This window comes from Mytilus trossulus, chromosome 3, assembly GCF_036588685.1.
Source record: "Mytilus trossulus isolate FHL-02 chromosome 3, PNRI_Mtr1.1.1.hap1, whole genome shotgun sequence".
Classification (NCBI taxonomy): domain Eukaryota; kingdom Metazoa; phylum Mollusca; class Bivalvia; order Mytilida; family Mytilidae; genus Mytilus; species Mytilus trossulus.
This window is the reverse complement of record NC_086375.1, coordinates 49122501-49194589: the sequence shown is the minus strand read 5'-3', so window position 1 is coordinate 49194589 and position 72089 is coordinate 49122501. Positions and strand designations below refer to the sequence as shown.

Genomic DNA, 72089 nt, shown 5'->3' with positions numbered 1-72089 from the left:
ACTGTTTTATAAAAAGGAATGCATGTGTTAGAGTATAAGTAACTTTTTAAAAGAGACACACTGGCCATCGTTGGAACGTAGCTTATCCAACACTTAACCTTTTACCAATACCTTAACTGTTGTTTAGCACTAAAATTGAGAATTGAAATGGGGAATGTGTCAAAGAGACAACAACCCGACCATATAAAAAAAAACCAGCAGGGAAAATTGTGTTCAGTTCAATGCGTCAAATTTCATTTTAATACCTGTTTTAGGTTTTAATACAATACCTAACTCACTTTTGGTAGATACATGAGTGATGACAACGGAACATATCCACTACTGGCAATTTGTTCATCGAGACAAAAACTCGCAGGATAGAAAAAAACAACCTAAATATTTGCATATAATTTCCAGAAAACTTCATTAATATCTTTTGAACTTTCGACATATTGTACAACGTTTTTTTTAAACTTTGATGGTCTTTTCTGTTCCAAATATATTTATACATATCTGTAGAACCAAAGTGACTCTCTTAGTTTTGAAACAACCTTAATTAATATGGGTAATGGATAACTTCATATACATCTAGAACTTTACCAATTATCAGACAATGTCAATAAGGGAAAATATTCCCTTTTCCATGATAATTATTTCCTATTAAACGAACAAAAGAAAATAGATAATAAATACTGTCAAATCAGATGCAGGAAGTAAAACTAACTTCTTTCTTAATGTCATAGTGATTCACAATATTGCATATTTTTACTAAAAATTAAAATGTATTCCACAATTTGGTAAAATTTTCAGTTTTAGTGTATACTAATTGTTTTATATTACAATTAGGTTGAATCATAAGTCAATAACCTCAATCAATCTGTCAATATATGTTCTTTTTCAAAAATACTTTTTATAATGATATACTTTTAGTTATAACTTTGTTTGATATTCTTAAAGTCAGAATCTGAGATATGTTTTGCAATTTTGTTTTTATATGATAGTTGATACTTCTTTTGAAAGTTCCATTTATAATTTCATTAAGGGGAAAACGATCGCAATCAAACAAGCTACTATATTTGTTTCAAATGCTTACTTGATCAATGTATATAACTTAATCATGCATAATAGTAATGAGACGAGTGGCAAATGTGAAGCAAGATCTTCCAACCTTTCTAGAGCACCGGAAAACACCCTAGTATTTGATTGGGTTCGTGTTGTACAGTCTTTAGTTTTATAGGTTGTGATTTGCAGATTGTTGTTCGCCTTTTGGTCCTTTTTTCGTATCTTGCTATCATGTTGCCTGTTCGTTGTTTTTCTGTTACATATCACATGTTTTCTATGTTAGTACAAATGAAAAGTACTTTTTGAAAAATGCGAAAAAAAATAGACACCCCTTAAAGACTCCGCCGAATAATAAAAACCAAACAAAAGAACATTAATTTAACCATATAAAGAAAGAATAACAATAAAAAATAGAACAATAAGGTCTTTCCCATGTAGAGAAAAAACCTAACAAACAGATGACTTAAATAGTATTAAACGCAAATGAGTTCAAAATCAAATGACCTAGTATGACGTATCAATTGCTGGTTCAGATCACGTAATTCCTCATTTTTTGTGCAAACGCATGATTTATTTTTTACAATGAACATTCAAAAGCATTGGCTTACAAAATGTTTCGCAACGCTTAATAATTTACGTGGTTGTAATAACATGAGAAAAACAACGGGTGCAACATGTGGAGCAGGATCTGCATACCCTTCCGGAGTACCCGAGGTCACTCCTAGTTTTTGGTGGGGTTATTGTTGCTTAATTTTCAGTTTTCTATGTTGTGTCTTGTGTACTATTATTTGTCTGTTTGTCTTTTTTTCTTTTAAATTCATGGCGTTGTCAGATGTTTGAGTTTGACTTTTCCTCTGATGTCTTAATTTGGCCCCAATAAATAAAGACTCGTGAACAATAATACCGCAGTTGTGTGCTTGCATAAAATAATTGTTTTTGATAGCCGATACCTCACGTTTTTTATAAACTTATTCTAATCGGTACTATAAGCAAATACGGGTAATTACTGTATCTATTTTTAAGATTGAGAAATGGAAATATAAAATGTGTCAAAGAGACAACAACCACACAAAAGCGCAAAAAAGCCGAAGGCCACCAATGGGTCTGCAGACAACACAGCGAGAAATCCCGTGCGATAAGGCGTACTTAAGATGGCCCCTCTAAACAAAAATGTGTACTTGTTCTGTGAAAATAGAAGTCATTCTAAGCTTCAAAACATATAAATGAACTAAAAACAACCATTCAATATATATCTATGTACCTAAATAACTCAGAAACACAAGTAACTTCGTATAATGTAAACATAAACACGTGTTGAAGGCCGTACTTAAACCTATAATGGTTTACTTTTTAAATGGTTTTTGGATGGAGAGTTGTCTCATTGGCACTCACACCACATCTTCCTATATCTATAAACATACAACAGTGCAATAATACGCATTAATTTTTATAGTGTGACAATACATGGGATTCTTTCATTGGTTAAGGCTGTCCGGTGATCTACAGCTGTTAATTTATGTGTCATATTGATTTATTATGAATAGTTGTCTCTTTGGCGATCATTCCAATTCTTCTTTTTATACTTTCAAATGTTTCTTTTTAAAATGCAATGTATTAGTATGTAGCCAGATATTAATCATTAAAAGCGCAGATAGACTTATTCATCCTTAAAATATTTGAATGTTTATGAATATTCGAAATTAGGTTTAGAACATCATGTACAGTTTGTAGGTCGCTACATACAACTCGCCCGTGCTGAAACAATAATTTTTGTAACTGTAAAACGACTCCCGAGAACCTTAGATAAAGGAATTAACGAATTTCCCATATCCAAACATTTCATGAAAATGCCTGTAAAAAGTCAGGAATATGACAGTTGTTGTCCATTTGTTTGATGTGTTTGAGCTTGATTGTTGCCATTTGATTACGGACTGTCTGTTTTGAATTTTCCTCGGAGTTCAGTATTTTTTGTGATTTCACTTTTTACGCGAACAGTTCTTGCCAGACTTTTATGAAATATATACCAGAGGTTTATATTATCAATATCCTGGATGAATTTGAACAATAGTGGCAATTAACATGTTATAAAAGGTGTATAATACTTTGAAAATATATACGAGTGTCCGTTTGGTCCCCATAGTGCTTTCGCCATGTAATAAACAAATATATACCAAAGGTTAATATAAGCAATCGTTTGGATGTCACAATCAGCGCCGACATATTTAAAAATAAAAAGTGGTGGTATAATGGCCAAATTTACAACTCTTCATCACAGACAAAATGACATTAAAGTTAACAACTATGAATCTTCGTTATGCCATCAAATAAAAAAAGGCCCAAAAAAGACACATATCTAAAAGATACCCATACAAAATATTTTATCTTAATTGATTATCCTCACAATTGATCTAAATAAAGTGTAAGGTGTTGTCAAAATCAGTCGTTAGGATATTAATCAACAAATACCCCCCCCCCCTCCCCTAAAAAAGAAGAATATAAAAGTTGTTGTCCTTCGACATATACAATATGTTCGTCATCTGGAAGGATGGCGCGATGTTGTTTTTATCTTCACTATTTTGCCTAACTAAGAATTTGATAATCCAGTTAAGCCCAAATGAGCTTTGACAGAAATCAATTGTTGTTAAAGTCTTTCCATTCTTCAATGAACACAATATTAGTTTTTATAAAGCTTTGACAGAAAGAAACCGTGTTTTTTGCTTGTTCACCTTTTTGTCCTTATTTTCTTTGCTTGTAAGGAATAATAACTTCTTTTGACCACAAACTTATGTAACTTCAGAAACATGCAATAATTAATAAAACATCATGATCGATTTGTTTTTTGTGGTGTTGAATGTTTATGATATTGTAATAAGAACAAATTATGGTATATAAAGAAAAGCAGCTTTCTAGTTAATACAGAGTTCCAGCATTGTGATATATTCATTGTAGTCCTACTGTCAGTCTAAGGTAAAATATATATTTTCAAATTCTCTGATATAAACTTTTAATAGTTTAAGCGATTGTGGTAATGTTTTCCGTTTTCAACATTTTGAAATAAATCATATAATTCAAATTAATCAATGATGAAGAAGAGACCTTAATGTACAAATAGAAAACATAACTAATGTTCTCGATATAATTATAAATTGTACTCAATGACTTTTTTTGGTTTGAATACAAGCTTTTAAAAACTTCACACTAAGAATGCAATTTTTCAATTTTTAAAAGAACCTTATTTTGGTGAACAGCATTTCTAATACCATACAATGTAAAGGATAATACACCAGATTTGTTCACGTTTGTTTTTTAACTTTTCATAAATATAAGAGAAAGGCAAGTGTTTTGAAACATATTTGTTTTTAAAGCTGAATTTTAATAGAAAACTATCCCTTTTGCTATTTTGTTGTTTTCTTATCTGAAACATTAATGAAATTGCTTATAAAACATATTCAAAATTAAAACGAAGCTATAGACACAAAATTCTGTACACACACACATGGTTTTTAATTAGATTTTCCAAGGGTATCCAAAATTTTACAGAAAAATGCATACACAACATTAGAGACACAAACAAAACTAAAACTATCAAATGTTCTTAGAAAAACAGCAACATCAATGGTACTACTACATATGGAAGTCTTTCAAGTTTGAAATACTCAAGTTATGATAAAAGTTACCAAGTTATTGTTAACGTAAATATCTGTTAATATCGCACAAGTACTATAGAAAACATTTACTTTTATATATAGTTATCTACTGTAAAAAATTGAGAAAATAAAAGTGAATAATTGAATCCTTTTTAGAAGAGAATATGTTGTCTACTGGTATTGTTCTTTTGTGTTCCTGCGCATTAGTAATAGTAAATGCAGCTTGGAAACCAAACTACCAGAGGAAAAATGGATACAATGGTTATGTAGGTTACAACGGCTACAACGGTGGTGCAGGATACGTTGGCGGTGCAGGATATACTGGTGGTGCCGGATACAATGGTGGTGGATACAATGGTGCTGGATACAATGGCGGTGGATACAATGGCGTTGGGTACAATGGCGGTGGATACAATGGTGTAGGATATAATGGCGGTGCAGGATACACTGGTGGAAATGGATACACTGGTGGTGCAGGATATAATGGTCTTGGATATAATGGCGGTGCTGGATACACTGGTGGTGCAGGATACACTGGTGGCGCAGGATACACTGGTGGTGCAGGATACAACGGTCTTGGATATAATGGCGGTGCAGGATACACTGGTGGTGCAGGAGGATACACTGGTGGTGCAGGGGGATACACAGGCGGTGCAGGATACACTGGTGGTGTAGGATATACAGGTGGAAATGGTTATAATGGGGTTGAGGTTGATTCTACCCTTAATGAAGTCGGATTCGAAACTGTAGGTACTGGTTATAATGGAAACGGAAGAAATGGATATAACGGAAACAGAGGAAGTGGATACAACAAAAAAGTAAAGTCATATGGGAAAAAAGTAAGACTTTTATCATTATTAGACCTTAACTGAAAGTCACTCGAGTTATTCATTAATATCAAAACAGCATTCTTTATTTCTATACTTCAAGTTATTATTGTATCCATACTTAAGTCATTTTAGTATATTCAAATTATTACTTAGTATTAAAATGAGACATTGATTTTTGAGTGTACCGAATGATTAAAAATTAGTTATACTTATTTCTTTTTCTTTTTAAATTCAATAAACTCAATATTTTAAAAGATATTTTTCGTTATATTTAATATCACATTTCATCTAACTCTTACACGATTTATCCTGGTCCTAAGCCATTGATTATTTTTATTCCATCAACTTGTGGTTCGTGTGATCTTGTTATTCATTGGTTGAAATTCTATTATGACGTCAAATTTTCTTACTTTCTTTTGAATTTCCTATTATGACGTAATGACAAAAGGTGATCAAGCCTGATGACGTGATATATTTTGCAGATCATTCGAAAGAAAATAGTTATCAAAAGTACCAGGATTATAATTTTATACGCCAGACGCGCGTTTCGTCTACATAAGACTCATCAGTGACGCTCAGATCAAAATAGTTAAAAAGCCAAACAAATACAAAGTTGAAGAGCATTGAGGATCCAAAATTCCAAAAAATTGTGCCAAATACGGCTAAGGTAATCTACTCCTGGGGTAAGAAAATCCTTAGTTTTTAACTCTTTTAAAACAGTTGCTTTTAGACATTTGATACGTTCGGCGGGCCCCGCGTTTTTAATACTACTTAAGGTGGTATGGGTGTCTTTCGCCATCTTGGATTGTAAAAAACAGAGAATCTAAGGTCCATATTTTCTATCAAATTAGCAAAATTTGATGCAAGAATGCAGATATTTCATGTGTTTTTACATTTAAAAGATCCAATTTATAAGAATATAACTTATAAATATAAATATATGTACAAGTGTAGATAATTTTTGATTGTTTTTAAATATTTTGAAATTGTCATTCTAAGGGGAGGGAACTCTAAAACAGTGCATTTTCTGTTGGATTGTTCATGGAATTTTCCTACTTTGTATTTTAGCTGGAAAAAACGTACGGTGACCCTATCTTTTCTTTTGATATTATCAAAGCATTGTTTGAAAGCTATATTTTCCTAATTTATTTTACAATTCCATCATTTCGTTTAGTTTCTATTCACAAAATGGTGTTTTTTCCTGTATAATTCATACAAAATGTGTCATTTTGTCACGACCCGTAGCTTGAAAAAATGCACGGTGACCTATCATTTTTATAATATTTTTTAACATGTATCAATAGATACTACATTTTGGCAAAGTATGAACAAATTCTATCATTTTTATTTTAGACTCCCATACCACCTTAACGTTAACTACTGTATTGCTGTATAACAGACAACATTATCACCCATATATTTGTTTACTACATTTTTGACATTGTAACTCGTGAAATCAACCCTTATTAATCTCTATTGTTTATTTTAAACTTTGTTAATCTGATGACAAGCTGTATTTATATCTTTTTTTTTTTATTTCAATTTGTTTAAACGTTTCTTAAGTAGTGATGCCATTTTATAATATCATTGACAAACAACACGGAATCAAAAAAAATGTTCTTTCTTTTTCCGTTTTAGCAATACGCCGAACCAAAAGTAAGTATGATATGATTAATTTATAATTCGTGTTAATTTGAGCTTATTTATTACATTTTATAGACTTAAAAATTTGTTTTGAAATTAATGAAAGAGGGGAAGGGGGGGGGGTATTTTTGTATTTTGCAAGTAGAGTTTATCATGAGATCATTAAATATAAAAAAAAATATAGTGTGCATCAATGGTTTTTTTTATTAATTGTGAAGTATATATATTGCTTTTCAGAAATAAAAAATCTAAAAATCAAATTAATAATACAGTGTCACTGGCTGCACTACTTTCAAAAATGAAATAAAAACCTAAATCATTAAAAATTGATCCCTCAAATGCCATAGATTAAAAATATCCGTATATCAAAAACAGAAACTAGTAATTTCGTTCAGAAAAATTCAACATCCATACTATAACTTATTGTACAAGTTACGGAAAAAATCAACCAAGGCAGAACTGCCTCAACGGCCAAAACGTCTTTTTTACACAAATTACAATTTTCTAGGTCCATAACACAAGTTATATACTAAGATCTACGATTCATCTACTTGATTGGTCCTCAACAGATTTATTTTCATATTTTATTTACTGTTATCTGTTATTGTCCATTTTCAATTCCTTGTTATCTGTTTTTCACCAAATCAATTCACTGTTTTGCTGTTATGAGGACCCCCATGCCCCCCTCATGATATATAAAGAATAATAACGAAAACAAATATTTCGCCAAAAATAAAAATAGTAAAAAAAAAACTTATGTAAGTTTTATGTTATATGACATAGGAGATACATCACTGAACAGGAACAAACGTGGCTTATTATTCGTGATATTACACTTTTTGTTTGCTTCAATTTTTTGTCTGTTATTCTATGGCGTTAATTATGAGGGTGATTCAAGACATAACTAAACAATGTTAATTCTTTCTTTCTTCCAATGATAAATATGTTTTTCTTCTTTCTTATTTTAGGGTGGTTACTAAGCAACCTGTCAACAAGATTCAACCAGATTGTCAAAGGCTAATTCTGTTTTTTGTCCTTAAATTTCTGTAAATAGTTATATTAAATTTTGCATTGACAATTACTTTGTTATATGTTATTATTGTGTTTTTTCCTCTAACAATTAAATGACAGTAAAACAATAATTGATTCTCTAAAATATTAAACTACACCTTAAACTATTGCACCCACGATTTTCATCCACACGAAGACAGCAGAGATCTTTATTCTTAAGGGTGTATAACCTTCAGATATTTTGCTTGGATGTAGAAGTACCCGGCCACGTCCACTTGCATTTGTAATATTTGCATTCATCTGATGAGTTTTAAAAATCTTTTTCAACTGATTTTGATAGTTCGTTCTTATGTTGTACTGTTATACGGATTTTTTGTGTTATTAAAATTTGCTGTTACAAAATATTAGAAATTATTATAAATTAAGGAATGTATCTCCCTAATGCAAAGCTCTAATTCCTTTCACGTATTTGGCTATACTTTTTGGACCTTATGGATTATAGCTCTTCATCTTTTATATAAGCTTTGGATTTCAAATTTTTTGGCCACGAGCATCACTGAAGAGACATGTGTTGTCGAACTGCGCATCTGGTGCAAGAAAATTGGTACCGTTAACTACCAGTGTCCCAGGTTATGGGAGGGTTTGGATCCCGCTAACATGTTTTATCACGCCACATTCTGTATGTTTGTGACTTTCTAAAGCCAGGAGCCAGTAATTCAGGGGATTGTCGTTTGTTGATGGTTTACATATTTGTTTTTCTTTCAAAAAAATCCATTGTCATTTCAGGGCCTTTTAGAGCTGAATTTGCGCTATGGACTTTGTTCATTGTTGAAGGCCGTACGATGACTCATAGTTGTTAATTTCTGTGTTATTTAGTCTGTTGTGGAGAGTTATATCTTTGGCAATCATAACAAATCTTATTTTCATATTCCGATATTTAGCATTCATTGTTTAAATTCAAATAGTCCCGCTAGTTAAATTATTACTGGAGACCTTGATAAAGTATACAAAGATTTAAGAGAGTTGTTGGTTAAAAACCCGAAAAATCTAATTCCCCAGACTTTCAACTGGAAGAAGATTATTGATGGATTAAGTTTAGAACTATATTATCAAAAATGAGTTAAGCAAAAACAATTTGAACACAACCTAGACTCTTTATGTGTATTGATTGAAGGTTTGCGGTGATGTATTAAACAGCGTTTCAATCTGAGATGTACAATAAACACATATGTATGTAACTCTTTCAAAAAGTCAGATGTTGTGACTACTTTTACGATACATATGTAGTTGTTCAAACATACAATGTATCTAATTCTAATTGATAAACATCCGAACTAAATTACTTAGAATTCACAGCATTACTGCGAATCCAACAAAACACTACATCATTCACGAGAGAGGAGATTTTAGAAAATCACAAATCCGTTCTTTTCTATCAAGCAGTGTCCGTAAATGTAACATATATAAAAATGAATATACAAAAATATTTTCTTGGGAAAATTAAAAACAGAAAGTTTCTAAATGGATGAAAAACAACTGTTCTATACCTGACTTGGTACGGGCACTTCAATATTTAGAAATAAAGTGGATAAAACCTTGTTTTAATAGCTAGCTAAACCTCTCACTTGTTAGGCAGATATTGATTTGAGCGCCACTGCTGAGTCTTTTGTAGACGAAAGGCGCGTCTGGCGTAAATACAAAATTTAATCCTGTTATCTATGATGATTTCATTTATCAAAGGTACAAAATGTCAAAAAAAAATTTGGGAAACAACAAACAACATTGTGTTATTGTCTTTTTTCACTTTAAAAATAAAAATAAAGTTCTGGAGTACCGAATGAGTATATCGAGCATGCAGGGTAATTTGATTTATTGCTGCTTATGAGGTAGTGGTGAAGGTGGTGTTGGTGGTGACAATTGATTCAAAATTGAAATTTTCTCGTTAGCCATAAAGTCTGGTACTGATGACCGCTTATGTCAAATTCGAGTATATGTCTAAAAATGAGGCATGGACACCTTTATCTGGTGTTTCATGATTTGTTTCATAGAGGATTGCTGTTGATAAGGAATTGAATGCGCCTGTCAAACGAGTGAATGGTTTAACCTCTACAAAACCAGGTTTAACCCACCGTTTTCTACATTAGAAAATGCCTTTACAATGTCAGCAATATGACATTTGTTATCCATTCGTTTGATGTGTTTAAGCTTTTGATTTTGTCGTTTGATTATAAGTTTTCTGTTTTGAATTTTCTTCGGAGTTCAGTATTTCAGTGATTTTACTATTAAACAAAAAGTACTATACTGTAACGTTGTGGTCATCGGTTCCGACAATATTCATGATGCTATCAACATTTGATTGACCTTTGTCTATTTATTTCACGTGTCTGCGGTAGAAATAAAGTGTTATTCATTAATGACAAAAATCACATTTCTCAAAGTGCACTGCTATACTTTTTATCCTTTTAAAATTGTTATACGATGTTGACTGCTGTACTCATATTTTGACTATTTTATTTATTGTGTCTGTTTAGTGAACGCATCAATGTAAATATAACGGAATTTGAAGAGACTGTCATCAAAGTGAGAGGGTTAGCGCTATAAAACCAGGTTTAATCCATCATGTTCTACATTTGAAAATGCCTGTACCAAGTCAGGATTATGACAGTTCTTGTTCATTCGTTTTTGATGCGTTTTGTTATTTGATTTTGCCATGTGATTATGGACTTCCTTGATTTTCCTTTAATTTCAGTATTTTTGGGATTTAACTTTTTACTATAATTATATTTAACATCTGTTTCACAGGGGACGTCAAATATGTTCCAATTGTCAAAACCTAAAATCCTCGAATCAAACTTGTCACCGAGTTTGTACTTACTCGGAAAATATGAAGGATAATTCATCTGGAGCTCAATCCTCTTACTCTTTAGGAGAACATGACATATCAACGGTTTCGGAAGGGGTTTGTGTTGCTTATTCTTGAGTTTATCATGTTGTGTGCTTACCCTTCCGGAGCACCTGAGATCACCCCTAGTTTTTGGTGGGGTTCGTGTTGTTTATTCTTTAGTTTTCTGTGTTGTATCATGTGTACTATTGTTTTTCTGTTTGTCTTTTTTTCCTTTTTTGCCATGGCGTTGTCAGTTTGTTTTAGATTTATGAGTTTGACTGCCCCTTTGGTATCTTTCGTCCCTCTTTTGTAAAATAATTCTATTCAGATCGAGATTTCATCTTAGTTACATAAGCGCGTCAATCTTTTTGATATCCTGTGGTCGTTGATGTAAAATTTTCGTTGCTGTGCGGTTTGTATTTTATGTCGACTATTATCTTAATTGTTTGCGCATTTCTCTTTTATGAATGTTCTTATGTGTGTTTGTGTTGTATTTCTGTCACGTATAGTGTTTAAGCGATATATTTTTTTTACATTATCATAAAGCGGAAGGTTTTGCATATCAATTAACCAGGTTCAACCGACTATTTTTCTTAAAATGTCCTGTACAAAGTAAAGGAATATGACAGTTGTTTTCCTCTAATAGTTGATGTGTGTCCTCGGTTTTAGTTTGTAACCCGGAATTGTTTTTAATCGATTGAAGATTCTGAACACTGGAATATTACTGTTGAATTTATAAATCAAATAAAATTGAGAATGAAAATATATATTTCAGATGAAAATTTTATAAGTATGTCATAAGTGAATATTTTTCTAGCGTTATAAAATTCTGAAATGAAAAATAGAATATGATTTGTTCCTTACAGAATGCAAACGAAATATGTTCTCCAAAAATAAACAAACAGGATAAACAGTTATTGCAAATGGTTCTATATTTTTCATATCATTGAGAAGAAAAAGAAATCGAAAATTTACAAGATTTATCTTAAATGTTTATTTAATCATGTATATAACTTAACAATACATTGAATAAAAGTAGTAAGACGTGTATCACACATGCAGCAAGATCTGTTTACCTTGAACACCCACCTGAGATAACCCCAGGTTTTGTAGGGGTTAGTGTTGCCCAGTCTCTAGTTTTAATGTCGTAATTTGAAGACTGTTGTTTGTCTTATCATCCTTTTTCGTTCTTTGCTTTGGTATTGTCACATCGTTTTCTTCTTTTCAAATGATTTTGATTATCTCATGATATATAAGCCTCTCTCTTACGATCGCATGTTTCTGCTGTTAATACAAATTAAAAGTTCTTTTAAAAAACACCCCAAAAAAATGGAAATCCCTTAACCCGTCGAATAATAATAAAAACAATAATAATAGAAAGAAAAACAGTAGAAAAAACAACAGTTGACATAAATATTTTCAAAAACAAAACTGTTTGGATATCAAATGACCTAGTATATTCTGGCTCAGATCACGTAAAAGTTCATCTGTTGAACAAACTTGAATGCCGTTTTGTTCAACAATGGCCATTCAAAGGAATGCATGATGTTGCAAATAAACTCAACAATGATTGACATTTTGGATTTGCTCAGACCAGCGTTTCGTCTACAAATGACTCCCCAGAGACGCTCCAGTAAAAAAAAGGCTAAATAAAATTGAAGAGCATTGAGGACCAAAAAATCCTTAAAGATTTACCAAGTTTTACAAATATATATTTTTTCAACATCTTTGAAATATTTTGTTTGTTTAGGTGTCTACTTGGTGACAAATACAGCACCTATAAAATTTTAAAAAGAGCAAATAACAAAAGAGGTAAAGGAAATATTATCAGAAAAATAAACTGAAAAGGAAAACTTTTCCCCGAGGTCATATATTATTTTTGAACCCCTGACCTTTTCCTTCAAAAGTCATTCCATTATCTGGCCAGAAAGTTGTTTGCACACAAAAAATAAACTTACATTTCAGAGTTGCTAGTGAATTCAAATAGACTGCAGAAAAATTATAAATCCAGGAAATATCATTCTAAAATCATACGAATCCGGTCGTCTAGGTGCAAAATGTACGTCAATGTTTTGTGTGATAACAAATCGTGACTAGTAACATTAATGAGTTTCGGTGTAGACATATACACAATACAAACACCGTGGCCTTCGTCAGGTACATGATGACGGTGTTGTCCTAAAAGTTATCTTATTATTTGGGGTTCAGTATCATTCCTATAGTAAAAAATAAAAACTTTGTTTGAAACGTAAATAGTCGTTGTCCTCAGTTCCCCTAATTTCAACTAATTGATTGTCCCCTTAATACATTGACATGTACTTATTTTCTTTTTTCTCTGTTATCGTGTCTATGTTTCAATACATAGATATAGGAAGATGTGGTGTGAGTGCCAATGAGACAACTCTCCATCCAAGACTTAGTAAAGGTAAAAGTATGGCCTTCAATAAAAAGCCTTGGCTCTCATCGAACAACAAGCTATTAATGTTCATTATAAAGAAATACAAGATATTTTGTAGGTTGCTATGGTAACAAATTCTTTAACAATGCCATTATACGCATTTTCATTGATAGTGTGACAACACATGTTTTAAAAATGTTTAAATGCAACGTTTATTACTAGACTTTAAGCATTAAATCGCAATAAACATTTTTTGCCTAGAATATTCAAATGTTTCAGAATTATCTAAATTAAGTGAAGAACATCATATAGATTAAAGAAGATCAGTTATGAGTGGCAATGAGAAAACTCTCCATCCAAGACTTAGTAAAGGTAAAAGTATGGCCTTCAATAAAAAGCCTTGGCTCTCATCGAACAACAAGCTATTAAGGTAAAAAAAAAAAAGACTAATGAAAAACAATTCAAACAGGAAAACCAGCGGACACAAGTATGAAAAATCTTAACAAACAACAACCAATGACAAACAGGTTACTGAATTAAGACAGGTGCAACCGAATTGAGCGGGTGTAACAATTTTAACAGGCGCAAAAACATACTCTTTGAATGTCCCTAAATATAACTAAAGCCAGTTGGAACTATACACTAATTGGTGGCCATAACAATACTTGCGAAAACCCGAGATACAAGAACAAACGATTTAACAATATCCAAACATTTTCGACATTCATTCTATGTACAAGTAATATTTCAAGGAATCTATATCTAGTATATCTGTATGTCATTTGTTGCGATGATATACGACCGATAAAGAAGTAACAGGTGCACAATTATATGGTAGTATAAGCGCTTTCAAGCGTACAATTCTTGCCAGACTTTTATCAGATGTATACCAGAGGTTTATATTATTAATCAAATGAATTTAAACGATGATATACGGCGGATACAGAAATACCAGGCTCACATCTATCTGGTAGTATAAGCGCTTTCAAGCGTACAGTTCTTGCCAGACTTTTATCAAATTTATACCAGAGGTTTATATTATTAATCTAATGAATTTTAACATTAGTGCCAACCACTATGTTATAATGGTTTTATGCCTCTTTTAATGGCTGTAAGTCTGTTCGTTTAGTCTTGAAAGCGTTCTCTATCGGTTATGTCTCGAAAGTTTTTTTTATACCCCCGCTTTAAAAAAGGGGGGATAATGTTTTACCTCTGTCTGTCCGTCCGTCAGTCCGTCTGTCCGTCAGTCAGTCCGTCCCATGAATATTTTTCGTCGCATTTTTCTTAGGAACCACAATACAAGGATTTCTGAAATTTGGTTTCAGGGTTTATCTAAGTCAGCTATACCGTGTGATGCGTTTTTAGATTGATCACTTGAAAACTTCCTGTTTACCGAACACTTGTATGATTTTACACATGCTAGCCAAGTTGAAAATTTTCGTCACAATTTTCTCAGGAACTACAATACAAGGATTTCTGAAATTTGGTTTCAGGATTTATATAAGTCAGCTATACCGTGTGATGCGTTTTCAGATTCATCACTCGACAACTTCCTGTGGACCGAACACTTACATATTTTTACACTATTTTTTTTTTCGTCGCATTTTTCTCAGGAACTACAATACAAAGATTTCTGAAATTTGGTTTCAGGATTTATATAAGTCAGCTATACCGTGTGATGCGTTTTCAGATTCATCACTCCACAACTTCCTGTTTGCCGAACACTTGCATATTTTTACACTATTTTTTTTTAGTCGCATTTTTCTCAGGAACTACAATACAAGGATTTCTGAAATTTGGTTTCAGGGTTTATCAAGTCACCTATACCGTGTGATGCGTTTTCAGATTGATTACTTGACAACTTCCTGTTTACCGAACACTTGTATGATTTTACACATGATAGCCAAGTTGAAAATTTTCGTCACAATTTTCTCAGGAACTACAATACAAGGATTTCTGAAATTTGGTTTCAGGATTTATATAAGTCAGCTATACCGTGTGATGCGTTTTCAGATTCATCACTCGACAACTTCCTGTTTACCGAACACTTGCATATTTTTACACTATTTATATTATCCACTTGCGGCGGGGGTATCATCAGTGAGCAGTAGCTCGCAGTTTCACTTGTTTTGTCTATATCAAAGGTTTGTGTAAGTAATGATTCGAATATAATAATTAGCGCAGACATATTTAAAGATAAAATAACGTGTTATGATTGCCGGTGAATCAACTCTCCACCATAGACAATGGCAAAACAAATCAAACGAGAAAAGTAATGTCTTTTTATTCAATAACCAATAAACGAAAAACAATTATGATACTTTTTTATATTGTTATTTGGATGGAGAGTTATTTCATTGGCACTCACACCACATCTTCCTATATCTATGATACACAGAAACAAAATACAACCATGGAATAACAGGTTCCTGACTTAGGACAGACACAATAAAAATGTGACGGGGTTAAAAGTCTCTTTGTCTTGCATTTGCTATTATTTGCCGGTCAAATATTCTAGTAGAAAATATATGAAAATTGCTCTTCATGCATTTGTATGCAACAATTCCTTGTCGGAATTTATGAAATGTGTATGTAAGATTTAAATCAACAAGGGTATTACCATAAGTTTTTCATGTAGGATAATTATAAGAAAAATTTTAAGATACCCGCCAAAAAATACATTTTTTTTCAATAATCCTCTGACCATCCCAAAAAAAGTTTAAGATATTGACAATATTGTTAAGCATAACAGAAATAAGGGGAAATGTGATTTTTGCTTGTTCAACGTTTTCTTCTAACGAAATTTTGCATGTAAGGAATAATAACTGCTTTTGACCACAAACTTATGTAACTTCAGAAACATGCAATAATTAATTAAATATGTTGATCGATTTGCTTTTCGTGGTGTTGAATGTTTATGATATTGTAATAAGAACAAATTATGGTATATAAAGGATAGCAGCTTTGTAGTTAGTACAGAGTTCCAGCATTGTGATATAGCCATTGTAGTCCTACTGTCATTCTAAGGTAAAATATATAATTTCAAAATTTCTAGTGTAGAATTATAATAGTTTAGGCCTCATATAAAATAAAATTTTAAATTTAGATCAAGAACAATTAAATGAAAAGAAGTTAAAGAATAAACAAAAGACATTATCAATGTTCTCAATTTAATCATAAATTCTGCTCTAAAGAGTAACTAACGTTACATGGTTTAATTATGGGCTTGTAAAAACCTTTGAATACACTATAAAATGGAAAAACGAATACATCAGAATTTTTAACGTTCATTTTTATCTTTTGACAAACATAAGAAAAAAACTAGCGTTTTAAAACATATTCGTTTTCTCAAAGATGATGTTCCACCTCTAATAGCAAAGTGTCCCTGTTAATTATTTTGTAAAGTGCTTATCTTAAACATTGATGAAATTGGTTATGAAAGAACGGCGAAAGATACCAGATGTTCATTGAAACTCATAAATCGAATATAAACTGACAACGCGATGGATAAAAAAAGACAACCAGACAAAAATAATACACAAAAAACTAGAGACTAAGCAACACGAACCCACCAAAAACTAGGGGTTTATCTCAGATACCCCAGAAGGGTCAGATCCTACTTTACATGTGACACCCGTCGTGTTGCTCTTGTTAGTACAAACCCGGTAATAAGTATAATTCGGTGTTAGATCACATTAATGAAATAGGAATGTGATTGTGGTTACGACATAAGTAACATATTCGATATCATCTGTGAATTGAATATTTCATAACGGACAACCAACTCGTGGTTGCATATTCAAAATAAAAAAGTAACGAAATTTTGTAAAAACATTTTTTTTAAATAACTTTTCAAAGGATTGCTGAAATTTAAAAGAAAAAAAGCATGGAAATCATGGGAAACACGAACACAACTAAACTTAAGATTGCAACAACAGCAATTGTATTACTACACATTGTCAACGTCCAGAATAATGATAAAATGATATATGTCGTTGTTTTGTAGAAAACATTTAATTTTATATAATTCTTTTGTGTAAAAAAATTGAGAAAATAATTGACAATCTTTCAATCCTTTTCAGTATAGAAAATGTGGTCTACTGGTATTGTTCTTTTGTGTTCCTGTGCATTAGTATTAGTAAATGCGGCTTGGAAACCAAACTACCAGAGGAAACATGGATATAATGGTAATGTAGGTTACAACGGATACAATGGTGGTAATGGCTACAACGGTGGTGCAGGATACGTTGGCGGTGCAGGATACAACGGCGGCGGATACAATGGTGGTGCAGGGTATAATGGCGGCGGATACAATGGCGGTGCTGGATACAATGGTGCTGGATACACTGGCGGAGCCGGGTACACAGGTGGTGTAGGATACAATGGTGCTGGATACACTGGCGGTGCCGGAGGTGCAGGATATACAGGTGCAGCAGGATACAATGGCGGTGCTGGATACACTGGCGGAGCAGGATACACTGGTGGTGCAGGATACACTGGTGCAGGAGGATACACAGGTGGTGCAGGATACACAGGTGGTGCAGGATACACTGGTGGTGCAGGATACACAGGTGGAGCTGGTGGATACACAGGGGGTGCAGGATATACTGGCGGTGCCGGATACAATGGCGCTGCAGGATATACTGGCGGTGCAGGATATACTGGTGGTGCAGGATATACTGGCGGTGCAGGATATACCGGTGGCAATGGTGACAATGTGGAAGAAACAGACCCTACCCTTGCTGAAATCGAAGACGAAGTTGTAGAAACAGGGTATAATGGAAACGGAGAAACTGGATATAACGGAAATGAAGGAACTGGATATAACGGAAACGAAGGAACTGGATATAACGGAAACAGACGAACTGGATATTACAAAAAAGTAAATACATATGGAAAAAAAGTAAGTCTCAAATATAAAGTTTCAGTCATTCTTTAATCTAAACTATCTATCAAAACGCGAAGTTATGCAAAGATGTAAAAAAATCAAGCTATTCTTTATAACTTTACTTCAAGTCATTCTTCCATCCTTATTGTATGTCATTTTAGGATCTAAAGTTCAAATTATTACTTTCTATATAAAAGAGACCAAAATTGATCTAAGAGTGACCAGCATGATTAAAAAAAAATAACAGATATATTGCTACTTTTTTTTTTTAATTTCAATAAATTCAAATTTAAAGAAAAAAAATCTCGTTGTGCTAAATATACTAGTATATAACATTTTGTTAAATTCCTACACGATTTATCCTGTTCCTGGCCTGTTATTTATTCTTATTTAATGAACGTTTAATCCTAGTTCTTCTTTGGTCAATTTCGAATATGACGTCAATTTTTCTTGCTTTCCTCTGAATTTCCTATTGTGACGTCATGAAAAAATGTGACAATGCCTTCTGGCGTTATATAAAAAAAATCACATCTTTTTGCAGAACAATCGAAAGGAAAGTTTGAATTTGTCTTCATATATCGTTGAAAATCATCAGATATATAGATTCCACCATCAAATCTTGTGCAATGCCATATCTTTCCACTCTCGAGCCTCGCATTTTAAATTTGATAATTTAACTGGTTCGAACGAATCAATATTGTATCACGCTCGATACAGTTGAAGAATCTATATTTTCCGTAAAATCGTGCATTGCTGTGAAATATTATCTCACATATATTTTGCTTTCTCGTGATGTAATTTGTTTATTTTAAATTGTGGTTAATCTGATGACAAGTTTTAATGATTCCTTATTCTTTTAATTTCAATCTGATTAAACATTTCTCCAGTAGTGATGGTATTCTATAATATCATAGTAAAACAAATAGAAATTAAAAATATGTTCTTTCTTTTTCCGTTTTAGCAATACGCCAAACCCAAAAAAGTAAGTATGATTAATTCATAATTCGTGTTCAGCTTTTCTTTTTAATGTTATTTTGTATGTTTCATTCTATAGTTTTAAAAATTTGTTGGGAAATTAAAGTTGAATGAAGAAACAACAATGAAAAAAAAACCTACGCAAGTTCCATGTTATATACATCATTAGAGATACATCACTGAAACAGGAACACAATGATCCTAAAAACCGTGGGTTATTATCCGTGATACTTTACAGTTTGTCCCAATTTCATGTCTGTAATTTTGTGGCGTCAATTATCAAATTTATTTAATAAATAACCATGCAATGCCTATACTTCGATTTTTAATATAATAGAAACACAGCTCGTAATCAAAACTTTTTTTCTATTTTTTTCCTTTTTAGGTATACGCTCCATCTAGAAAAGTAAGTATGATTAATGTATAATTTGTGTTGAGTTTTTTTTTCATATTCTTTCACATCTTTTATTTCTTTAACGGATGTAGAAATTTGTTTGGAAATTCATGATAAATTAAGAAAAAACAAGAAACGAAATGAAGTTAGTATCCATTTTACTATAATATTGTTTGTTTTAATCATTTCATTTAATTTATCATGGCTTTAATTGTAAGAGAAATCAAACACATTAACAAACAATATAAATATTTCTATGCTATGATTTAATTTATTTTTTTTGTATCATTTTAGGGTGGTTACTAAGGAACCTGTCAACAAAATTCAATCTGATTGTAAACGGCTAATTTCTTTATTGTAATGAAACTATCTGTTTATGCTTATTAAAATTTGCATAGATATATACTGTGTTAATATCTTTTTTCCTTAAACAATAAAAATGACAGTAAAAAACACTGATATCCTAAAATACACATGACATTTCAAATACCTTCACTTAACCTATTACACACAAGATTTTCCACCACGACGGACAGCAGAGATTTATACTCTCAAGGATGCAAAAAACAAACCTCCTAATATCTGGTATTCATTGTTCCCATATAAATATTGTCCTGCTGGTAATGTTATTACTGGTAACATTGGCACTGCAAACAATGAACAACTAAGAGAGTTGTAAGCCACATATCAGAAGTATCGAGTTCCTCAGGCTAATGGATGTAGTTAAGGACTTTGCAATACAAAAAAGCTCAAGCCATACAAAAACCAACTAGAATCTCTAACTGAATTAATCAAAGCTGTTCGGCGATGTATTTAAGAGCGCATTTTAAATCTGCGACGCTCAATGAGCACATATGTTTCTAGCCCTTTTTCGGGATACTTTCTTTTCTGCACGACAATTCTGTTTTGTCCCAGCATTAAGCAAACAAATTCTCTTATTGTATTGTTTCTTTACTAAAAACGTCATTTGAATGTCAATCTTAAGCACACGAAACTCGCATCAAAAACCATACGTCATTTATGGGAGAGGATATTTTTATAAGATTATTAGCATTTTCCCCCCTTTGCAGCATTATTCTAGCAGCGTCCATCACGAAGTATATATAAAAAGTAAAACTAAAAAGATTAAAGAAATTCTAACTTCAAAGAGAATTCTAAACTGAAAGTCTCTTTTAAATCGGAAAATCAAAAGCTTGGACACATTGAAGGAATGGAAAACAGACAATGCTTTATTACAGACAAAATTGTAATCAAAAGTGTTAACTTGAAAGTATAGACGGGAATATATATATATATATATATTAACTTTCTTCATTTTGTTACTTCTAAAGTCAACTCTTATCCTCGTTTTTTTGTGATAAATAAAGGCAATAGTAGTATACCGCTGTTCAAAAGTAACTAAACTATTGAGAGAAAACAAATCCGGGTTAGAAAATAAAATAAAGCCGAGGAAAACAAAAAACTTTAAGAGAAAAACGACGGAACAATAGAAACACTGAAGTGCAGAAAACACCAAAACAATACATGATTATCACAAATACCAAATAAACTCATAACCATTGCGATTTAAAGTGTGAACGTCAGATGCACGGTTCGTTTACAAAACACTTACGACTAACACTTGAAACAAAAATAGGAAATAGCCAAAATAGTTGAAAGGCATTGAGAAACAAACATTTCGACAGTTTGTCCCAAATACATTGACACTGTTAAACTACACATCACATTTTATTTACACACATCAAAGATTTGTAACCCCAATGGAGTAAATAACTCATTATAGATACTAGGATTGCAATTTATACTAGCACCAGGCACGCGTTTCGTCTACAAAAGAATCATGAATGACGCTCAAATAAAGAGATATCAAAAAGGCCAAAATAAGGTATGAAGTTGAAGAGCACTGAAGACCAAAATTTCATGAAAGTTTTGCCAAATACAGCCAAGGTTATTTGATAATGAGGTAGAAAAGCATAGACACCTTTATGTATAAGGATGAAACATCCAAACCTCCAAATTCCTATTATAAATTGTACTCGCACAAATGTAAACTACCAGCGTTATGGACAAAAACAAAAACGAAAAAAAAGATGAAAATACAAAGAACTGTAAACAAAACACAACATAGAAAAGCAAAAGATTTGAATAAAACGACCCCTACTCAATACAGGGGATGTTCTCATATTTACAGAAGATAACGCATATACTGCACTTAATATGGCACTCATTATTTTGAATGTGTCAGTACAAACTCGATGATAAGTTTAATTCGGTCGGTAGGAGACGAGATTTTGGTTACAGCAAATGTAATATATCCGTCGTGATCTCAAATATTCCATAACGCTCAACCGACTCGTTTGCGGAGGTTTCACTTCAAATTCACCACTTGGAACTCTTGGTTTAAGGGCTTCCTGAGAGGAATAAGTTATCATAAAAATAGAATTATGATAGAAAACAGGGCCTGGTTCGCGTTGCTCATTCTTTAATTTTTTATGTTGTGCTTTGTGTTGTGAACTGCTCTTTGTATTTTTTGTCATTTATTTTATTTGGGACGGCGTTGTCATTAACGATTGACTTCTGTATTCTTAACATCCCTTTGGTATCATTCTTTTTTCAGTAAAAAGCAGGTCTTCAAAATTTTTGCGATGATTTTTATTTACATGGTACAATCAGTCAGAGGCTTATTCTTTAAAATCCTTAATTTATATTACAAAATCTTCAATTAAATTCTTAAATTTTCCAAAGATATCTTGAATCTGATTTTGTTACGCAAAAACTACTCCCCTCAATACCCAGGAGAAAAGTAAATTCACTAAAAATACTGAACTTTGAGGGGAAAAAAAAGTCCATGATAAAAAAAAACCAGAAGCTCAAACACTTCAGACGAATGGATAGCAGCTATCATATTATTGACTCTGTACAGGTATTTTCTTATGTAGAAAGATATAATTAATCGATTGCATAAAGCAGAACTTTTACTAAAATAAATGAAAAAAGATTGTAGATACAACTTCTTGCTTGAAGTCACAAAAAAAGGCTAGGTGATTCCGAAAAAAATACGCCGACAATTATCGTCAGATGCTGGACTTCTTGTAGTGTTTGGTTGATCATTTTGTAACAGATTTTAGTAGTCTGTATCTAAATTGGCACTAATTGTGCGTCCCTACTGGCCAACTATGTTCTTTACTCCTTCATAGAAATCAAACTTTACACAAACGCTTTCAATGGAAAAAAACCCTCATTTTATATTGTTGCTCTGGAACTCAATCATCCACATTTCAATCAGTGCTAATATCTCATAAATTACGGTAATACTATAAAAACAAGACGGTCTGCTTCATATTTTTACCTCGATGTTTATACAGATTGACGACGGCAAACTAGAATCTATGTCACGCGTGATCTCCACCCAAACATTTTTTTTTAGTTTTTAAAACTCATATTCTTAAAGGCAAGTCACAAGGGGAATTTTTGTTACATATTACAGTTTCATTACCTTGATACACTAGCTATTGATAGAAACATGTATATTTACACGGTGTTATTAGGTACAGCGAGATAAAAATCAAAATATCAGAAGGTTTATGCAATTTCATGAACATTTCATTTTATTCTACACTCTATAATTTCTACATATTGTACTTCATTTCCCCAATTTTTATTTTTATTCATATATATAAATTTTCTGTTTTTTTCTTTATTTTGGAAAATGTTAATTTTTATTTTTTTTTCTAGGCAAATTTCATTTTTTTTAAATTTTGGCAAACTTTTATTTATCCCCGGGTGAACAAGGGTGGGGTGTTATTTACACCGGGGTAGTCAACCAATCAGATTGCAGTATTTTTGTTGCATAAGAAATAAGAAGATAATTTTTTTTTTTATTGTAAATCATTTCCTATACAGCTAACAAATGAAAAATACATTAAAATCTATGAAATCAAACGCAAAAAATGAAACTTTTTATCTCTTGATGTCAGAGTGATTTATATGCTATTGTATTTTGATTAAAATTATATATTGATTTATTGATTTTTGGTTACTAAACGTCTAGTCCAAATGTTAACTACATGTTCAGGACGAGAATATTTTTTTAATTTTTATTTGCTTTATTCGAAATCAGTTCATTTTTAATACCTTAAGACTAAATTTGTGGCTACTTTAGATTGTGATTATGGAATTTCAAATAGCGAATAATGCAGATCATAATTACATACATGTTTCCCCTAATTCTTTTCTAATAGATTGTGACTTTTGAATCACCCACCGAAATCGGAAATAACATTTTGTCAATACAATATGCATATGTTTATAAAAAAAAATATGTATTGACAGATTGATTTGTTTAAATAGTTGTGGTTATTGACAAGTGATTCAACCTAAATTTAAATATCAAAAATCACTATGCACTAAAACTGAGAATATTAACAATTTTTCAGAATACATTAATAAACTCAAAATGTTGACAAAGGAATCAGGAAAAAACAAGCGTCTGTTTTGCTCTACGGTATTTTAGAAACATTACACATACTTAAAATGTCAATACAACCTTTGTATGGGGCGTCACATTTATAGAAAAAATGTTAAATATGAAATTAAAAAAAACAAGGCTTAGCAAAACAAGTAAAAAGATAATATCAGGAACAAAACAGAAACAAATACCCTCTCTCCGAAGGTAATATGTAATATATATTACACTAGGAAGTGATAAGTCCAAACTAGTTTAGTCCTCCTGCCATACACCATTATTTCTGCAGTAAAAAGATGGCCGATAGAAATTTAGCGATTCTTAAAAATCCTTAAGATCTGCTGCAAAATCTTCAATCACATCCTTGAAAATTTTGTAGATACCATGATTTTGAATTTCCTACCATATTCCTTCTACTCCTACTTCCATCAATTAAAATATAGAATTCGTCGTCGCATTGAGTCAAAGGAACCAAAAAATTGCCTATCTCACAAAATTAAGTTAGTAATAATGCATTTATCTTTTTTATTTTCTGAAATATCAATTCTTTCAATAGAGTGAAACATTTGTAAAGAAAAAAGTAAATCACAAACAAACTGAACTCCGAGGAAAATTCTAAACGAAGAGTCCTTATTTAAATGGCAAAATCAAATGATTAAATACATCAAACATAAAAAAAAAATGTAGATTAAACCTAGTTTTATAGAATATGATATACAATTGGCGGAAAACAATCTCAAATTTGTCTTAAAAACATCAAATCTCTAAATTGAAATTCAAAGTTATATTGCTTCTTACTAAATTATTTCACATCTTTTTTTTATTTATCAATTAAAGCCGGGCTTTAAAGTTATTGTAAAACTGCCTATTCAAGAGGTTGCGAGAATCATATATGGAAAGCAGATATGTTCTTAATATCCAATGTAATATTCCACACCTTTTTCCCAAATATGACCTAGCAAATTATACTTATTACCAGTTTTGTACTTACATAATTAACACGACGGGTATCACATGTAATGCAAATTAAGCAGTTTTTTGGTTTGGTACGTGTTGCTAAGTCTTTAAGTTTCTTTATTTTATTTACTATTGTTCGTCTGTTGGTCGTTTTCTTTTTTAGCCATTGCGTTTGGTATCTCTCTCCTTCCTTATTCTTGAAAACTTTATATGATTGATACATACATTTTCGTTTTAATGATATAAAAGTATGATGTAGTGACCGACTTTGTTGTTCTTGTATTAGTCACTTTGTTGCCTAATTTGTGTTGAAAACGTTTGGTGATTCTTTTATCATTTTAAACCATAAAAACGGAAATATTAAAATTTAACAAAATCAGTCGCATGGCTTATTTAATGTTACCTGACCTTGAAAAGAACTTTTTTTTCAAACATAAACAAAAGTTCGTTAACTCAAATTTGTTTGGTTAAGGTCACCAACAGATCTTACTTTGCATAGAAGCGTACGGATTCCAAAAACTAATACCAAAGATAATATCAACAGACGCTGCATGTTTTGCTAGACAACATATTTGCTGAATTTGGTGGATCGATTATATATAAAAGACAGTCGGTATTTCAATGGGTACTTATTTTCTACTTCGTTTTTTCTGAAGCAGAAACAAAAAAGATCTGTCTTACAGAAGGAAAAAAACAAAAAGAAAAAAAAATTGGCGATTTCGAGCTTGACATATTCTCCAGACAAATGTCTAATGTTGACGATATTGCGCTCACGCGTATTATTTTTAGGCTGTTTTAGGGAGAAAAATTGATAGCAAAAACAGCAAATATGAAAAAAAAACAAAAAACAATATTACCAACGGTATAAAAAGAAGAATTTGTTCCCGAGGAAATACATAATACCAGGACTCTAATCAGATCAATTAACTTAAGTCCCCATGACCAAATATATTTTGGCACAAAAAACCTGAAGTCACACTGAAGTATCAAACGATCGAATTCGTTTGTTAGTTCAATGGTCAATTTTATAAATTACTTTAAAATTCCATTCAAGTATACGAATCGGGTCGCCTTTTTTGCAGAATGTACTTTCAAGTTTTGTGTGATCAAATATCGCAACTCGTTATTTTTTATGAGTTTTGTTGAAGATTGAGGTGAACTACTAATAAAGGAGATGGAGGGTATATCAATTAGACATCACACAATCCACACAGATAACCGAAAGACAATTAATCATACGTTCATGAAAAGATTGTTCAAAATTGAAAATGGACAATATTCAAATCGTGAATGTTCTCTTAACTTGACTCTTAAATCTTGATGTCAAGTTTGAATTGGAAGGATCACACCGATAGAGTTTGATATTAGATGTATCAAGATGTCAAATGCACCGTTTACCTATTCAGGTACCTGTAAACTGGGTTTTCTTAAAAGTTTTCTTATTTTTTTGTGTTCTGTTGCATTTTCTCCTGTGAACAAAATATCCCCTAAGATACATAGAGTAACAGTAATACTGAATAATTATTCAATTACATTCTTTTTTAAGTACGGAAAACTAGGGGTAAATAAAATTTATAACAATTGTTTTTATGAATAAGATGCAGTTATAAACACTTACTGTGTTTTAGTCTTTCACGAGCTAGTAAGGTCAAAAACAATCTATTTTTTATCAGAATATATGTCTCTTTGAAAATGAAAAAAAAAAAATATTTTGAAAATTGCATTGCATTTATTCTCAATACGATTTTACCTGTCAATTTAAAAAAAATATATATCGAAAGCTTATACAAGCAAGGATTTCGACAAGTTAAGTAATCAGCTTTTCTTCTAGGATATATATGAGTAAAATTTATAGACACCTCACCCCTCCCAAAAAATTAGTACAATGAATAAATAGACATACATATTTTTGAGATTTTGGCAGATAAAATAATGCATTCAGCGTGACATTGAAACACTATTCTTTTATTAAAATTTATTTCGTCATAAACAATCTGGAAATTTCAATTGATCTATGTTTTCCAAAAAATGTACATATGCAAGTTCTTCTAAATACATTTTTTTTAATCTAAAACAAACAGAAAACAAGAAATTGTGTTATTTGCTTATTCACCTTTTTACTTTAAACGGAAATTTGCACGTGAAGATTAATAACTGCTTTTGACCTCAAACTTAATAAACTTTAAAAAAACATGCAATAATTAAATTTCATGATCGATATGTAATTCGTGGTGTTGAATGTTTATGAACAAACTATGGTATATAAAGGAAAGCAGCTTGGTAGTAAGTACAGAGTTCCAGTATTGTGATATATTCAGTGTAGTCCTCCTGTCATACTTAGGTAAGTAACGTGTTTTTTTTTAAATTTCTGGTATGAAATTATCAAAGTTAAGGAGAATAGATTTTCGTTTTAACCATTTGAAATAAGAACTAAACATTGACATACAAAAGAAAATGCGCCTACAAGTACATAAAAGAAAAGATGTACTTATGTGTTCAATATACTTTTGGATTGTACTCTAAAGAGTTGATGAGTTGTTACGTGTAAATAATAACATTAACGGTAGCAAATTTCCTGCACAAGAGTTAAGTCTAAGAAATACAGCCAATTAAGAATTTATTTTGTCAATAATTCCTTTTTTATGATAAAGATTGGAAGCACATGTCTCTATGCGTACCTTATAATAAAACTGAAAAATTATACCTTAGATTTTTTACGCTTAGATTTTTTACTTTTGACTAAGATGAGGGTAAAGCAAGTGTTGTGGAACATATTCGTCTTCTAAAGACACGTTTGCCACACCTAACTGGAATAAATCCATGTTTGTATACTTTATCTGTTGCATTTATAAAATGCTAATCCAATATCTTAAAGCCCAAAATATATACGTCACCAACTCTGTACACACACTAACCAGGGACGCTCGAATTAAAAAAGGCTACAAAAAAGTACAAAAAAGTCAACATTAAAAAGCCGAATCTAAGGATAAATAAAAAAGGAAAGTGCCTAATTAAATGAAAAAATCAAAAGCATTGAGGACACACAATTCCGACAACATCTAAGGGGTCATCCATAATTGTCAACCATTTTCCAAAGTTTACAAAACGTACACTAGGGGGAGGGAGTTAAAAGATCAACATTTTTACCGTACACTTTTTTTTTAACATCAAATAAAACAGTCAGATATATTTCAGTTTCTTTTCAATGCACATTTCTATATAAAACTATACTCTAATAGACGTGATGTTCTTTTTATTAAGAAAGGTTGATTCTTGTCTTGAAGTCTGAAAATAGTTGATGTACACTTTTTGAGGGAGGGTGGGGGTCTGAAAAAGTGTATGTTTTGTACACTTTGGAAAATGGTTGACAATTATGAAAGACCACTAAGGTAATTCCTGGTGTTGTATGTCTCTATACATACAATGATTAAAAGTCTTGAAGAAATAAGGAAAAACAAGAGTGAAACTACACATACTAGTATAATGTTCTATTTTTTATATGTATTTTCTAATTCTAATATTTTTGAAATAACCAAATCTAGTAAAAGAATATCGAGAAATCAAATTATAACGAAACTTCTGTAAAATAATCTGCTTATTTTTTTCTCTTAATAATTATAGAAACCTAAGGATTTTTATATGATGTTTTGTATCAAATAGAGAAAATAATCATCCATCATTAAATTCTCTTTTCAGTATAGAAAATGTGGTCTACTGGTTTTATTCTTTTGTGCTGTGCATTAGTATTAGTACAGGCGGCTGGAAATTACAAGAGGAAAAATGGATATAATGGTTATGTAGGAGGTTACAATGGATATCAAGGGGGAAACGGTAACAATGGTGGTGCTGGATACACTGGCGGTAATGGCTATAATGGCGGTGCAGGATACAGAGGCGGAGCTGGATACACAGGTGGGGCTGGTGGATATACAGGTGGAGCCGGTGGATACACAGGTGGTGCCGGTGGATATACAAGTGGGACCGGTGGATATACAGGTGGAGCCGGTGGATACACAGGTGGTGCCGGTGGATACACAGGTGGAGCTGGTGGATACACTGGAGGTCCTAGAGGATACACTGGTGGTGCTGGTGGATACACCGGAGGAGCTGGTGGATACACAGGTGGAGCTGGTGGATACACTGGTGGTGCTGGTGGATACACCGGAGGAGCTGGTGGATACACAGGTGGTGCTGGTGGATACACTGGAGGAGCTGGTGGATACACAGGTGGAGCTGGTGGATACACTGGTGGTGCTGGTGGATACACAGGTGGAGCTGGTGGATACACAGGTGGAGCTGGTGGATACACAGGTGGAGCTGGTGGATACACCGGTGGTGCTGGTGGATACACTGGTGGCGCAGGATACCAAGGTGCTGGTGGATATACTGGTGGTAATAGAGGATATACTGGCGGTAATGGTGGATATACCGGTGGTTATGCTGGAGATGCTGATAACGAAAATGAAGGTACTGGATACAATGGTAGCGGATACAACGGGAAAGGAGGAAACACATATGGGAAAAAAGTATGTCTAATTTCTTAACTTCTCGTTATTCCTATACCCAAACTGCAAGTCGTTTCACCTCCGGGTGCGGGAATTTCTCGCTACATTGAAGACCTGTTGGTGACCTTCTGTTGTTGTTTATTTATTTGGTCGGGTTGTTGTCTCTTTGACACATTCCCCATTTCCATTCTCAATTTTATTATATTCAAATAGAAAGTCATTGTTATATTCAAACTGCAAGTCATTTCTTATTCAAACTTCAAGTCATCATTATATTTTTTTTTTTAAATTGAGTAATTTTTATCCGATTTTTTATAGTTATATTCATAATTTAAGTAAGATTTATATTTATACTTCAAATCGTCTATTTCCTTATTGAAACAGACAACAACATAGAGAGAAAAGGCATGATTTAACTCAATGGTTGATTTGTTACTTCTTTTCTTCAATTTAATATATTTAAAGATAATTCGAACGTATTTGTGATGTTAGATATTTAGTATTTTACCGTATTAACATGAAATGCTGTATAAGATATAAGGTTGTACCAACAGTACTTGGTGTGAGTATATAAATAAATATATACATATTATATATTCACTGATTACATGTTGGACTATGTTACCGGCAAATCAACCCTTTCAATAAATTCAATTTAGTACAAAAATGTATTATACCATACCTAAACGAGTGATAAATTATTGATTTTCTTTTTCATTTTTAGCCATACGCCAAACCCCAAAAAGTAAGTTTGATTGATGTATATATATTATTTTCATGTTTCAATTACACACAGCCCATCAACACATTAGTACAAAAACTAAAAAATTCAATGGTACAATAATCATTTCAAAAGATAGGGTTCATACAAGTTACTTTTCATCCTCTTTCTTTTAGTAGTTTTATGGTGTTTATCATTAGTGTGAAACAAAACAAACAATGCGTATATTTCATTCTCATACTCATTATATATACAGTTAAATATGATTACAATACCGTAAAAAAAACAGACAATGTTGTATCAGAGACAAAGTTGTGACTTACAATACAGACACCAAAGTAGTCGGTTTCAATATATTTTTATTTTTACTAACTACATTTAGGACTTAGTTGTAGGAACAACCCATATCTCCCCGTTTAGTGGTTTATACTTTGTTATCAGAAAGACAAATTTAAATGAATTCTAATATGATTTTTAATTTTGTTTAAACTTTGAAAGTAAAGAAGTTCATAAAATCATACAAAAAAATTGATAATAATGTTTTCATTCTTTTATTTCTTTTTAGCAATACGGCAAACAACCAAAAGTAAGTATCAATAACACTAATTCTTGTAATGCCTTTTAATTTTCTTGGACATATTTTTATGTAATATTTTTGAACGAAGAATGATTATTTTTAAATTCATGAAAAATCAAGAAAATCAAGAAACGGAACGAAAAAATCTACAAACAAAAAAAATAATTTTGAAACTCCTCACAAGAGTACCATGTTATATGAATCTTGAAACATACATCACTGAACCAACAACACAACAATAATACAAAAAACTATATACGTGTGTATTAAAGTATATATTTTTTCTTTTAATTGTTTTATGTCGTAAAAACAAACAATGTTGAAAATTCCTTCTCGTGACTAATCATTTTTCTGTATTATTTTAGGGAGGCTATTAAGGAACCTGTCAACAAGATGCAACCAGATTGTCAACGACTAAATTATTTTTCTTTTGAAAATTGTTGTTTATACTAGTATTAAATTTTGCATTGCTATATACTTTGTTATATGTTTTTGACATGTGTATGTCTCTTTCCCTTTAACAATCGTATGACACTTAAACAATTCCTCATTACCCTAAAGATAAAAAAAACCAAACCTTGATATTTCATATCCCTACATGTTGTACCTGTTACATCCAGGATTTCACATTAACACAAACTGGACACTTGATCTTTTCGGTATAAAATATTCGGTGATGTATCTGAAAATGCATTAGAGGTCTATGACGTACATGTTCAATCAACATACTGGTTCAAGCTCTTGCTAGAAGCACTAGGTTGATGATACTTCCTTTCCCCAAAAAGAATATACTGTTGTTAAAGAATACAACATCGCTAACAGTATTTTTTTCAGTATATATCTCACAGTTGAAACTATATTCCAGAGCTTGTATAGTATCATGATTTCTTGAAAGAGGGTTCCTGCATACAAATAAGGGTTCATTATTTGGTTCTGGAATCTATGATGAGTTTATTTATAACCACTGGGTCGATGTTACTGCTGTTGGAAATTTATTTCCCCGAGGGTATCACAAGCCCAGTAGTCAGCACTTTTGTGCTGACATGAATTGTCATTGATATGGTTATATTTATTTAACTGTTTACACATTTTTCAGTTTTTTGAAATACTAAGGCTTTTCTACCCCAGGCATTGATTACCTTAGCTGTATTTGGCAAAACTTTTAGAAATTTTGGTCCTCAATGCTCTTCGACTTCGTACTTTATTTGGCCGTTTTAACTTTTTTGGATTCGAGCGTCACTGATGGGTCTTTTGTAGACGAAAAAAGCGTCTGGCGTATATACTAAATTTGGTCCTGGTATCTATGATGAGTTTATTAACTACAAAAATTGAATGGCATCACGTTGACTGTTATTGAATTTCTATTTCACAGATAACGATAGACATGTTCTAATTTTCAGAACAACAATGATGTCTTTCCTTTTAACGTGACATCGCCGAATTGAACATATCACCATATTTGTATTTAAACGTGTGGTAGAGCAGTATATGCTTACCCTTCTGTTGAATCAATACCAGTTTTAAGATTATCAGATAAATTTCCAATAACATTGTTGAAATTTTGCTGAAATACCATAACTTTCATATGTGTGACTTCCACAAAAAATTCATACTTTGTCAAGAAACGCAATGAATTAGCAGAAAACAGATACTCTGAAAATGATATAAAACGCTGGTATTTTTGATCGATACAGAATTGTTCTGTGAGTTAAGTGGATTGTTATTCCAACAGATGGTTCTGAATTTGAATCCTACTGTTAGACTTATTTTTGTTCTCATATGAAGAATAATTTAAATTAAACTCCTCAAAGACAGAATGTAACCATCAAGTACATTATTGATTTCATTGTCTCAAGAAATCTCATCGCCAGAAGTGATTGCATCTCATATAGTACCAAAACTACAAGGTATATTTCAGATTTTGATCTTTTCTTACTTACACATAGGTTGACAACTGCAATTAGTTATCACAGGTACAAGGATTGTAACTAAGTACGCCAGACGCGCGTTTCGTCTACATAAGACTCATCAGTGACGTTTATGTCAAAAAAGTTATGCACCAAACAAGAACAAAATAGAAGAGCATTGAGGATCCAAAATTCCAAAATATTGTGCCAAATACGGCTAAGATAATCTTTTCCTGGGAAAAGAACAGCCTTAGTTTTTCGAAAAATTCAAAGTTTTGTTAACAGGAAATTTATAAAAATGACCACATAATTGATATGCATGTCAACACTAAAGTGCTGACTACTGGACTGGTGATAACCTCGGGGATGAGATGTCCACAAACAACGGCATCGATCAACTAGATTCTATGACAAAAGTGATTATTTCAACTTTTTATTTTTTTAACTTCCCTTTTCCAGTAAGCACCATATTGTCTGCACTATCGTATGGCATTTATATATCTACACTGATACGTTATTCTTGCTTGTGCGTGTTTACGCTAATCGCAATTCATTAGAAGAAGCATGTTCCTTTCACTCAAACTGCATTAACTAATGTATGAGGATGAACGAATGAAAAAGGGACGATATAATTAACGGTTATCATCAAAAAGTTTTAGACAAACTCGATGCATGCGTGTCTCCACACACCAGCTACACATTTATTGTTTTTAGATATGATTCCACATATTTTGTTATGAGTCCGAAAATAAAACTTGATACACCAAAGAACAACCGATCAGTATGCTAGAGTTTGTCATTAACAACATAATTTAGAGGTAGAATTATTCAGGCAGGTGTCGGCTTTCCTATGAAAACCAAATTTGTGTCATTCCTGTAAAATTTATATAAATTTATCTTTCAGAACGTCCTTGTAGGATGTACGTCATATCATCTCTTCACGGTTGACTGCTTTGTAGGCTGATACGAATACTAACCATTTTGTGAGTGCTTAAAGTGTGTTTCTGATTCTAGAAATACCTTTTTTGTACATTTTTAAATTGTTTTCAAACTGTGATATTCAAATGCCATACATAAATTTATTCATTTTTTTAACCACATAATAATATCTCTTCATCAAATCTTGCTTGTATCCGGGAACCTTTGATAACTTATTACAACCAAGGGTCCAAACTTTTCTTTATTTACCCTGTTACACTCCACTGATTGGTAATCCAGGGAAATAAACAGCTGATCCAACTTATTAACTTATAAAAAATAATATAGAGGATGTATAAATGTCCTATACAGAGACTTACTAGTGCTAAAATTAAACATCATGTATTCATTCTTTAAACACACAGTAAATGCAACTTAAATGTACCGCATAAAAACGTTACAACTAGTTCGTTGTCGGTTTGACAAGACTGTGAACAAAAATAGCAAATAGTGCTTCATATTATTAAGATGGGTGAACGGTATGCATTGTTTTTTTGTAATCATGTATTACAAAATACAATAATAAAAATCTATATAAAATGGTTTTAGTTTACTAAAATAATGTAACGTCTGGTGACATTTTCCTTTTACAGTTATTTGTACAAGTTAGTCTGCTGTTGGAGCTGTGTCTGTAATTTAATAACGAAACAACAATTTCACATATATTCAGGACGAGAATAAATGTGCAATAATATAAAAGGTATTGACTGCAAATTTAGTCAATTGGTATGAAGGTGTAGAACTTGGACTGTCCTAGAAGGGTGTGAGTAGAGAAGGGGAGTTTAGTTTTGTTTTTCGACATGCTACCTCCGAGCCTCTCAAAGAATAGTTGCATAGTTTTAATTCAGAGACCATTGCATTCGCCCTACACGATACGCAAGAGTTTAGGTCTACATTGAAATGAGGCATATTTACATGTTGAAGCTGTTAAATATTTTGCACACAATGGTTTGATGGCAATTTATTGCACGGAAATCTCTGACATTTTCGTTCGTTTGGTATGTTTGAGCTTTTAATTTTGCCATTAGATAACGTTTTCCTTCATTTTCCTTGGAGTTCAGTATTTTTGTTGTAATATATATGTAACTACCTCAAACACAGCAGAGTCTTGAATGCGTTGATTGTTGACTTACTTTCTATAGGTATTAAAAATTTCATTTGAAATGGACAAGTTGTATTCAGATCAAACCAGCTCAAAACTATGAATTTTAGGTGGACGATACTCTAAGAGACCCACAGTTCATCAGAAACGGCATGTCATAGCGGTAATAATTAAAACATAAACATATGATATAGAATTTTACATGAACAGACCTATCGAATGCTAAAACATTTTGTTGATCCCGTTGCATTTTTTAAATTTTGTTTACTATGTAGATAAATTTGTTGTAAATCTCCCACCCCTTTTCCACCCGTTTTTTCTAAGGTTCTAATTAAAACTTCACCTACGTCAAATACTTTAGGTCAAACTAATCCAAACTGAAAATACATTCATTGTTTATACCCATCTGCATTTAAATAAAAATGTTCATTTAATCATGTAAGTGATCCTGTATTCACCTTTACACACAATGGTACACAATGCTTTATTCAATAAAATGGTATTGTACGCTACAATTTTCATGGTTTTTGATTATGATTCCACATATTTTGTTAAAAAATGATCACAAAAATAAAACTTGTTACATTAAAGAGCAAGTGATCAGTTTGCTTGAGTTAGACAATAAAACAACTAACCTGGCTAAACTGTCTTTGCCTTAGTAAAGATTTAAAAAACGAAAGATACAAAAAGGACAGTCAAACTCACAAATCGAAAATAAACTGACAACGCTATGGCTAAAAATGAAAAAGACAAACAGACAAACAATAGTGCACAGGACACAACATAGAAAACTAAAGAATAACCAACACGATACCCACAAAAGAACTAGGAGTGATCTCAGGTGCTTCGGAAGGGTAAGCAGATCCTGCTCCACATGTGGCGCCCGTCGTGTTGCTTATGTGATAACAAATCCGGTAAATATTCTAATTCGGTAGGTCACATTCAAGAATGGGGAGGAGATTGATGTTACGACGATCCGAGTTTCCGATCATTCTACATTTTACACAAAATTACTGCATCACTGATATATTTAATGTCAGTAAAAAAATGCTGACTACCTGTTATTTTATATCCTCTTAGACTGCACTTGATCAAAAGCGGTTTCGATTAAAGTATTATTCGAAAGAAACCAAACATTGTACCAATGAAGCGCGTTTTAATAGCAAATGTTGGTAGGACAAATCACATTTATGCAGTTCAAAAGCATTTAAAACCAACATTTAAGATATATAAAAAACTAACGTGACCGAGGCTTTAGACTATATATGCGACAGTATATTAACCTCACATTTTATTAAAAATATAATAACTTTTCAACACTATATTCATGAAGCATTATTCTATTTTAATTATATAAAAAGATTCAATGCATCGCGTTCTCGAAACAAAATCTTTTATGACGAAACGGAGAAGAATGCATTTTTTTGTTAGTAAAATGACAAATTAAGGCAACAGAAGTATACCGCTGTTTGTCAAAAAGTACTAAAAGCTTGATAAAACGTGAGTTTAAACAAAAGTGATACCAAGGGCACTGAACACCATGATACAGATTTTTTTTCCTAAATTTAAAATCCTTATAATATTGTCAAATCTAAGTATCACTTCTGATCAATTGAAACAACATCATTATTTCAGTTTTTAGGTGAGGCTCTGAGAAGATTTCTTCTGCCTTCGAGTATGTCACCCATCTGGCATCAAAAAAAGTAAACAAAACACAAACTAAAGCTCTAAGGAGAATTCTAATCCGAAAATCCCTTAACAACTGGTAAAGCGTCAAACGAATAGAAAACAATTGCCATATTCCTGGCAAGCTGATATAAGCATTTTCTTAAGCAAAAAATAAACTCATCTCAGATACCAGGATTGGAATTTTGTATTTGTGCCAAAAAGTAGACCAAAGCAGAACATATATTACCCTAACAATATTCGGAGTCAACGATTAGTTAACTTTTTTGGTAGATCATAAGACCACCCTAGTACGTGTCATAAGGTGTCTTAAAAGTAATGTTTTTTTTGTTTTTTTTGTGTTTTTTTTTTTAACTCTGTACCCTTTCAAAAGTGTAGTTGTTAGATATCTTTAAAACCAGGCATAAAAAACATATTAAACCACATAAACCAACCTCGTTGAGAGCAAAGTAAAATAAGAAAAAATCCGAACTCCATGAGAAATTACTTTATACAATGGCAAAATCAAAAGCTCAAACAAATCTAACGTTTAAATAAAAACTGTCTTATTCCTGATTAGGTACATAGATCTCTAATTAATCAATAAATTCTAATAACCAAAAATTTGAGACCTTGTACCACCCTATAAATATTCATTATGTCAATGAAAAAGTAATGAACATTTTACATACCACAACATTTGTATGTCAAGGTAAATTAATTAACATGAGATTCAATATCAAAGTTTTATACTATATAAAAAACAGTTAAAAATGAGAATGGAAATGTGTCAAACAGACAAAAACACGACCACAAAAAAAAAACAACAACAGAAGGTCACCAACAGGTCTTCAATGTAGCGAGAAATTCTCGCACCCGGACACATAATTATATGCACATTAAAATTCAGTTCAAGAGAAGTCCGAGTCTGATGTCAGAAGCTTTAACCAAAGAAAATAAACAAAATGACAATAATACATAAATAACAACAGACTACTAGCAGTTAACTGACATGCTAGCTCCAGACTTCAATTAAACTGACTGAAAGATTATGATTTCATCATATGAACATCAATCACACTCCTTCCAGTTAGGGGTTGAGTATAACACCATCATAACATATATTAGAAGAACATAACCCGTGTCATGCCAACAACTGGTTTTTGAATACATGTGTTTAGTTCCGATGCAAAGACCCTATAAGTGAATCAATATCAACGCCAACATATGTAATCTTTAATGACCTGACAACAGTATCGTAACATACATTATAAGTACACTATATTAAATAATCTGTTTAAAAAAAACATTTATGAGCATTTTTGCAAACATTTGATAAGAAAAATATAGAAACGCGGAAAATTTGACATGTTTAAATTATTAACTAAAGACATCGTAATATTTCCTCAACTAAATAAGTTTAAGTCGTAAAAAGAAACATTCTAGAACTACTTCAGAATTTTATTTTTGTTTATTTTGTGTATGTAACTTACAATGAATGGAATTGTCATACTAGCACAGTTAGGTCTACATCGAAAAAACAAGCAAATAGGTAATCCATACTGCATACGAACTTTCTATGTTTAATATTTAAACGTTATTACAAACTTCACAAACACAAACAAACACATTTTACCGCTTCTTTTTTTTTCTCTTTAGAACAATACAAACAGTAAGAAATGATAATAATGTCAAAACGTGTTTTCGTGAATAAATGCAACACATATATACTTTCCAATGACTCAGTTTAGAAGTCTATAATTCCAAGCTATCTCCAAGTCGTGTACTTTCTTTCCAACAAGTAAAACCGCAACTTTTTTTTGTTCTTAAACGATGATAAAAAAATGGTACTCGGAAATCTATAAGGTCAACTGAACTATTAGCAAAATAATTAATTTTAATTTCATTTAGATTACATACTAAGTATTCAGATATAATGATAGGGGTTTTTGACTTTCACTTTTTAAAGTTTTTATGCTTTGATAATTCAAAACTACATGTAATTACTGTTTCATATTGAACTAATTAAACCTAAAAACCATCTTATAATTAATTCAAAGTTTGATATGTATTTCCTAGTGCTAATATGATAAGTGCAACTTATAGTATATATAAGGACGGTTCTTCAAATGTTCCAATATCGCCACTTATTCATTCTAATCCTGCTATCAAGTAAAAGGTAAGATAAATATTTTTATATTCTTTACTACAGAAAATCTCTCAAACTAAAATAAATCTCACAGTGTGAATAATTTCATACAGATGTTCTTCCAATTCATTTAACTTCAATTGAAATTTTTGTTCACACTAAAAAATACAAATTCAACAATACACTTTTTCCATGAAGTTTTTTTCTTATTAACCGTTTCTTATTAAAAATTAGTTCTCCTTGTTGTAAATGTTACAAACTCAGTTGTTTGTTTACGTCGGTTACCATACTGATATAATTTGTTTTGACACCACACTCGTTCACTTTAAAAAAAAAAAGTATTTGTTAAAAATGTTAATGATGAAAATGAAATTTTCTTTTTTTCATTCTTGATCACGACTATTTTATTTTAAGCATGTTACATTAATATAAAAAAAATGTTAATATCGAAAAATGAAATACATTAAGTACACTTAAAATCAACACTTTTGAATGCTTTTATAATGAAACAGTCTAACGAATATTTTTATAACTCTGTTATGGGTCGGGCCGGTCTGTTTATTACCACAGGAAGTTTCAATGGCAAATTTGTGTCTTTGTGTGATAATAACGATCTAAGAGTTATGTTCGTTAAAAAAAGCAATTCTATGCACGAAATTTATCCAATGTTATGTTCGTTTTTACTTATTTATGTGAATATATTTCCGAGTAGATTATTAAATATATTTTCTTTCTAGTGCAATGATTTTTTTCAAAGAACAATCGTTTAATTTTGTTTTAAATCTCAGGTAAAGTTTTAAAATCAGATTATTTTCGGGGCCATCGTTAAGTCTTTTCGTCTGCCGTATAATTTCCTTTGTAAATGGTTACATTTGACGAATTTACACAAATTTCAAACACCCCAAATGTTTTCAACTATTACAGGGTACTGTACTTATGTTGATTGCAAATCCGATACAATACTTATTATAGATTTTTATTTATGTTGGATACAGAATATTTTAGCAATGATGGGGCTTATGAAAGTTGTAGACGCCGTAAAGAACCACTTTATTTTGGCAAGGAACTGGCACTCATACTCATTAAGACTAGAGTAAAACGTAACAACCACGTGTATAGTTCTAACTAAAAGTATAACTTTAAATGGGCTAATAATACATAGGATTAAAAGCATTTAACGTTAAAACATCTTCAATTTTTTGGTAATTCGGAAGATAAATAGAATAAATGAAATATTTTAATTTCAGTGTTAAAAATGCAGTCGATTGGTTATTTTTGTCTTGCCATTTGCGCATTCGTATTAGTACAGGCTGTACAATACAAGAAGAAAACATACGGTGGATATGGCCGTAGAGCTGGATACGCTGGGGGTAATGGATATGCAGGTGGTAATGGATATGCTGGCGGAAATGGATATGCTGGTGGAAATGAATATGATGCCCTAACTGGATATAATGGTGGTAGTAACGGATATAATGGTGGTGACTATGTTGACTTTGCCCAACCTGAAAGCCAAAATGGTTATGGAAACGAAAATGGTTATGCTGGAAATGGATACGGTGCAAGAAAATCATACGGAAAGCCTGTAAGTTTTTAATAAAAAAAATCAAGTTGGTATGTCCCTTCAAAAAAAGACTGTGATCAAAATCAGTAAATGTCGGGTCTTTGAACTGAATGTTTCACGTAAAACCTTAGATTTTATTGAATTGTTAAATATTGACGAAGCATGTTATTGTGTTTTATTTCATTTAACAGAATTATATAATTATGAGAGGTCTAGCATTTTCTTTCGACAACGTGAAGGAACTTGTTTTATATTTAGTTTATTTAGATTGATATAAATTAAAGGACTTTTGCATAATTTTACCACAGTAAAACGATTTAGATTAACTATTTCTTATTATTACTTTTTAGTCATACGGCGAAGAACGCAAAGTAAGTATACATGTATCTTAGTTTATCAAATTTCACATATGTAATGTTAGTTATCTCGCATTTTTCCCTCTTTCAATTTTTTCAAATTGTTAAATTTTGAAAAACTTTAATCATGAACAGAAAACGAATCTTAACTAAATATTTATGAAGCTATAGCATTCATTCATTTAATCATATCCTCATGAATGAGATTAAATGAACTTATGATTAGTGAATAAACTAGATAAACGTCAAAATGAAAAACAAAATATCAGTATTAGAAAAAAATATGAAGTAAATACACAATACATAAATGATTGTTTATATAAGCAGTATTAACATCATTATTGATGCAGTGACACATCATGTATTGGCACGCCTAATAGCACCGTATCAGAGATCGACTATATTTTAAAACCCACTGGACAATTTGTGCGTGACAAAGCTTGAGAACCTGAACTGATTTATCTATGCTAGTTAGATTTCTTCAGCATACATGCTTAATTCACAGTAAAGTTGCACTGTATAATTGTCACTTCAAAGGTCCAATCAGACTTTGCGTTGTGCATTAGCACTGGGGCAATTACAATTAGCATGTACATAAACATCTTTAAAATTCCTCGTACATATATCACATGTATTACTTGTTGTATTTGGTATTTCAGTTAGTAATTTAATTATAAAAATTATTAAATATTTCTCATTATTTCCTTTTAGTCATACGGCAAAGAGCGCAAAGTGAGTATACATTTATCTAAGTTTATCAATCAAATTCCAAAATTTAATTTTAGTTTTCTTGCCTTATCCCCCCTTTTTCTATTTTTTCAAAATGTTTAATTCCAAATTTTGATAAACTTTATTTATGAACAGAGGACGAATCTAAAGTAAAAGTTTATGAAGCGATACTGAAAAATAACTTATCAATGCATATATCATGTAGCTTTTATAAAATAGTTAATTTTGTTAATTTTCCCCAAAAAATTAGACACAAATCATATGTGCTGGTCATCTTTCCAATCGGATATTTTTTTTATTATTTCAGGGTGGCTACTAAGGATCCTATCAACAACATGCAACTGAAATTCCGACAACTCATATGTGTTAATATATTGATTCGAACATTTGTATTTATATTCTTTTGTAAAATATTCAAAAACAAATAAATTATATTCTTCTAACTGTATCTGTACTTTTTGTAAATTTATTTTTACGAAGTAATTTTATAGTTCAAAGTATTTCAAATTCAAATTGATATAGTACTGCACGTCATTGAGATTATAAACCATAGAGAAAAAAAAAACAATTTATAAATATTATGTCTCCGAATCGCTTTTCGTGATTAACCTTTGTCATGAATACTTAAGCCTTTTTTCGGTCACAATAAAATAAATGTTATTCAGAGCCAGTTGTGATACCATATGTCAAATTCCAAATCAACTGGAACCTAAGTAGGAAGTGAACAGTTTAAACTGTGAATTCTAAAGACTACAGTAAATATAAAATCTCTGAAAGATACAAATGTCTATAAAAAAGTTGATGAAATTATAAAAGATAAAAAAAAAAAGGTAAAGAATTAAAAGCAGCCCCAGACATGTTAATTCTTGATGTGCCTGTTCAAAGCTTTGAACAGAACCTCGGTGGATGTGGTTTATTGTGTCTGCTATATTCAGATTCGTTTAATTGTTGTATTGTATAACGATCCATTGATTTTCTTTTTTCAATTTTGTTTATACATCGTAGCTTTTTAACGTTAGCGTTAACGTTAGTTACGAGTTTTACTTGTTGTGAATTTGTTCGGGAATCTGTACTGGTTGAAATCTTTATAAAAAGCTTTCTTTATTTGTCTTTGTAAATTATTTACTTTTCCTGTTTATTTTATCGTTGGTTAAATCTTGTTGGCTTGGCTCGGTCCTGATACATCCGGTCATTGTGTTATTGTGCTATTTTCATGTTTTTTTGTCTTTCATATTTGTATATGTCGTGCACAAGTTGCAATTTTGTACAGGTTATAACGTGTACAAAAATATTGTACATGTTATAACTTGTATAATGCAAAATTACAAGTTATAACATGTACAAAAGTACCTCATACATGTTATAACCTGTACAAAATATTGCTTAAAAATGGTTTTAACTTGTACAAAATTTAAGATAAATCTTAATGAAGTAAAATATACTTTTAAATTCACCAATGCCTAAATAACAACAATAAATAGGCCAGAACGTGTCTTTTTCTGTAGAGGACCATGCTCACTAAGTTTCAGAAATATATGTTTCATGACTTATGTTGGCAAAATGTGTTTTCATGTAATTGTATGTTTGATATAGTCCAGCATGTCTTAAATAAGTGTTACACTATCTACTAAGAGCTGTCATTTCCTAATGACAATTACATTAGATACAAGTAACTAAATTCTTCCAAAATTTTTTAGAACATTGCCTTCTAATTTTGGGTAATACTTCTCCCTCTCGTTTTATAGCATGCACAGACTAAAACAATCACATCTTCCTATATCTAACTGAAGACTAAAACAATGTCTTATATGCTTACTCTGTAAAAGCAAGATAAAGCTGAAATAGTTTTCATTGGACCACGCCTCATTATCAATATCTTTGGATCTACTCTTCAACATTTTTGGCCTTCAGCATGACTTTATAACTGAATTTGTTTATAAACTATAAAATCATTGCATGAGGCGAATGTCATTGTGATGTTTAAAATATACATCCTCTGCTTTGAAAGCATGTATTTGTGTCCTTTGGATGTTGTCTGCTCCATGGGGTATTTTAAACACATACCCCATTTCAATTCCCATTTTGTTTTGTAGACACATCTATCCTGGCTATCCTCTTATGTCTTTAAGTGTCAACTAGAATAAAATTATTTTACTTTTGCCTTCAAAGTGAACACTCACAATTATAATTCATGAAATAAAGATATGTCCATAGATAGTCATAAGAGGATCATAAGACATGTCCTAAGATACACCTTATAACAAGTCTTAGGAATGCTTCTTAATACCGACCGATGGACATTAACTGTAGCAAAACAGGACAAAACACACTATCATAAAGGAATAATAGAAAAGTTATGAAAATATTATTGAGGTCAATAACATCTGTTGCGATGATAGAAACATATCCTTATTTTTCGATTTTGTACAAGTAAAAACCATTTTTAAGCAATATTTTGTACAGGTTATAACATGTACGAGGTACTTTTGTACATGTTATAACTTGTATTTTTGCATTATACAAGTTATAACATATACATTTTTTTTGACATTTATACCTGTGATATCTGTTTCTGTTGTTCCCACATTGTTGCTTAAATAATGGAATTTTATGCGACTGTCATATAAATGAGGGGCTACGCTATCTCTAGACCAAGGTTTTATCCGCTATTGTTTTGCATATGTAAATGGATGTGCCAGATCATGAATATGAATGTTGTTTTCAATTCGTTAGACGGTTTGAGCTTTGGATTTTGCATTTGATAACGGACTTTGCCTTGGAGCTTGGTAATTTGTCTTCTTGTTGTGCATACCACAAAGTAAACAAAACTGAACAGTATCGTGTGGTTGCAGTTTCTGAAAGTAAGCCTAAAGCATTCGAACTCCTGAAATAGATATCACATCCTCCTACATTCTAATAAACAGCTGTACTTCCGAGTATATTTCATACACCAAACAATTTCTAGACTTACCATACCTATCTTATTATACCGATATTTGTATTAGGTGAACACTCTTATAAAAACTTTTCATACGGATGAGATCCTGGCTAAACCATTAGTTTTGCATGACCTCGTTCAATATTTTAAATCTTCGTCATTCTCTGCTATGAAATGAATTCTGTCAAAAACTTCTAATGTTCTATCCTTTACACAACAATCCCATTTAAAAAGTGACAATTCGTCGTAAATAAATATACTATGCTTTCATTATAGAAAGGGTGCCATACGCTGATTTTTGTTTGTTTTTGGATATAATTTGTTAATAGCCAAAAAATTAAACATGCATCATCGATGAACATGATTGGTATGCTTGAGTTTCTCATAGACACCATTTTTGTTGAAATTAGAGGTAGACTTTTACATTAGGTAGTAGTCATTCCTATATAGTACCAAATAACCTTCTTTTTTTTTTTTCAAATGAGGCGAAATGAGGCGAAGTTCCCGCAGACACTTGTAAAAAAAGATTAAAGAAGCTAGATCTTTCAATCTCATATACAGGTATATTGATTGTGTGCTTTCCATTAACAATTTGATCCCGTTTATATACGTTTGAACTAAAGATTTAAGAAACCCTATATACCGCTTTCCTACACTCGTTTGTACACATATATCTCGAATTCTACTATAGCGGTCATCTTATTACCAGAATCTATGGCAAACAAGACGATTTCAATTTCTAGATAATAAATTTTCCAATCCTTAGTTAGTTTTCTCGTTTGCATGTTTTACAATTGACATTTCGGGCCCTTTAATAGCTGACTATGGGTAATGGGCTTCGCTCAGTGTTGAAGGCCGTGCGGTGACCTAAAAGTTGTTAATTTCTGTGTAATTTGGTATCGTGTGGGAAATTATGTTATTGGCAATCAAACCACATCTCCTTTTTTATATTGACCTACAAATGTGCGTATCGAGTATATATCTAAAACTTAAAGATAATCTTAGCAAATAATTCAAAATGATCTTAAGTTATCGATTCTAGTTGCTTAGTATACGTGTCATATTATTTCTTTTAAGTGTTCCATTTATTCCCTTAACGGGACTCTGTGATATCCATTTGACTTCTATATATTTGCAGAAAAAAAATTCTTAAAAAAAATTTTTTTTTCAAATTTATATTTTTTTTCTTGATGTATGTTTATATCTGATATATACGAATTCTGACAATAACTTTCAAAATTTTTGGACAATAATTAAGAAAGCTCCCCATTATTTTTTTACGTGTTGATTACCTGATTGAGTAAGTATAAGAAGTGTAACGGTCTTCCATTCAAACAGCAAACATGTGCTTTTAATGTTTGTTTATTTATGCCTGATGCAGACATGGACAGGGATGCCATTCGGTGGCAAGACGTTTTTTGAAGTGCTTTTTACATTCGTTTTACCCTTATGTTTATATTTTATGTCATTTGTTCTTTATCGAGACTGGATGTTAACTATGTTATATGTGTTCATTCAAAAAAACTTTTTTGACGACGTGTTTGTCAAATGTGTTATCAATATGAAATCTTTTTTGTTGGCGACTTATAGGATTAATTTATATGGGTTTTTTTCAGTTGTGTTGTATGTCCTTAATGTATGTGTGCACAGTTTTGACGTCTGGAGTCGAGTCGCTGTAACATTAATCTATTGTGTGTTTCTGCGTGGGTTGCTTACTAAATTCTTTCTACATATAATGGAATCAAAAATAACTGTCATAAAAGTGGGAGGTTTAAATAGCCATAAGTCAGGAATCTGATGTACAGTAGTTGTCGTTTGTTTATCAATATACGTGTTTCTCGTTTCTCGTTTTTTTTTATATAGATTGGTTTTCTCGTTTGAATGGTTTAAAACTAATAATTTTGGTGCCCTTTATAGCTTGTTGTTCGGTGTGATCCAATTTCCGTGTTGAAGGCCATACATTGACCTATAATGGTTTACTTTTTTAAATCGTTATTTGGTTGGAGAGTTGTCTCATTGGCACTCACACCACATCTACCTATATCTATAAAACCAGATTTCTATTTCATTCAACTCAACATCAATGGGAGAATTTTCTTTAAAATTAGTGTTCAGCCTTCCTATATAACTTTTTTCTTTTCCTATAGAAATTTTAAAAAAAATGGCTGCACTCCGAACACAATAAGTTCGAATAGAAACGAGTAGGGCCATTTAAGAACTATAAATCAAACATTGTAACATTATTTGAATAAAAACATAATACAGTTAAAATAAGTGGACTACACACACGTTAAAACATTGAGTAGGATAGTGATTTGTGTCCATGAAAGTCATATGAAACGGGTTTCTTGATATTATGAGTGCATTTCTTTCTAACCAAACTTCTGCAAACGTTTGTCGCGTTTGTTGTTGTTTTCTAAACGCTACAAATTTAGAAACAAATACATCGTTTAATAAGTCTTCACTGACCCTATTTGAACTTTCAATAATGCATACACATGTTCTTGGTAAACAGATTTTCACAAACGTAGAAACAAATACATCGTTTAATCAGGTTTAAGTTAGAAACAAATGTAGCGTTTCTACTAACAAACGACAAACGACAAACTGCAGACGCATTTTTTATGTAAACTTTGCAAACTTATGTTAGAAACAAATGATCAAAACATGTGCGCGCTTAGGCTAGCCGTTTGCATCGTTTGTGCTAGAAAGAAATGCACCCTTTAATGTTGAGAAAATAATTGAATTAATGCATATATTTATTTACCAAAACGTAAAATCACAAACATACTGAAATCCGAGATCAATTAATAACGAAAAGTCCCTAAACAAAAGGGGGAATCAAAAATCAAACCGAACATATGCACAACAACTTTTATATTCCTGACTTGGTACAGGCATTTTCTTATGTATAAAATGATTGATTAAACCTGGTTTTATAGCTAGCTTAACCTCTCACGTGTATGCCAGTTGCATAAAAATCAATAACACGTAAGAATGAAATAACAATATTCAAACTCCACGTGTGTTAAATTCTATCTAACATCTCGGGGTTCCTCTAGCACTTGAATTGTGCGACAGCCGACGTTTTTATGAGAGTTCTCGTGGTAAGGCACTGCATAATGAAAAACGTTTGGCAAATAAGTACGTACAGACATTAATTCCTTTCTGATGATTATTATATAAGATATGGTTTCTCTTTTTTTCATGTTTTGTTAAAAGTGAAACTTTTTTCTAAATATCCTTTTATTTGTTAAATTTAAAGCTTTATAAAAAGTTAAATAAAAAAATTCGGAACTCTAAAGAAAATTCAAATCGGAAAGTCCCTTATCAAATAGGAAAATCAAAAGCTCAAACACATGAAACGAATGGACAACAACTGTCATATTCCTGACTTGGTATAGGCATTTCCTTATTTCCATATCACTTTGAACGTCCATCTACCTTATAATACTATTAGCAGTAGATATTAAACTTTGATCATTTGATAACATTGATCCATAGTGTAGAACCTACATTAGCGTTTCGCATATTTATCAAATCACTCTTGCATTTTATAGATAAAAAGTGTTTAATGCATTTATATATGCATCTGCTTTATACAGACAATTAAATCCACTTAATTAAATGAATATTTGTTATATTAACGTTATGTCTATACTATTTTTCAACAATTCACCTGAATATTCGAATTAAGTTAACTGGTCAACCAAATCAACTAGTGACATCTACAATTTTAACCATAGTTTTTTACAACCTTTTTCATTTCTAGGTATATGTGTTGATTTTGCATAGACAGCAAATAAAAAAAACCTGGGACTTTCGATAATTCACCTATTTTTCTAAAAATAAATTTTGCATATTATGATTTATATTTTTTCAACTTATTAAATTTCAGAAACATGCAGTAATTAAATTTGTTGATTGATAACTATAACGTGGCATGGAATGTTTATGATATTATAATAAGAACGAATTGTGGTATAAATAGGGAGTGCATTTTTTTAGTAAGTATCGGGTTTCATCCATTGCAGTCCTATCGCCATAGAAAAGGTAAGTTAAATACTTTATAATTTTTTTATAGATTATATTACGAAGACATTTCGATTTTCTTTTTCGTTATATTAAAATAAATTATTTGCCTAAATTTATTGATTAATTGATTTTGATTTTATTTTCAAATAGAATAATTCTTTTTAATGGAACCTTCATTTAGATACTAGTAACAACTACAAGAATTCAACAGCATTTTTTATCTTTTCAAAAATTTTTCGTTGTCCGTGCGATGTCGTTATCGTTCGCCTTACAAATTAAGGGGAAAAACTTATAGATACTAATGTGTTGAAACAATTACAAATTATAATACTGCAAACATTTTGTCTTGTGCTATTCTTACTACATTTAAAAGTCCTTATCGAAAATGCCTAAAACAAACAGTATACCGATACGATGCAAATAACTAGTGTTGCAAGAATTTTATTGAAAAAGGTTATTTCAGCGGTCGAACATTGAAAAGCATATATGCAATGTAGAACAAAATTAAATAAACTAATAAAAGGCGTTAGAATATAAAAATAAATGATTAACTAGAAAATAAGACTGAACTAACGTTATATATGTGATATGTTTTCATTTAAAAAGTATGTTTTATTAGATTGAAAAAAGAAAATAAGTCAAAAAGAGGCGAAAGATACCAAAGAGACATTCAATTTGATAAGATGACTTTGTTTTTTTTATTGCCAACTCCTTATAACAAATCTTGATGATTTTCATTTTTAATATTGTAAACTTTATTCCGAACACTGACGAATAGAAATTGTGAGAATAGTTGTCAATTTGCCTTTTTTCTTCAGTACCGAAAATGTGGTCAACTAGTTTTGTTCTTTTGTGTACCTGCGCACTTGTGTTAGTACAGGCAGCTGGAAAACGCAAGTACAATAGAAAAAATGGATACAATGGTAACGTAGGATACACAGGTGGAAACGGTTACAATGGCGGCAATGGATACCGTGGTGGTAATGGCTACACCGGCGGTAATGGATACAGTGGCGGTAATGGCGGTAATGGTGGTGGCTATACTGGCGGTAATGGTGGTAAAGGCGGTAACGGATACACTGGTGGAAATGGCTATACAGGCGGTAATCGTGGATATACTGGTGGTAATGGCTATACCGGGGGTAATCGTGGATATACTGGTGGTAATGGCTATACTGGTGGTAATCGCGGATATACTGGAGGTAATGGTGCAGCAGGCGGATATACCGGTGGCAATGGTGCAGGTGGGGAATATCTTGACCTTGCACCAATCGATACTGACATTGGAAACGGTTACAGTGGAAACGGAGGAAATGGTTACAGTGGAAACGGAAATGGTTACAATGGCAACAACGGAAATGGTTACAATGGCAACAACGGAAATGGTTACAATGGCAACAACGGAAATGGTTACAATGGCAACGGAGATGGTTACAATGGCAACGGAGATGGTTATAATGGCGACGGAGATGGTTATAATGGTAACGGAAATGGAAAATCATATGGCAAAAAAGTAAGTTTTTTCCTTACCTCCATTAGGTCATTTTTGTAGACGAATTGCGCGTCTGGCGTATATACAAAATTTAGTCCTGGTATCTATGATGAGTTTATTTATATAAGAGTCAATAGAATGATTCGAATGATAATATCGCTACCAATTTTAGCTCATATAATTAAATACTAAAATTGTAACATGTATTATAAATTTGATAATCCTGTTGACAAACTAATTTGATCTTTTTATGTAATTCTTTTCTTGCATGAGTTTTTTACGTAGTAAATTAGACGACATTAACAATTATAAAAGATATGTTTTTGTTTTGTTTTTAGTCATACGGAAAAGACCGAAAAGTAAGTAAAGCTTATCTTTATTTATTGTACCGTTTTTGTCTGAATTTTTGTATCTGTGACATCTTGTGATCTTTGATATTCTTAATAAATAAGAAAAAACAAAAAACCAATGGAAAAATAGCCAAAAAATATAAAACACAAACTTACAAAATTATCATGTTATATGAAAACGGGAGTTGTAGGACTTATACATTATTAAGGAAAATCAGAAATTGAACAGGTTAAAAAAATTATGACGGATAATTTATGAAGATTAAAAAAAACTTGGTTTTTACATCATACACCATGGCATTATACCTTTCCCTATTTTATGATTCTTTTTCTTTTGTTTTAGGGTGGTTATTAAAGAACATGTCAACAACATGAGACTTGATCTTCAACGAATTATTTCTGGTTCTTTTGAAATTTCTGTACATATTATAATAAATTTTGCATCGTTATATACTTTGTTATATGTTTTATCTATATATATATACCCCCCCCCCCCCCATTCTACCACATGCCAATGGCTTTTAATGAAAAACTCTTGCTTAGCAAAACTGGCAAAAATGTTCATGAAAACTCACAACATGACTAAACGTGTATTGGTATGTACATTGACTCGGAGGATGACGGATTATGGTCTTACATCCTGTCGATTTTTATGTACTTACTATTTGACATTGTACATAATAAGGCCGGTCTAGTTCTATAAATATGCTGACGTCTTTACACTACGCACGTCAGATGCTTACTGGCTGAATTTTTCGGGAACATAATTTATTTGTCAGTTGCTATTAGTTTTCAACTATCTTTCAGTAACTGCAAAAACTCTAAGATCGACACATCATGTTTCGTCTTGGTGTTAGTTGTGTCTATGGTTCGAGCCTATAGCTGATGGGTCAAGTTATTTCAAACTGATGTTTACTGTGTGTTATAATTATATCAAGGTCCACGTTCAGGGAAGGGTTGAAATATCGCAAACAACTACGCATTATGATATAAGTGCATGTCATATGGGATTGACCTGTTATTCAATAGTTGTTGTTGGTTGCTGTCTGTAGTATTTATAATAGTTCTGTGTCGTCTAAAATCAGGATGTTGGTTTTTATGTTTGAATTGATGTCATGTTATGTCAGTTGTTTTAGCTGACTATTTGGTGTGGGATTTGCTCATTGTTGGAAACATTACTGTCACACCATGTACAGATGCACCTCAACCCAGCAATTAGGTCATCAACAATCATACAATATTATCTTTTTCTTAATTGGTTTTATCCTAAAAAATAAGTAAGTAGTAATTAAATCATCTTAAAGTGACATGTGCTATATGTTTAAGTTACAAAGATATGATATACGAGGGATATAAATACATCCAGCCTGAAGGACCTATAAGTCAACTTAAATAACATTCATCATGTTCACATATCCACGTTCTTGCAAATAATTCATTCTACACGATTCCATCTTTGAAACTGTTAACTTACTATGTTTCATTCGATGATAATGATACTTGTACTTTGAATCTAGAAAAGCGCTTAAAACGCTGAAGTTAATCAAGTGTATTTTTCATTTACTAGCACTGGGTAGATACTTCTTCTGACGGACTGTTAGTTCCCGAGAAAATTCAAATAATTGGAAAGGCAGTACCTCTGTATTGACATCAAATTAGCAAGCTTTTCTTCTTTCTTTGTTGATTTAGTCAAAGAAACTAAAAAAAAAGTCCTGACTTCCCCCAGGCGAAGATGACTTAAGGCGAATTAAGTAAAAGTTAGGTTAACATGGGGATTTGACCTTTTTTTATTATTACATTTCCATTTCTACTGTTTCTATTTTAGTTCCCTTTTTGTCGTATAGTTCGTAGTATGTTTTAGTCTTAGTCATCATTGGCTTTCAGATGATTGAGTAACTAATGAAGCTGAATCCAGAAAAGCAATTTAGACACACTAAAGTGATATTTTTATTTACTAGTAGTAGATTCTGGGTACTACATTATTTGTCATCTTATTCACATATTATAGGATTCTTTTATTTGTGTCTTTTGAATATTACTTTCACTATTTGTGGTTTTATTTGTGATATCCATTTGACGTGGCTCGGTACTGGTACGTTCTGTCGTTGTGTTTAAATGCTTCGGTAAATTTTTGTCTTTTTGTCGCTCATGTTTGCTGATGTGCTTAGTCTATATGCCCTTCTGTTTTTCTTGTTATATATTTGTTTGATTTTATAGTGATTAGGATTCTAACACAAAAATGACTGTTGTAGCCCTATTTCGACATTTTTACCTATTGTGTCTGTTTGTTTTTCACACATAGTTGTCAATATAATGGAATTTTATGCGACTGTCTTACAAGTGAGAGGTTTAGCAGTATAGCTATAAAACCAGGTGTAATCCAAAATATTCTACAAAATGCCTGAATATGACAATTGTTATCCATTTGTTTGATGTGTTTGAGCTTTTGATTTTGTCATTTGATAAAGGACTTTATGTTTGAATTTTTCCTTAGGGTTCGGTATTAACGTGAGTTTTACTATTTCAAATAAAGGTATTGACATGATCAATTCATAATGTTTTGTCACATAGCTCTTCATATATTGTGGATGTCTTAAACATTTTTTTCAGCTTTCAAATGTTTTGCTTTGAGCGGTCATGGCGAAATTCAATCGAGAAAAGGGCTTCGAACGCACTAAATTACTCTATCCGTTATTTTCATTTCAAAGAACTGGGTCAACACCACTGCTATTGGACTGTTAGCCATAGGGATAAATATCACAAATAAAGTATTAAGGGGTTTTTAATTTCTATGTTGATGAATAAAGAAATTATTACGACACTAAGATTCACCTCAATCCGGCATATTCAATAAATTTTATAATATTTTTATGCTCTTTCGGTAATAAAGCTCTTCATGTTTGAACCCGTAGTCATCCTTGACTTTGAAATGTTTAAATTTGAGCGTTGCTCATAATAGTGGTAAATCAAAAGGAGCGGGTCAAACGGACGTGTTATTTTAATTTATTATTTTCAACAAAAGCACACATTTGTGATACTATTTTGTTAGAATTATGTTCCGGGACATGTTTTAAATCCTTTAAAATTTAACATCCCTTTGTACATTTTACGGACGCCACGAGTTATTTGACCATTATGGAAAAACAGTTTCACAGATGATATCGGATATTTTCCTTATGTCGTAACTACAATACCCTTTCCTTTTCACAAATGTGACTTATCGAATAAGATTATTTACCGGATTTGTAATAAAATAAGCAACACGATGGGTGCAACATGTGGGGCAGGATCTGCTCACGCTTCCGGATCATCTGAGTTCATCCCCAGTTTTTGGTAGGGTTCGTGTAGCTATGTCTTTAGTTTTCTATGTTGTGTCTTTTGTACTTTTATTTGTCTGTTTGTCTTTTTTATTTTTAGCCCTGGCGTTGTCTATTTATTTTCAATCTATGAGTTTGACTGTCCCTCTGGTATCTTTCGTACCCCTTTTTATACTTTAATATTTTGTATTTGCATGGAATAACTTTAGATATTTAAAGTAGCAAAATTATGTACAATGTGATAAATCAAATCATTAGATACCTCTGGTATCTTTTGTCCCTCTTTTTTTATTACATTTGCGCGCATTTTATAAGTAAAATCATCTAAATGCAGCTATTTAATTTTTTATTAAATCATTAAAATTTATATTGACAGAATAATACTTCCATAATTTGCCTTTTTACAAGTACAAAGATTATCTTAACTGTATTTTGCAAAACTTTAAGGAACTTTAATCCTGAATGCTCTTCAACTTCGTACTTTATTTGGCCTTTATAACTTTTTTGGATTCGAGTGTCACTGATGAGTCTGATGAAGACGAAATGCGCGTCTGACGTATATACAAAACGTAGTCCTGGTATCTATGATGAGTTTATTTACTAGGAGAGAGAGAGGGGTTACTTTATAGAAACAGACTGTTTGCACATTTTGAAACCTTGTAAAAAGACACTATCATAAGGTATATGAAATATTTATCAGAATGAAAACAAGAAAGAAACTTTGCAACACTTTTTTTAGTTATAGTACATCAAACTTAATTTTAAACAAGATCCAACAAATTATTTTCCAAATAAACATAGGCATGCATAATCCTGTTGTCGAAAAAAGAGAAGAAAAAAACATCGTTATAAAATAAGTGCGTACAACGCGCTGTACTGAATTTATCAGGAACACTCAAAGTTATATATTTTAAATCCAAGGATTTATAAGAACCCAAAAGACAGTTGACGAGCTATATGACCAAAAGTTCTTTAAATAAAGGCAACAGTAGTATAACGCTGTTCAAAACTCGTAAATCTCTGGACAAAAAACTAAATTGGGGTAACAAACTAAAACTGAGGGAAACGCATTAAATATAAGAGGAGAACAAGGACAAAACATTAAAATGTAACGCTTACACAAACGGACTAAGCAGTAGACAAAATTCAATGAGAATAACAAATATAATATCAAAACAAAATACAAGAATTTGGGATGAAAAAGTGCCGTGACACGTCTTATAGTAATGTGAATTCACACTCAAATATAAGACAAAACAAAATAGTCAAATCCAACTAAGGTCAACTTTGCCTGAGGGAGTTGAAACTTCATTTTCTTTATGATTTTCAAATTTATAAACGGACAATTTAAGAAAATGTTAGTTATAAAACTGAAATACTGACTAGTGACCTAGTACTTAGTAAAAATCCGCTAGTAGAGATATCGATACAGTGCTGTAAAAAATGAAAACAACACTTAATAAATCAAGAAGGACAAACTGTTAGGGATAAACAAAGACATAATCATACATGACAATTTTGTAAACATGATTATTACATATTCTAAATGGACAACATAGAAAACTTGAAATTTTAAAAATAACATACAAAACAATGCAACTTTCCTGTTTGATTTTTCCTCGGAGTTCAGTATTTTTGTGATTTTACTTTTGAATAGCAGACTTGTTCCCGTCTTGAATGAATCACAGTTTATATTCAAACTCAGAAAAGTTTCGATCAGATTAAAGTTGCTAGAATAAAAATATCTAGTGAAACAGACTTTAGATAAACATAATAGAAGATGACGGCACTGCATGAAAATTTTGTTCTTTCGTAGTTTTTTAAATAAATCCATGTGCAATTTTAAACAAACAAAGAAATAAAAGAAACACATTTTATGAAGTTCCTATTGATATTTTTGGGCGTTTATGTTTCCTTTACCCTTCGTATGGTGTTGTTATTTTGAAACTCATCACATTATGTTAAGTGCAATTTTTGGTTTGAAAGTTTGGTTGAATGTTGAAACTTTATCATACCTTCGAAAACCAGGACACACCCACAGGGACACTGATGTTGGCATCTTGTCCTGATACTGATTGCAGGGAAAGAATAATGAAATGGACACAATGTAAAAATTCCTTGAAATATATTTGATGTTCATTTAAAGGTAAAGTTTACATTATTATAGAAGAAATTTCAAAAAGTATATAAGTTGTAAAGTAATTAGTTTTAAAGTAATTTATTCAAACCTGAAACTCTAAAGAAAAAAAGCTGTTATTATATAAACTCATATGCATTGATATCCTTATAAAACAATAATTTCCGAGTGTTTGTATAAACTCAGAAAATTTGTCAATTGAAGAAGGATAATAATTAAAAATAAAACAATTGAACTTACTTTGACAAAGTTCACAGCTTTAAGATACGTTACATTATATGAATAAAAATAGGTAAGTGAGGGTGTAGGTTTAATAATTTTGATTAGGAAAGGATTTATACAGTGACCCTGAGATTACTCCTGTTTCTTTTGGTAAAGTTAGTGTGTTCAGTCCTAACTTTCCCTTGTTTTTTATACTGTTGTTTGTCGTTTAGTCGTATTTTGTTGTTGCCCTTGACGTTATCAGTTTCTCATCGACTTGTGAGTTCGAATATTCTTTTAGTGTTTTTGTCTCTCTTTCATATCTGACTACCCTTCCGGAGCACCTGAGATCACCCCAGTGTTTGGTGGGTTTCGTGCTGCTTGGTATTTTGTTTTCTATGGTGTGTCTTCTGTACTATTATTTGTCTGTTTGTCTTTTTATTTTAAGCCCTGGCGTTGTCTTTAAATTTTCAATCTATGCGTTTGACTGTACCCCTGGTATCTTTCATCCCCCGTTTTATACTTTAATATTTTGTATTCGCATGGAGTTACTTAAGATATGTAAAAGTAGCAAAATTATGTAAACAGTGATAGATCAAATCATTAGATATTAACCACAAATAACGTAAAATCCATACAAAACAATCAGGAATGCACCCTTACATTGAAAAATAATTATATAATAAAGTCGAAATGTGTCAATCACGAATGAAAGTAAAACGCATTTCGGTAAGAACACTCCATTGGTTGGATACTATTCGATGTGCATGGCGGAAAGCAGCAGATAATGATGTTATTCGGGACACAATAAGGTCAACCGAACTGTAAGGAAAATAATGTATTCCAATTTTGTTTTGATCCAAATTCTAAAAATAATACTATTGGGGGCTTTTGCTTATTCACTTTTTAATTTGATTATAAATTAAGATTGATAACTTTTTATCAAATCAAACTGATTAAACTTTAAAAACATAAAATAATTAATTTAAAGATTGATATGTTTTTCTGGTGTTGACTTTATATAATATTATAATTAGTTCAAACAATGGTATATAAAGGGAGATGTTTACAGGAATCAAGCATCGTGACTTATTTATTGTTATCCTGTAACCAAGTTAAAGGTAAGAAATATATTTTTTCGTTCTTTTACTATTGTTACTGATTTAGATGAGAAGAAGAGGATACACGATGCTTTTCCACAAATATTCCTTTATCTATTCACTCTACAGTTTAATATTAGTATAACTGAAAATGAACGAAACCAACATGACTTTTAAATACTTCTTCAGCGTACATAACTAGAGAACCGAATACAATGCCAATCATTTGTTAATGCATGTACATGTTGATTAAAAGCGAATTTAAATAAAATCGGCAAATATAATCAAATGCATATTGTCTTTTTTTTTTTAATTATTTGCCGAGAGAACTGCATTAGGAGCTTGAAACCAAATTTTAAAATAAGTTCGGTATTTTTTTATTTTAATTTTTACTAGTTTCTCTAGATCTAAAATTTCACATGTGCCGCATCGTATCGGTCAACTTATTCTTGATGGTACTCGTTTTACCTTTGTGGTGTCGATTTTACTCATTCAACCTCATGACTTTGTCTGATTAGTTTTTTGCGTAAAAAGCACTCCCCTGTTAAAGAAGCCCGAATAGTTTTAACTTGTACCAGCGTAAAGAATTAACTGAAAAAAGTAACTGGAGCAGATAGTGTCTAGCTGCTGATAACTGGGAACTTCACAAATGGAAAATCGAAACATCATGTTAGTCAAAGAGTCCATCTGTTTCAATACCGAGGAAAGATCAAGATACGGAAGCAGACCTTTTTCTTTCGATACTCATAGTATCTTTAATCTCATATTCTGTTTGGTAAAAAAGGGACGAAAGATAAAAGAGGGACAGTCAAATTCATAAATCGAAAATGAGCTTACAACGCCATGGCTAAAAAGGAAAAAGACAAACAAACAATAGTACACATGACACAACATAGAAAACTAAAGAATAAACAACACGAACATCAATAAATTTGAAAGTAAGATTTGCATGATGGCTTTTTATTTTGTAAATGTAATCAAGAGCAATGTATAGTGCTGAATGAACTTTTATTTAATGAATGTCAGGTTAAAAATTGATGTCAAAATTTTATTGAAACAATTAGGACTCTTTTCAATATTCCATTTTCATTTTTTTTATTTTGACCCCTAAATGAAACAAAGAAAAGGAACTTGGTGATAATTGTCTGTGGATATGATTGATTACCTTGTGATAAGGTAAAAAATTCTTTATCACATAATTAGTGATAGCAGATAATATATTTTATCTCGAATATTAAAAATCATGCATATAAATTTAGCTTGAGATCGGACGTATTTAATCCAACAGTCTGCTTAGGTACAAAAAAATGTATGCGAAATCATTATAACGAATTAAATCCTTAATAACAACTTAATCCTGGACACCTTAAATGATTGATATCATGATTTTCAGTGTCGAAAATGCAATTGATTGGTTACTTGTGTATGTGCATTTGCGCATTGGTATTGGTACATGCTGGAAGATCTAGACGAAATGGGTACAATGGATATAATGGTCGTAATGGAAACAATGGCAGAAATGGATACAGTGGTGGAAATGGATATCGTGGCGGTAATGGATATCGTGGTGGTAATGGATATAATGGCGGTAGCGGATACAGTGGTGGCGGTAACGGATATAATGGAATAAATGAATATAATGGCGGAAATGGATACAACGGCGGTAGTAATGGTTACAATGGTGGTAATGGATATAATGGCGGTAACGGATACAATGGTGGTGGAGGTCTCGATTATCAGAATGAGTACCAAACTGGTTATAATGGAAATGGAGGCAATGGAAATGGATATAATGGCAACAGAGGCAGAAAATCATACGGAAGCCGAGTAAGTTCTTACGCACAACACTCATTATTTTATAGTTTCACTTTATACAATACCAAAGAAAGTTTTTAATTATTAATTGTGCTAACTCAGTAAGACTTTGATCTTTTAGTGTGGAAATTCAGTAAGACATTGATCATTAAGTGTGCTTACTCAGCAATAATTTGATCTTTTAATTCTTGTTACTAGGTTAAATTAAATTATGTCATTGTGAGTAAAGGTATGGGGGTTAATATAAAACACGAAGCTAGCGTTATAATTCATCTAGTGTATTTCTTTCAACAAAATGAATGATTTTTTTTCATGTTAAGTGAACTCATTTCAATATCTCTGAATAAAAAATGTATTTTGACTAGCTTGACATTAGTCTCAATATTAAGATTAAATAATTGTTTTTATTTCCTTTTAGTCATACGGACCAAAAGTAAGTATACATGTTGCTAATTTTGTCATTAATGCTTTCCCTTACCCTGCCTATTCTATTTTAGAAATCATTAACATATTACTAACGAAAGAGGGACAAAAGATACCAGAGAGGCAGTCAAACTCATTAATCGAAAATAAACTGACAATGCCTGGCTAGAAATGAAAGAAGACAAACAGACAAACAGACAAACAGACACACAATAGAAATACTAAAGTGTTTAATACTTCGCTTAACTTCTAATATCAACGATGATCGAGTATGTAGCAACAGAAAACGAAACGTTAATGAAATACAGGTAGCTATCAACCGTTTATATACAATATAAAAAAGAAGATGTGGTATGATTGCCAATGTGATAGCTGTCAACAAGAGACCAAAACAACACAGACATTAATAACTATAGGTCACCGTACGGCCTTCAACAATGAGCAAAGCCCATTCCACATAGTCAGCTATAAAAGGCCCCGATAAGTCAATGTAAAACAATTCAAACGAGAAAACTAACGGCCTTATTATATACAAGTCTAAAATAGGACTACAGTCAAGCGTTCTGGAATTTATTTAAAAATTCGTTATATTTGTTAATACTGTATATATACAATATTTTTATAGTTTGATAGTAGGACACAAAGTAAATTGTACACTTTATCTTTCCGACCTTTAGCTTTATGATATGACATACGTTTTATTGTTTTAGGGTGGTTACTAAGACTCAATCAGATGCAACCAGAATTTCAACAACTCATGTGTGGTCATATTGACATTAAATATGTGTATTTGTTTAATCTATTTTTGTTAATAAAAATTTGTATTTTCTTATAAATACATTTATAGTTTGAACTAGCTGTCGTTACTTATATTTTTGCATTGCACAATTTTTTTTCTTTCTGAAACTGTTGATGATGACTTTCACCTAAATCAACTGGTTGTGTACTGATGGCAATTTTAACCTGAGACGTACGATATATTTATTCGTGGTGTATCTTCCAATACTCATAGATCAGTACATCAGGTCTTAAGTATTTTCGTTGAGTCGTCTTAATGTGATTTGTGTTGATCTGAAAATTCGTAAAATATCAAAAGTGTTGATCTTGGTGTCAGGTATTAATGGTTATGTATGAAGATTATGTGGTATATACTTTTATTTTTTGTAGAATCAAAATCATAGTGACACTGGTACCAATTCAATGAAATTTTAATTGCATAAACAAATTCAGCAAGACCATGAGGATAAACGATTAAAATTGTTGTGTCAAAGCCACAATCTAAATTTTCAGTTTACTTAAAACAGTTCAACTATTTCGTATAGTTCACATTCCAACATATGTTCATCAAACGTTTTTCGGGTTTCATTATGTCCCTGACCTGCTCGTATTACTTGTATAAAATGTTGAATCATTCGAACAATAAGGCTTTTCTAACCGCAGTCTTAGATACTTTTCGAATTTTTGTTGTTTTAAAATGCTTTTTTGTCTTTGTATGTGATTTGGCATTTTAACTGTTTGCTTTGAGCACCACGGATGAGTCTCATTTAAAAAAAGTGCGTCTTGCAAACCAAATTATAAAGTTGGTATCTTTAATGAGTTTTCACAACCATTTGGTAAATTTCATTGCAGAGGGTATATTTAGCCAAAAAGACACCTCTTTTATGTTTAGATGAAATAGCATTGATCGTTGAATCCTGTTGTATTAACTGTTAATATGATGTTGAATAATTGATAAATACTAAAGTGTGTCCTTCCTCTGACATAAAATTATACAGACTAAGATGTTTTATGTTTTCCGAGGTATTCAAATAATCATTTGAATTTGAATTCTAACTGATTTGATATTTGTGTCACTGTGAAGTCTTGTGTTAACGTAACGCACGTATGGTGTACCAAATCACAATCTTACTATCTTGCATAGTTTTTTTTTTTATCTTCTATATACAAATAAGTATGTGTATTGATTGCTAATGAAACAATTATCCAATAAATACAAATACACAGAAAGTGTAAACAGCTATATTTGTCTTGTTATAATTTTATATTTAAACTACCGTGGGTATACTGTTTTTGAAGTTCTACCTAGGTCTTAGAAAGTTTATACATTTTGCAACACCTTTGCTTCCTGTTTGTTTTTTCTTTACGTCTGATAAATTCCACCACTAGTCAATGATTCTGCAAATGGACAACATGGTGCTGAGTGATTTACTATTTGATATCTATCCAACTGCATATACTGGCATGATCGTACATTGATAAATTAAAAGAGTATCCACTTACCAGATTTGAACTTATAATATATACAGAGTATTAACTCTTGGGGTAAAACAAAATGGACAAATTCTTTAAAACTTGACCGTATCAAACGCTCAATTATAGCTATCAACGGATCGAATATAAAATCAACTGTCAAACTCCTGAATTGATAAAGACTACTTTTGAAAAAATGATAGGCAAACTAGTTTCATAACTCGCTAAACATCCCACTTGTATGTAGTTGGCAAACCAAAACTGACATACTGGATTACCGTTACGAAAGTATGGATCAAGCAACCAAAATTGTGCATTCATACATCACGGACACAATACTGAATAAACGATTCAGGCAAACACGCAAAAATCTGTCAGACACGCCAACAAAAAGGTGTGTGTTGTTCATAGAACATATTGTATAGTAAAACATAAGTTCAGTAAGTATGTTAAAACTTGTTTTTTTCATTTACAATTTCTGAATAAAGTTCAATAAAGTAAAACATAAATACAAGTAAATACAAAATATAACAAAACCATAAGAACCTCAAAAGTTCTAATCAAACCACCGGCACTAGGATCCCCCCTGATGCACAAAACTGAGTCCTGTGACTAAATTACCAGCGGTATTTTCTTTTTAACGTTCACTGTGTTAGTGTTGCTGATAATCGACGTCAACCTTATGTCTTGGAGGTATCACCTCACCAGTTATGTAGTAATTAAGGTTGCTGACATTAAATACTATACATCCCGAAAATTTACTATTCATTAAATATTAAAGCCATTCAGAATAAAAAAAAATTATTTCCGCAGGTAAATTTGACAATGCTAGATTTTAAACCATATTATTGAAACATTAACAATATGTATTCCAACTGAATATATATATAATAAAAAAAATCATATTTAAATGAATTAACGTAAAAAAATAATCCTATGTAAATTAAATTAATCAGAACCCGCATCAATAGTTTGTAGATTTCCTTAGAATTATATTTAAGTATTTGAAAGACGAGTTGTCTTTCTTTGAATAGAAAGTTCACATTATTTAATTTGGTATGCAAACAAAATATTTAATAATTATATATTTGCATAGTTACTTTGTGAAATTTTGTTCCGGTAATCCTCCTTTAATATTAACTAATTGCTGGATTTCTCTTCATTTTCGCATTTTACTGCTCATCTAAATAAAATGAAAGTGATGAGTGCACACTTAAATGAAAATAAAATATTTTTTTCTACTTTAAACCTTATTTTACATAATTTTTTTTCGGTTGAAGTTGTTTTCGGGTCTATATACATGGGTGTTGTTTTGATGCTACATCTTCTTGTACATTTTGTATTGATATTTAATTATTGTTTATAAATTAAAAAAAAATGACAAATACATTTTTTTATAATCCTACATTTCATATTGGAAAAACAAATTTAATGTACCTTTTTTACAGGGTACATGTATGTCATGTATGTAATAGTGAATACATAATTTAAAGATGCAAGAATGTTTCTAATCAGTACAAAACATATCGCATTTGTTTTAACCTTCGTTTTAAAGCTAATGATAAAACATTTTAGTTTGTATTTATCGGTATAAAATTATAATAGCAATTTAACTATGCCATTTAAATGTAAAGTTATTGTCATATAGCATGCAAACGTGATAACTGAATCCTGTAGATGTTTAATTCACGATGATGAGGGTGCAGTTTCTGAATCTATTAAAATTGAATTTTATTTTTATTTATTTGATATACTTTGCTCAATGCTCTTCAACTTCGTACTTTTTTGGCCTTTTTAACTTGTTTGTATTCGAGCGTAACGCGCGTCTGGCATATACAAGTATACAAAATTTAGTCCTGGTATCTATGATGAGTTTATTTAATATATAATAGTACAGATTTTATAAAAAAATATATATATATACTCACCATTCCACGCACAATCTAGCATTATTCCCACTCTTAACCCATTTAAAAAAAGGCAATAGTAGTATACCGCTGTTCAAAATTCATAAATCGATAGAGGAAAAAACAAATCCGGGTTACAAACTAAAACTGAGGGAAACGTATCAAATATAAGAGAGAGAACTACAACACAACAGAGACACACCACCGAAATGTAACACACATAGAAACGAACTGTAATGTAACAATGGCCATAAAAGTTATCATAGATACCGCGTAACCTTTTGTAATACAAGCGCTCGTTTCTCCTGCAAAGTTATCTTCGTTGACGTTTTAAACATAAAGTGTGCCAAATAAATTACTAATTTGCTGAGCATTTACTTATCGTATCTTCGTAAAAACACCAATCAGATATATTTTTCGATAAGAGTGATCAATTAATGACAATACTAGTCCGACCATCAATATTATTTTCATTTCAAATGTATGCATGCAATTTTATAATATAATTACACATTGTTTTGTTTTTTAATTCTTAACGCTTTTGTGGGATTATCCATTTTTACATCAAATTATTGTATCCGTGGTAAATATAAAAAATTATTTCAATATCAGAAAAAGTAGTAAAAAAACAAGAAAATGAACAAATTTTTAAACAATAATGTTTTACATAGCTTTTCCAAAGTTATGGTCTGTTATTTCGTGATTTTTTTTGGCCTAATTCAGGCCATTTGTTTCCTTTTTCACATTTTGTCATGCAGGTGTCTTTTGTGGTTAATTATATGATTTCAGTTTTTGCTTAATATTTAAGACAGTAAAGTGCCTTGTAGTGTTTTACATCATCGTCTGTGTTTTCGTGAAAACAGTTGTATCATGTCGCCTAATGTTTAAAGACATGCAAATTAGTAAAAATCGCAAGTATAAAGAAAAGTAGGAATATCATAAAATCAAAGCAAGATAATCGCTTGCAGTTTCAATTGATACAGAATAAAAGTTCATTAACTTATAATTTTAAACATTAAAGAGCTAAAATTGATAGGCTTCAAATCTTAAACGATATACAAAGGTTAATTATTAAATTGTTGCCTTCCAGTTATCCCAATTTCAATGTTTTATTTTTTCGAGTCTCTACAGAACCATGTGTCGTGTACATACAATTAACTACATATACAATAAATCATATATTTGTCTTTCATCGTTTTGTTTGTTCCTTTTTTAAATTTTGCAATTGACATTCTACAATGTATCTCCAAAGTTCAACAGTTTTGGAGAAACTTAAACCAAATCATGTTTATTCTTTATTACTATTGTTTCTACTAATATTTTTTAATTTATGTTTTGATCTCACAATGGTTTTAGTTATTGTGGGCTTTTTTATTCACTATAATCATGTCGGTGTGACTTAACCTTTCTCTTCGTTTCTTCAAAATTTATTATTATAAGTAATAAAAACGAGTACAAAGTGGAGACAATCCTTACAGCTTACAGTCCTGATCTTCTCTCCAAGACAACACGATATGATAAAATGAAAACACAATAATATAATGTAATAAATTCTATGAAAAGTCCCCTGGGTATGGCACAAGGAATTTAATTGTAGAATTTCACAAACAGAAATCTAAGTCTATTCCATTACTATCTCTAGTTTAATAACTTAAAGTGTATTCATGAATTTCTATGTAAACAATAAGGAAAGATTGAGAAACTATCAGAGATTGAAAATTTCATTACGGCTTTCAGTTGTGATTTCATGCATTTGTGATCCAATTAGATTAAATTAAATTGTTATATTAACGATTCTTGTGTCAACAAAACCGCTTCTCTGGCTATTAATATTGAGACATTAAGTATAATAAATGTCACCGTGAAGATTGTATTTACTTCATCTTTTATTAATGCCAGAAAACAGTTTTAATTAGAAAAAAAAAAGTTTCATCAAGGTATAATCAGGAAGCAGAAAAAAACTTGTAGAATCTTCAATGCAAATAAATATGACTTCATAAAGACGTGTAGGATAAAAAGATGTCTAGGGCATAATTATCCTGGAAATTGGTCCCTAATGGCGCCTCCCGCGTGACAATAAGTTATCAGTTTGTACTTTTCAATTCTACAATATTTTTTATATCACAATATTTTGGAAGTATATTGTCAACCAATGACTTGAAGTTTAAAAAACAAATACACACGAACAGAATTCCTGTGGTGCTCATTAGGATCACACCGTTATTTCAATACCAGTCGTGAACATTGTCGGACAGGAAGGTTATCTTTCTTTAAACCTGTTACAATGCTTATGTATTGTTCTGATTGCTGATTATTTAAGAAAGTTAAAATGTCGTGTAGTGTTGATTTTGACTCCTTTTTTGTAACTTTTTAAATGAAAAGTAAAATTATAATGATTGTAAATGTTAATTCTTTATCTCCATTTAAACTTGAAAAAAAACTCTATATTCTTATTGTGATATTTAAAAACTAGATAGGGATATTCAATAAAAGAGGTTTTGCAACATTTTAAGAAGAGCTTTGAAATGCGGAATAGACATCAAATGTGATGGGTTATTTTCTAGGGCTTGGGTTTCCTATCCTAACTTTCTTTATTCAGGGTTTTCACATAGCTATCGGAAGTTTAAAAGACGCAAACGTAATCTAGTCAAATATTACAGAATACCGTATAGCGGGTTATTTTCGCGGGGTGTAAATTTTCGCTTATTTTCGCGGATAGAACAAAATCGCCAAAATAAATTCCGCCAATTTAAAAGTGTACATGCAAAGGTAATGTTAAAATGTTGAATCCGCCAAAATAATAACCGCCAAAATTTTTCGTATACCTTATTCAATGAAAATCGCGAAAATGTCAGTAGAACTAATAACAGGCTCTGGAACAGTTCTATTGACACCTTCAGAAAAAATTCTGATAGAAGCTGTTCTGTCTGAGAACAATGCTGTTTGATTTCGGCAGGTTTAATCCCCATCCCCCACACACACACTCTTTTTGAATTCACTTTGAAGTCACTTTAGAAAATTCTAGAGTTTTGGTTTGAAGTAATTTTCGGACAGTCCATACTAAAAATGACATGTGTGCCCTAATACAGTATTTATTTGTTTATTTATGCATTTCATTTCTTTACGTTCTTTGTTGATTTTCTGAGTATAAACTTTATTTATCCTCAATTTTTCTTTTTCAATTGAATCATTTTTGTTAAAAAAAAGTTCTTGTAAATTGTTTTTTCTTTTTTTAACAATTCAATCATGATTCCTTATCTAAATATATTGGGGTGAATAAGCTTAAGGAACTAGTGTAATGAGTGTAAAAATATGAGTACTTGCACCAGAGTGTATTATGTCATATTGGCTGTAATAAAAAGAAAATCACAAAAATACTGAGGAAAATTTCCTAATCAAATTGCAAAATCAAAAGCTCAAACACATCAAACACATCAAACGAACAGAAAACTAGTTAACAAGGGTGCCAGACTTATAATTTAAATACACCAGACGCGCGTTTCGTCTACATAAGACTCATCAGTGATGCTCAGGCCAAAATAGTTATAAAGCTAAACAAATACAAAGTTGAAGAGTATTAAGGACCCAAAATTCCAAAAAAGTACAAGGATTATAATTTGATACGCCAGACGCGCGTTTGTTCTACAACTTTCATTTTCTTGACTTTGTACAGGCATTTTCGTAATTAAAGAATGGTGGATTAAACCGGGTTTAAAACCTAGCTAAACCTCTCACTTGTATGACAGTTGTATTAAATTCCATTATAATGACAAGTCAACAATAGGGGTACAGCAATAATCATTGTGTTATAAACTTGATCACTAACTATAATCCCAACTGTATACATATATTAAACCTGGTTTTCAAATTCTTACAAACTCTTACAAATATTTGAAAGCATGGATTTATAAAAACCGAATCATCTCAAGAACTATATAACCAAAAATAACAAAATATTGTGTATTACCTTTTCTATGTCTTTTTCAGATTAATGATGTATGGCGATTTTTTATTTTGGCGATGTTTTTCGGCTCACAGACTATTGGTATGTTTTCCTTTTTTTCTATGTATTTGTTTCTTTTTGTTATAGATAAGATTGAGACTCTAGAGACGACCGTATTTAGGTCTTTTGTTATCTAGTTATACAACATTTTTAATTCATGCAATGGTTTACCCAAGCCTTAGTTATATTTATTTTACAAAAAACATTTTATACTCGTGCGTTTTGCAGGAAATATCAAGGTATAGCATGAGACCGTATAAAAGGTAATGAAATAAGAGTGACTTCACGATACCTGAGGTAAAATTCAGACATATCGCTTTTCTTAACGGCACTACACAAATTCAAATGTTGATCCCTACAACAATTTCATTTAAGTGCCAATCATAAATACTTTTATTCAGTTAATTGTAGGCATTCCAATCAAAAGTCGCCATTCTTATTAGCACAAAGTGTGCTTTCCTCGGTTTACCTTTCAACACAAAATCACCATACACTACTGTTCAATTATCTATTCAAATTCAGATATCTGTAAGGGTATGTTTCCATTGTAAAATATTTCAAAACTGTGATGTTTCGATGTGTCAATAGCTTTGTTCCCACTTTGTTATTCAGAGTTTTTGTAATTTCTTCATCTCAACATTCAACTAGTTTTGTTTAAATCAAATTGCATTATTCTTTGTGATATGCTTAAAGTTTCGGCTGAAATGGTCAAAGGTCGTGTCAGGTTTGGTTATTACTTGGTCTCGGTAGTAGTCATTTTGACATTTTAATCTTCTCATTTGTAACCATTTAGTCTATCACAATCAAATATGACTCGATCACTTTCTGAGTTAACTTTTTTAAAGATCGGTTAACAATTTTATAAATAAGGTGTATTAAATTCTACATTGTATTTAACGGGAATATTTGGGAAATTCAAATTTAAGTGAAAAAAAATCTATCCCAGATCGATTTCTTTGAGCGAAATTGGTTCTAAAACGTGAACTAATATATGTCCTCTAGAACTAAAACTGTGACAAGAGTAAGATAACATATCCTTGAAACCCTTCAATCCATTTAATTATAATATTGCAAAAGGGTATACTGTAGGAATGAGGTTATTTACTTCAACCCAGTCATCCAAGTGATGTAATATACTTTCATAAGTAAATCTGTCCAACCAAAATATTATTTTTCCATTAGAAGTTGTCTATCATGTATATCAAATAAAGCATATATGTTTTTACATGTTCACTCAGAATATCGTTTTTCTTGACATTTCTATCTTTTGGATAAATGTATCTTACTTTTTTATTTCAAGGGATAAACACAAGCGAATTTTTGTAAAAAAACATAATGTAAATCCTCTTTACTTTACTCCACTTATAATATGTACAACAGTTCGTTTGAAATAATTAGTTTATAACAAAGTTTCGAGATGTGCTCGTTTTCAAGTTAAATCAGTTGAAAGCATAACAAAACAGTTCACAAATGCATCTTTTCCCGATATTTCACAGGTTGACGTCGAAGCGAAAATAACATTTACGACAGCAACGTCACAACCTCCCCTGTAAATGTACCGTATGTCCTTAATCTAAATTAAGGACCTTTTAAATTTAAGTTCCATGCAGCATTCATGTAAGCAATGATATAATTTACAAATTTCAAAGGACCCGTTCATTGCATTAAAACAATGGCAATTCATATGGGATAGCTTCATGAGAAAATAGCCCATAACAGACTATAAGTTTATGTACTTCAAAAGGTCACTTTACATCTGAGCGTAAATATGAATTATATGCGACTATCAGACAAGTGAGAGGTTTAGCTAGCTATAAAACGAGCTCCATTCCACCGTTTTCTATATAAGAACGTGCATGCAACAAAGCAGGAATATGACAATTGTTATCCATTCGTTTGACGTGTTTGAGCTTTTTATTTGCTATTTCATTACTGACTTTCCGCTTTAAATTTTCCTCGGATTTCAGTATTTTTTTAACTTTACTTTTTATTACAGAAAAAGATAAATCAATTCTTAGTAAGTATGATCTTTCACGAGTTACTTTCTAAAAGCAATAGATACGTACATAATAAAAGTAGAATAAACCTTGTTAAACATGAACGTGTATGCGATCTCAAAGAATTAACTATAAGATTTAATTTGTATTTCTTTAATTCATAATTTCTTAACTTTTGAAAAAAAAGTTTAAAATTATTTATAAGAAGACATAATGCTTTCTGTTAAAACTTGTATGTTTATTTAATTTAAAAAAATCTTCATATTGCTTACACTAAATAATTTAAGAAATAGATTGATTATCAGGAGACAAAAACCAAAACTTTAATTGACGCTTTTTGATCTTACAATGTGTTACATGTGAAGGATTATTTTTGATCACAGTAAATACTAAATTTGTATAATGAATTGAACCTTAATCTTCTAATGATTTTCACCATGCGAACTAATGTTGTTAATTACATAGGCGTGTCCTGGAATTAATTAATCTTTATGTTCTTCCTCGTTCATAGAGAGATTGAATAAAACTGTTTTGAAAGGGATTTTGTGGTATCTGTTGGATAATAAAGGTATGTTATACAGGTGTTTCAGTGGAAATGAATTCAATCAAGTGCCATTAATCTACTAAAACTTGCATGAATGACTACTTTATGTAAGAAACGAGTATAATTAAAAGCAGGCCTAATGACAAGTGTCAAAAGTAAAATAATAAAAAAGACAACCTGATGTGTAAGGTTTCACATGAGTTTGTCGAACAAAAAAACTAATGATGTCCATAAGTCAAGATTATCTGCTTAGAAATATTCATGAATTGCTCGTAAAAAGTGTACGCGTAAAATAAAAAACAGACTAGACAAGCTTCAGTTGTTAATATAAAAAAGATGTTGTTTGTTCGGATATTGCTTCATGGTCAAATACTAAGTTTTTGTATTTAAAAAGACTTATTGTAAATTCGAATGTTTGAATGTATTTTAAGAAAATAAGAGATACAGTGTCACCGTTTCTTTTACTTCTATTCATACCATTGTATACAACAGTGCTTCAATTGTTTTAAATAATTGAAAGATAAGAATGGGACAGTGAGTCTTTGAAAAAAAGAAGCACGTGCAATTAACATACATATCATGTACAGTACGAAATGGCCATTATATGTTAAATAAAATGATCATTACAAGAAGGCAAATAGTTTGCTTGCATACGTTTACCATCGAGAATTCCTGAATAATTCGGCTTTTTATCTAACTGTGTAATAATGTATTTGATGTATAAATTACATTTAATGCATTTTTAAACCGTTAAAACGTGTTTGTTATTTGAAAGCAACCCTTTTGTATGCTGTCACACAGCGATTGCAAATAGGGAAACCATGTAATAAAGAATTAAATGAAAGTAACAATGATTGAAATGTAAAATACTGAACTCCGAGGAAAATTCAAAACGAAAATTCTCTAATAAAATGGCAAAATAAAAAGCTCAAACACATAAAACGAATGTATAACAACTGTCATATTACTAAAATGGTACAGGCATTTTCTTATGTAAAAAATGGTGGACTAAACTTGGTTATAAAGTTAGATAAACCTCTAACTTATATGACGGTTGCATAAAAAAACATGTACATATGTTTTATTATGAACTCTCGAAATGTTTATGTCATTATTTACTTATTCCAATATGCAACGAAATGATTGTTGTTTAACAAGTTGAAGGAATTTGATTTTTGTATAATATAAAAGCTAAAAGGAAGTTGCAAATAAAAGATATCGAGTAAAACAGACGTAATAAAATTGTAGTTTTCAGTGGTATCAGTTATTCGTTTACACGGTAAATGTTATTGTTGTTAGGGACCATTTCCCGACGCGCGTCTGGCGTTCAAAATGTTGAGCATGGTATCTATGAAGAGTTTAACTGTAATTGTTTTCTTTCCTGCAAAAAGTATGAGTTTTCTTGTCTAGTTACATATTTCAATTATAAAATTGACACTAAACGTACCCGGAGAAATACAAGAAGAGAGAAAATAACCATGATAAATTTCTATGGTTTTGTCAATAAATCGATTCTTACTAATCATTTCAATATCCTGTTCAGTTTAAGAAGAAACATTTGAATATCACAAGTCCCTAAATTGTGCTTAATTAGCTTTCTAAAAGATATTAGAATTCCTTTGTTGTTTTCCTGGGAAAAGATTTATAACTTATTCATATTAAGTTTACCATACCTTTTTCTGGTATCACAGCTATTAAAATGTCGTTAGTCCCAGGTAAAGGCAATATTCATCTTTAGAAACACCGTTCAATTCAGAATCTTTGCAAGTAAATTGTCACTTGTATAATTAATGAACAGATTTCACAAATTTCTGAAACATCTCAGAACGACAACGAAATATAACAATAAATGTACTTTATGATTGATGTTGAGGAAATTGCAAGAAGAACGTAAAATAATTTCATGATAAGAAATATAACGTTTCCACCAATTCTATAGTTGAGCCCTCTAATTCTACAATTATTCCAATAAGAATACCGAGGATTTAAACAGTTTTCCGGATTTCTAAATCAAAGGACAACATAAATGAAACTTTTTTTCATTTTTGTAAATTTCATCCCCTTATTGACAACACACAAGCATAGTTCATGTCTCAATTAAAACGTAAGTGTAATCATGAAATTGTATTAATTCTTGGAAGTAAAAAGGCCAAATTGTAATTGTTATAGACAAGAGTCAGAACACCATACCTT

The 72089-nt window shown here is 31.3% G+C and overlaps 6 protein-coding genes across 7 annotated transcripts; all 6 read left to right on the top strand.

Moving 5' to 3' along the window:
- Positions 1-3928: 3928 nt before the first annotated feature.
- LOC134711723 (uncharacterized) lies at positions 3929-8240 on the top strand. Its single transcript, XM_063572542.1, has 4 exons — positions 3929-4008; positions 4845-5527; positions 7157-7174; positions 8131-8240. The coding sequence occupies exons 2-4, from the start codon at positions 4853-4855 to the stop codon at positions 8140-8142; spliced, it is 705 nt and encodes a 234-aa protein (XP_063428612.1). The 5' UTR covers positions 3929-4008; positions 4845-4852; the 3' UTR covers positions 8143-8240.
- An 8133-nt stretch (positions 8241-16373) lies between these two features.
- LOC134711722 (uncharacterized) lies at positions 16374-20115 on the top strand. Its single transcript, XM_063572540.1, has 5 exons — positions 16374-16482; positions 17538-18358; positions 19305-19325; positions 19704-19724; positions 20007-20115. Exons 2-5 carry the CDS (start codon positions 17546-17548, stop codon positions 20016-20018), a joined length of 867 nt encoding a protein of 288 aa, XP_063428610.1. The 5' UTR covers positions 16374-16482; positions 17538-17545; the 3' UTR covers positions 20019-20115.
- A 7227-nt stretch (positions 20116-27342) lies between these two features.
- On the top strand, positions 27343-31410 carry LOC134709501 (uncharacterized). 2 transcript variants are annotated; one of them, XM_063569660.1, is made up of 5 exons: positions 27343-27475; positions 28831-29660; positions 30364-30384; positions 30926-30946; positions 31303-31410. In XM_063569660.1, exons 2-5 carry the CDS (start codon positions 28839-28841, stop codon positions 31312-31314), a joined length of 876 nt encoding a protein of 291 aa, XP_063425730.1. In that variant the 5' UTR covers positions 27343-27475; positions 28831-28838; the 3' UTR covers positions 31315-31410. The 2 variants fall into 2 exon arrangements, with proteins under 2 accessions (XP_063425730.1, XP_063425731.1); XM_063569661.1 differs by having other exon boundaries at positions 27368-27479; positions 28836-29660.
- Positions 31411-38705: 7295 nt separating this feature from the next.
- Positions 38706-41772, top strand: LOC134709500 (heterogeneous nuclear ribonucleoprotein A3 homolog 2-like). Its single transcript, XM_063569659.1, has 5 exons — positions 38706-38768; positions 39986-40323; positions 40653-40673; positions 41370-41390; positions 41695-41772. Exons 2-5 carry the CDS (start codon positions 39994-39996, stop codon positions 41704-41706), a joined length of 384 nt encoding a protein of 127 aa, XP_063425729.1. The 5' UTR covers positions 38706-38768; positions 39986-39993; the 3' UTR covers positions 41707-41772.
- Positions 41773-48291: 6519 nt separating this feature from the next.
- Positions 48292-50651, top strand: LOC134709498 (N66 matrix protein-like). The gene is made up of 4 exons (XM_063569658.1): positions 48292-48378; positions 49179-49873; positions 50191-50211; positions 50546-50651. The coding sequence occupies exons 2-4, from the start codon at positions 49187-49189 to the stop codon at positions 50555-50557; spliced, it is 720 nt and encodes a 239-aa protein (XP_063425728.1). The 5' UTR covers positions 48292-48378; positions 49179-49186; the 3' UTR covers positions 50558-50651.
- A 6263-nt stretch (positions 50652-56914) lies between these two features.
- Positions 56915-60730, top strand: LOC134709497 (uncharacterized). The gene is made up of 4 exons (XM_063569657.1): positions 56915-56978; positions 58351-58784; positions 59191-59205; positions 59906-60730. Exons 2-4 carry the CDS (start codon positions 58359-58361, stop codon positions 59915-59917), a joined length of 453 nt encoding a protein of 150 aa, XP_063425727.1. The 5' UTR covers positions 56915-56978; positions 58351-58358; the 3' UTR covers positions 59918-60730.
- The last annotated feature ends 11359 nt before the right edge of the window (positions 60731-72089 follow it).

Excerpts from the sequence above, each read along its gene's own strand:
- LOC134711723 (XM_063572542.1), top strand. The coding sequence starts at position 4,853 with ATGTTGTCTACTGGTATTGTTCTTTTGTGTTCCTGCGCATTAGTAATA.
- LOC134711722 (XM_063572540.1), top strand. The coding sequence starts at position 17,546 with ATGTGGTCTACTGGTATTGTTCTTTTGTGTTCCTGTGCATTAGTATTA. Across the intron at positions 18,359-19,304 it reads TAAATACATATGGAAAAAAA|CAATACGCCAAACCCAAAAA; the intron begins GTAAGTCTCAAA and ends TTTCCGTTTTAG. Across the intron at positions 19,326-19,703 it reads AATACGCCAAACCCAAAAAA|GTATACGCTCCATCTAGAAA; the intron begins GTAAGTATGATT and ends TTTCCTTTTTAG.
- LOC134709501 (XM_063569660.1), top strand. The coding sequence starts at position 28,839 with ATGTGGTCTACTGGTTTTATTCTTTTGTGCTGTGCATTAGTATTAGTA. Across the intron at positions 29,661-30,363 it reads GAAACACATATGGGAAAAAA|CCATACGCCAAACCCCAAAA; the intron begins GTATGTCTAATT and ends TTTCATTTTTAG. Across the intron at positions 30,385-30,925 it reads CATACGCCAAACCCCAAAAA|CAATACGGCAAACAACCAAA; the intron begins GTAAGTTTGATT and ends ATTTCTTTTTAG.
- LOC134709500 (XM_063569659.1), top strand. The coding sequence starts at position 39,994 with ATGCAGTCGATTGGTTATTTTTGTCTTGCCATTTGCGCATTCGTATTA. Across the intron at positions 40,324-40,652 it reads GAAAATCATACGGAAAGCCT|TCATACGGCGAAGAACGCAA; the intron begins GTAAGTTTTTAA and ends ATTACTTTTTAG. Across the intron at positions 40,674-41,369 it reads CATACGGCGAAGAACGCAAA|TCATACGGCAAAGAGCGCAA; the intron begins GTAAGTATACAT and ends ATTTCCTTTTAG.
- LOC134709498 (XM_063569658.1), top strand. The coding sequence starts at position 49,187 with ATGTGGTCAACTAGTTTTGTTCTTTTGTGTACCTGCGCACTTGTGTTA. Across the intron at positions 49,874-50,190 it reads GAAAATCATATGGCAAAAAA|TCATACGGAAAAGACCGAAA; the intron begins GTAAGTTTTTTC and ends TTTTGTTTTTAG.
- LOC134709497 (XM_063569657.1), top strand. The coding sequence starts at position 58,359 with ATGCAATTGATTGGTTACTTGTGTATGTGCATTTGCGCATTGGTATTG.